This window comes from Humulus lupulus, chromosome 1, assembly GCF_963169125.1.
Source record: "Humulus lupulus chromosome 1, drHumLupu1.1, whole genome shotgun sequence".
In the NCBI taxonomy this organism is placed as follows: Eukaryota; Viridiplantae; Streptophyta; class Magnoliopsida; order Rosales; family Cannabaceae; genus Humulus; species Humulus lupulus.
The window spans coordinates 252,970,952-253,043,040 of NC_084793.1; the positions used below are offsets into that span (position 1 = coordinate 252,970,952).

The 72,089-nt window shown below is 37.6% G+C and overlaps 1 protein-coding gene, 1 long non-coding RNA gene and 1 other non-coding gene across 3 annotated transcripts; 1 reads left to right on the plus strand and 2 right to left on the minus strand.

The window, feature by feature from the left end:
• Nucleotides 1-17,287: 17,287 nt before the first annotated feature.
• LOC133805615 (uncharacterized) lies at nt 17,288-18,818 on the minus strand. The gene is made up of 3 exons (XR_009878988.1): nt 18,630-18,818; nt 17,963-18,067; nt 17,288-17,649 (listed from the first exon to the last, which is right to left on the minus strand). It is a non-coding gene; the product is annotated as an uncharacterized LOC133805615 (long non-coding RNA).
• Nucleotides 18,819-40,601: 21,783 nt separating this feature from the next.
• LOC133832444 (uncharacterized mitochondrial protein AtMg00820-like) lies at nt 40,602-41,666 on the minus strand. Its single transcript, XM_062262788.1, has 2 exons — nt 41,343-41,666; nt 40,602-40,670 (listed from the first exon to the last, which is right to left on the minus strand). Exons 1-2 carry the CDS (start codon nt 41,664-41,666, stop codon nt 40,602-40,604), a joined length of 393 nt encoding a protein of 130 aa, XP_062118772.1.
• A 15,139-nt stretch (nt 41,667-56,805) lies between these two features.
• LOC133813289 (small nucleolar RNA R71) lies at nt 56,806-56,912 on the plus strand. The gene has a single exon (XR_009884318.1). It is a non-coding gene; the product is annotated as a small nucleolar RNA R71 (small nucleolar RNA).
• The last annotated feature ends 15,177 nt before the right edge of the window (nt 56,913-72,089 follow it).

The following is a 72,089-nucleotide window of genomic DNA, read 5'->3' on the forward strand; positions in this document are numbered from 1 at the left end:
CCCAACAGAAATTTAGTCTTAAAACTCAATAAATCACCAATTCAATCCTTGAGCTTAAAGGTTCAAGAATACACAAAACTAGCCCAACAAAATCATAATTTAATGGCCAGAAAATAGCTTACCTCAATTGCAGTTTAAACCCACAAGCTGTAACAGATTTAATCCCCAAGTCTAAAGCTCCAATTCTTGTGATTTCTAGTAAAAAAATCCCCTTGGTTCTTCAATGGTTTAGCTTGGAAAGAGTCTTGAGAGAAAGAGAGTGAGTTAAGAGAGAGAGAGAGAGTCGATTGGTAGCAGCTTCCCAATGTTTTGTCTTTTGTTCCCTAAACTTAAGTGTCTTAAGTCAATCCCGAGGCTCAGGGTACCAAAAACGTCCCCAAGGGAAAAATGGTCAAATTCCCCGATATTCCCTCCTAAACTCTCTAACTTCAAATATATCTCCAATTATTTATTTTTTTAACCCGATAACCTAATTAAATGTCTAATACCCAAAATACCTCTTGACTCGCCTCAAGTCGGGTATTGGGTCCCGTTGTGACTTTCCCACTAGCTTTCTCCCTAGGATCGTCTTGTGCCGAGTAACCCAAATAAACCCACATAATAATGTGGTCTCTCACATATATCACTTATATGCACATAAATATACAATTATGCCTGCAACGGGCCAAATTACCGAATTTTCCCTTTTAATAAGAAATGGGTCCACATTCATATTTAATACCCCTAAATATGCACAACTAGTCATATTATCACATAATTACAATCAATATAACAAATAAGCACATACTTCCATGTATTGCCATCTTGGCCCCTTAATCAAGGCCTTAAGCCTTAATAGGTAATTTTGGGACGTTACAGATGAACTCCATTGAAGCTTGAAACCCTTAAGCTTCCTTAAATCCTAATATAATAGACTCGTGGACTAGGGTTAATTAATAACCTGAACCACGTAAAATCCTTGTCTTCTTCTTGTAGTTTCTTTAAGTTTATTTTAATTAGTTGATTGCAAAAAAGACAGTCAACATTTTGGTGCTTTCATTGAAAGCTTGAAGAAATCTTTGAAGATTCAACAATGGTGACTACTAGAAGAAACACAACTGACGAAGTCTCTCCTCCCACCGCTGATGAGGGAAGAGAACTCAGTCGACCACCTCCACTAGCTAACCTAGAGGTGGCCCAGGAGGATGGTTACGACGAAAATGCTGAGTACGATGGCGAGGATGGAGGCAAATATTATGAGAGTGATTACTCTTAGTCCTTTTACACAGAGGAGCCACTAGAAGTGGTGGCCTTTAAGGGTTAAATTGGCTCCCAAGAACAAAAAATCTAGGAACAGGAGGGGAATATCGTCGCCTTACAAGAGGTGATTAATTCCATGAAGGCCACTTTGGCAGCTCAAGGGCTGCAAGCGAACCCTCATGGCGAAGTACCCTTGGAAGCTAGCTCGCGTGTCGCTCGTGCATGCAGCTGGAGTGCCATTTGTTTTGTTAGTGGGCGTGCCTCTCGAGCACCCCACTGACATGGCGCAAGATGCACCAGCTAGCGTGCCACCTGTGCACCCGGCTGGAGTTGGAACCCCACCAGAGCCTCAAGATCGTGGCAAAGGGAATGTTGAAGGTGAGCCCTCTCAAAAGAGAAAAAGGACTCGTCAGGCTTCCGAGCCCATCCATGTCGAGAGGAGGGCCAACGACCCACAAGGTCACAGTGTTTGAGGACACCGCCAGGCTGCTAGCATTCGCGGAGCCCAGGGCCTTTTGCCTAGGCAAGTCGCTATAGAATACGTTAGGTCTGGAGGTCCTCTCTTGCCAGCACCTAGCCAGCCTCACAAAAACTTCGGACAAGGGGCCAACATGAGAAATGTCCCTGCTAATTGAGGACAAGGAATAAGTGTCTTGATTAATAAGGAATATGTTGACTCTAAGGGGGAAACAAAAGTGGGATACCTAGAAAATGATGGTCACCACCGCGCATGGCCTGACCTGTGAGATTATCTGAATGCCCACAGGCACAGAGCAACTCCCAAGGATTACCCTGGGAGACGATAGCAACCAAACCTCTGAAAAATCTTAATGCTCAGAGGAGAGAAAAACCGGCGCAAAGTGCCAACCAAGATTACGACCTTGTCCGCGCGGAGTTGGAGAGTCTAAAGAGGATAATGCTTAAAATTTCCTGGAGACAAGGCCATGACTCCGACTCAGAGGAAGAAGATGGGGAGCCTTGTGCTACCCACATTATAGAATCCTCGTTGCCTCGAGGCTTCAAGATGCTAGACATCACTCCATATAGCGGAGGAAAAGATCCCACCGACCTTCTCTCAAAGTTCAGCTGAATGATGTCGGTTCACCGCGCCTCCGAGGACACCAAATCCCACGTCTTCCCATTGACCTTAACGAGACCAGTATATGAATAGTTTAAGACACACCTGGTGGGAATAATGCCCTTAAAGCAATAATAGTTGACAAATGTTTTAAATGAAATAAATAATTGAATTAAATTATTATTTATATATACAAACTATGTCCGATAAGTGAATATCAGAAAATTCCAAAGTTTATCTATGTGGTCTTAATCTCATATTGGTATGGGAGGATCGAGATTAAGATAATAAACTTAAATAGTTTGCAGTAAAATAAAGTTATGGAATCTTTAGATTAATTACTGCTAGTACGGTCCATTAGTATTATGAATACATGTGACCTAGATCCGGGTTACTAGTGTAGTAGAACACATTAGTGGAGGTACTTTGCATGCTGAGAGTATGTAGAACTGGACCAGATGTGATTTGTTAATACTTGTTTAAACACTGTTTCATATTATTAATCAAACACATCAAAGGATGATCATATACACAATGATCTTAATCCTGAGGTTACTGTGAACTCCTATATATGTCATCTGATCCTTTGATTCATGCGTTAAGGTTTGTCAGAATGATCAGGCTAAGAACAATTGTTTTAGGGACTCAATGATGTATATGCTTGGGGACGTAGTTTAACAGATATGGAATCTATACCTTCATATAGATTGAATAATGGTTTCCTATTGGGTTGACTTTTGGAACTGAAAAGGTTATGAGTGCTCACGTCGCAAACTTGTTGTGAGACAACCTTCACTAGTGAATAGTACTCTAGGAACAAGATATAGCTAAAAGGGTAAAACGGTAATTTTATTCCCTTTTAATTATGAACCATTAATAAAGGATTAACGTTGTATGTAATGATTATATCAATGGACACTTTATTCTTAATAAAGTACTCAGTAAATATATGTTTATAATTATCAAGAGTTCAATCTCATATTTTTAGTGGAGTGATCATGAGATTAATAAATATGATTATTTAATCAAAGAGCTTTGATTAATAGTGTAATATTTATTGGAGCTTGATATTATAGGTCCATAGGTTCCTAGAGTGGGTCTATCAACACCATGTCAAGGTAACAGTTGATACAAGGGTATAACTGTAATTTGGGAATTTGAGAAGAATTTTATTCTTCGGGTTAAGTATGCAATTATATGATAATTGAGGTTGAATAATTAATTTAGAATTAATTATTAAATTTCAAAAATATATTTATTAATTTAAATATATAAAATTTTGAATTTCATATATATAAATAAATTAATTAATTTTTGAAATTAATTATTTTATTTGAGTGGGAGAAAAATAAAATTGGTTAGTCAAAAATAGTTTTTGATTTATTTAATTTTAAAAGATGATGATAATGATGATCATTAATTTGAATTTTGAATTTTGAATTTAATTTTGAAATATGGTTGTCATCTTTTCCTTAAAAAGATAAATATCTTATTTTGTGGGAGGTTGATTTAGTTCAATAATTAAATAAAAGAAAAATGCAAAATCCCTGAAAAAGGAATAACAGTATACGCCTGACACAGTCCAAGGACTGTGCCATGCGTGTACCACTATACATATATTGTATCTATATAGTTTTAATTTTAATTATTTAATTATTTAATAATTTGAAAATAGTTTTTCAAATATGGTAAGTTAGATATTTACCTAAAATGAAATCCTATCATCATTATTATATTATATTATTATTTGGAATAATAAGGTAATATAAATCTCTATATATATGATATGGAAGATAAAGAGAAAGGAGATGAGAAAATAACATACACACAATACATACAATACAAATCATTCAGAGCTTTTTGTCAGAAAAAAATATTTTCCCTTCTCTTCTTTTATTCTTGTCATTCTCAGACCATAATCCAAGTTCTCATGTGTTGATAAATACTTGTGATTCCTAAAATACAAACCCATGTTCTCTATGTACCCACACACATCTTGTGGTGTAGAGAACACTCCGAAAGATCATGGTTTGAGTGCTAAAAGCTTTGGATAGGAAGATCGTTAAAGATACAAAAAGACTCAAGGACACTTGATAGGCTTCAAGAGGTAAACGTATATGTTCTTGATTTTTTGTGTTTATATACTCTATATAAATATAATGGATATTTATATATATATATACTTGTTGCATGATTAATAGTATTGTATGTTAATGTTTCTGGATTATTTTCTTGGTCATATAAATTGTTTATATGGTAAATGATTTTTTTTTTTATTATTGTTGTGTTGTTGTTCATAAAACAATAACAATGGGCCCACAACGCATGAGTTTTCGCTGCGTGCTCTGAATGGTTTTCCAACAGCACCGACCAGGATCCATCCATTCTTGGCAACAACTCTAGCAGCCCTGAATGTCGTGGCTCTGGGACCTCAATTCTCGCCATACATTCCCGTGCAAACGAGTGTCATGAATGCACCACAATACAGCCTAGTCTTTCCATAGGCTGGTCTTGGAGCCGCTCTTTCTGACTATGGAGCTGCTCCCACTGGATATAGTGCTTTTCAGCCTGCATTTAGTGTTGGAACAGAGGCTGCTTCAACCCAATCAACAACTCCCAGTGAGACTCTGAGTGGGAGAAAACGCGTGGGGAAAGGCAAGGGCAAGAAGCCCAAGAGAACTGGTACTCCTGAAGAGAAGTAGACTCCTCAATACTCCAAGTACACCGACCTGGTGGACACTCGAGAAAATATCTTCCTGGCCATGGAGCAGCATATCCACTACCCAAAGCCTTAACCTATCCAGAGAGATCGGGAGAGAAGAGATTCCTCGAATTTCTGTCAATTTCAAAACGATTTTGGGCACCACACCAATGGGTGTAGACAACTTCGTGATGAGATCGAGAATCTCATAAAATTGGGGGATATCCACCAATATGCCAGGGTTGAAGCATGCCCTGCCCATGCTCTGACCGCGGTCATAACTCATTCGCAGTAGGTGGCACCTCCTTAGGACCTAGGCCAAGTGCTTATGGTACCATAGAAACAAATAGCCCATGGACCTCCCCCAATGAATGGGAGAGTAGTGACTATCTCTGGAGGACCCCACCTGGGGGGCAGATCAAGGGGCTTGCAAAATTGCTATGCGCGGGCCCTGAACCATGACGATGAAGTGTTGGCATTTGCTTAGATCCCCGCACAAATGCCTCGGTTGATGTATCAAGTCATCACCTTCTCCGAGGACGATGCTCGGAGAGTACACTTCTCCCACCACGATCCTTTGGTGATCGAGAGCCAGCTTTCCAACAAGATGCTTGGTCAGATCTTGGTGGACAATGGGAGTTCTATGAACAACCTGTTCAAGTCAACCTTCCGGAAAATTGGGCTGACCATAAGTGACCTGTCCCCATGAACTTCCACTCTTTATGGGTTTTCGGGGGAAGGTCTAATTTTGATGGGGCAGATTAGGCTGCCAATGACACTTGGAGAAGTGCCTCGACAGGCCTTCAAGTACTACAACTTTGTGGTCGTTCATTGTTTCTCCACTTACAACGCCATCCTAGGACGTTCAGCCCCAGTGGAGTTCGGTTTAGCCACTTCCATTCGACACTTTTGCATGAGTTTCCTACCGAGGTAGGAATAGGAATTGTTCGTAAGGGCTAGAAAGAGGCCTGCCAGTGCTACAATGTGTCGCTAAAACATCCAGTGATGGTTATTGAAGAAGTGGCTCCCGAGTAGCCTCCTCTCGAGGAGATGGAGGTCTAGGCTGTTTAAGAAGAGAGGGAGTCCAACGAGTTGGACCCCAGGGTTGGAGAAGAAAGGGCTATCGAGCCCATGGAAGAGGCTGAAGAAGTCATCCTTGATGATTCCGACGTCGAAAGAAAAACTAAGGCCGGGAATAACCTCAAGGCCAAGGTCCGAGAAGCTTTGGTGAACTTTCTCTAAGAAAACTAGGAAGTCTTTTCTTGGTCCCACTCTGACATGGTGGCATTGATCCCAACATGATTCGTCATGCCTTGAATGTAGATCCAAATGTTGCCCCAGTGCAACATAAGAGGAGGACTATAGACTCGACTAGGGTAGAAGCCTTGAAGTTGGAGGTCAACAAGCTTCTCATGAATGCTTTCATCCGAGATGCTCAATACCCTAAGTGGTTGTTAAACCCATTCCTGATGCCTAAGCATAACAACACCTGGAAGACATGTATCTACTTCTCCGACCTCAACAAGGCCTGCCCAAAGGATTACTTTCCTTTGCCAATGATTGATAATATGGTCGACGCTACCTCTGGGTATGAGATTTTGTCCTTCATGGATGCTTACTCAAGGTATAATCAAATCTCCATGCATGTTGCAGGCCAGGAGCGCACTAGCTTCCGAACAGAAAAATGCATCTACTGCTATAAGGTGATGCCTTTCAGTCTCAAGAATGCTGGTGCCACGTATCAAAGATTAGTAAACCAAATATTTAAAAACCAGCTTGGTCGGAGCATGGAGGTTTACGTGGATGACATGTTGGTGAAGTCAAGGATATCGCCTGGCCATGTGAAATATTTGGCGGAAGCATTCTCAATCCTCCACAAGTTCGAGATGAAGTTGGATCCTTAGAAATGTACTTTTGGAGTGGCCTCTGGGAAGTTCCTAGGATTTATAGTTAGCGTCCGAGGAACATAGGCTAATCTCAAGAAGATCAGAGCCTTGATAGAGATGCCATCCCCAAAAAAACCACAAGGATGTGCAAAGCCTGACTGGTCGAATCGTAGCTCTTAACTGCTTTGTCTCCAAGGCAATCGATAAGTGAATTCCCTTCTTCAATACCCTCAAAGGAGGTCAAAGGTTTGAATGGACAGAGGAGTGAGAACATGCATTCTAGCAGTTGACGACCCACATGGTGAATCCTCCCATATTGTCAAAGCATGTAGACAGAGAACCTCTCCTCCTCTACATGGCTATCTCCGAGAATGCCATAAGTGCTACCTTGGCCTGTGAGGAGGGTCGTGTCCAGCACCCTGTCTATTACGTGAGCAAAAGACTCCTTGGGGTGGAGTCCATGTATCTGCTCATGGGAAAGCTGACTTTTTTCCTATTTATGGCTTCTTGAAAGTTAAGATCCTACTTTCATGCACATTCTATTAGGGTCCTCACTGACCAGCCCTTAAGTCTAGTCCTCCAGAAGCTTGAGTCCTCTTCTGAAGTGGGCGGTCAAACTGAGTCAGTTAGACATTACTTAACATCTGAGGACAACCATAAAGGGGCAAGCACAAGCGAATTTTATTTTCGAGCGCACGAGAACACACGAGAGACCTGAGGAGGCCTAATTGGTCAGGCCTGTGTGGAAGCTGTTTGTGGATGGGTCTTCCAATGAGAATGGAGCTGGAGTAGGCCTTATCTTGATGTCCCCGAAGGGGCACAGGGTTCACAATGTATTGAGGTTTCGCTTTGAAGCCTTAACAACGAAACTAAGAACGAAGCACTTATTGCCAGACTTTGAGTAGCTCTAGAGGTCAAGGCTGAGGGCCTCGAAAATTTTAGCGATTCTTAGCTCATCATGAACTAGGTCCTCAGAGAGTATCAGGCCCATGGGACCAAGATGGCCGCTTATTTGCCCAAGACCCAAGAGATGGTACACAACTTCAAAAGGTATACCATCCGACAAGTGCCACAGAAACTGAATTCTAATGTTGACACTCTGGCCAAGCTTGCTACCACCAAGGATGCAAAGTTGATCAATGTAGTCCCAATAGACTACTTGGCCTCTCCGAGCATTTCGGCTCCCGAGGAGGTGGAGTTGGTCCAACCTTAGGATGGTTGGATGGAACCACTTGTGAAGTACCTTGTCTCCGGAAAGTTACACTAGGAAAAAAAAGTGGCTCGGAAGCTACTTTACCAGGCGCCTCAGTACGTGATCATGGAAAATAAGTTGTACAAGTGAGGATATTCATTACTGCTACTTTGGTGTGTGTTTGAGCAGGAAGCCAAACTCATCCTTCGAGAAGTGCATGATGGCTTTTGCGGGGACCACGCTGGGGGGCAAAGCCTCGCCAATAATATTTTGAGACAAGGGTACTTCTGGCCCACGATGAATGAAGATTCTATGGACTATGTCAAGAAATGCGACAAGTGCCATCGTTATGCCAACATACCCTGACTTTCTCCAATTGACCTCACACAGATGACAAGTCTTTGGCCTTTCGTAGTATGGGGTCATTGATTTAATTAGATCCTTGCCCACGAGAAAAGGAGGAGTAAAGTACGCTATTGTGGTAGTCGACTACTTCATGAAGTGGGTCAAGGCCAAACCTCTCACTACGATCACCTCCAAGAAGGCGTTGGACTTCGTCATCAAAAGTATCGTTTGTCGTTACGAGCTCCCGAGGATGATAGTCTCCGACAAAGACCTATAGTTTGATAGTGAATTGTTCACTGAATTTTGTCAAAGGCATGGAGTCATGAAGAGTTTCTCCTCCGTAGCTCACCCCCAGGAAAATAGACAAGTGGAAGTGGTCAACAAGACACTTATGGCCACTTTGAAGAAAATGCTATAATAGGTGAAATACGCTTGGCCCAAGGAGCTACCTAAAGCATTGTGGAGCTACCACAACATTTCTAGGACTTGTACTGGCCATTCGCCATGGCCTATGGTTTTGAAGCCATCTTCCTAGTTGCGGCAACAATCTCCACGCATCGAAGAGACACTTACGATCCAACCACAAATCATGCTTTCCTCCAAGAATCACTGGATCTTATGGAGGAGCTCCGAGAAGCCTTGCAGCTTCGTGTTGCGTCCTACCGGCAAAATGTGGCCAGATATTTCAACTCCAAAGTGAAAGATAGGAAATTTGGGGTCGGAGACTGGGAAGGCCCATACCAAGTCGAGAGCATTGTGTGTCTTGGGACATACAAACTGGCCCGACTGAGCGGGGAGCTTGTGCCCTATGCTTGGAATGCTGAGCATCTTCACCGGTATTACCAGCAATATGAGCAATGTATTTTCTAAATTTTGTTATCATTTGTAGCCTCCGCGCACAGTAATGGAAATTGTTTGTACAAAACACGATAGGTGAAATTTAGAGAATTTGCTTGTATTTTTTTAGTTTTAGTTTATTTACATTTACTACTCGAGGAGTACTCGTTCACTGGCCAGGACAAGTGAATGAAATATAGTCTTCGATCTCTTGGGGGCATAGCTGGATCATCTCGTAAGGCAACCACTCGCGGAGCAGTACCTATGGAACTAAGCTTACCATGAGTAGAGTAAAGCTAGTGTCAACGCTTCCGATAACGAAATAACCTAGGGATCTAGGCCTAGTAAGAGTGAGGTAGACCTAGCATTATAAAAGTATAAGTAGCCTAAGGGCAAAGAACTCGAGTTATCTCCCGAGGACTATGCATCCGAGGATAAATAATGAGTTCTCGACTTCCAACAAGTTAATAAAATCATCCAGTCACCTGTACTCGGGTACACGCCTCGAGTTGCCATTACTTTAGCATCATAAAACTCAAGGCAACATAAGGGCAGAGAACTTGACCTATCTCTCGAGGACCATGTGCCCAAGGACTGGTAATGAATTCTCAATTTCCAAAGGGTAAAGAATAAAAATCCAAGTCACATGTACATTGGGCAACCCTAGAGTTATAATGAATTTAGCGAAAGTGGCACAAGTCTCCTAGACTAGACTCCCAAAAAATCCCAATGTGACTTCCTGAGGACCAGGTGTTCGCAAAGTAGCGCTTCATTCCCAAATCCTAAGTTAATTTGGCCTCACACTACTACAAAATTGACATGGGACGATGGTTTTAAACCGTCGTATGGACTCTCATACGTCGGTTCTAATACCGTCATCCCATGCAATGTCATGCCATGTAAAGCATGAAACGACGGTTGAAAATAAAAGTGTCATCTCCTGTCGTACATGAGACGATAGTTCTTATACAAACGTTATCTCTTGTGGAACATGAGACGACAATTTTTGTGCAAGCGTCATCCACTGCAGTAAATGAGACGACAGTTCCTACTCAAGCGTCTTCCTCTGCAGTACATGAGATGACAATTTATGTGCAAGCATCGTCCCATGCAATACATAAATGATAGTTTTGTGGAGACCGACGTCCCATGTAGAATATGAGAATTTTTTCATTTCTTTATTTTCAACCACTATATTCATTTATAATTTCTGTAACTACAACATAGTTCAGAAAAAATCAATAGGCCGATTAAATCAATAGGACTCGGTATGTTCCAAATTTAAAAATTACAAAATCAAAATATACACTTAGAATAACTATGTAAGTGCTAACTAAATACTGCAATTAGTATATTTTTTAATTCAGATTTAAAAAATTACTCTAGCTATGACTCATCCGCTCAAGAAGCTTGGCTGCCCATTCATTTCGAGTTTCATTAATTTCGCCTAGTGAATATGTATTATTCCCACCACACTACAAAACACAAAATAAAAAACTAAGTCAGAAATTAAATCTAATAGAATTGTAGTTCAATAATAATAAATGCACTTACATTACTAGTTAGTCATCGCATGTGTATCTCATTCAAGCAATAATCTTTCATCATCCTTATGATATAGAAGCCGCACTCTACTGATGATGTTTGACGAGGGCAATTGACTATTTTCCACTTGAAAATTTTTCATTCCTTTCGGTCTTTCTCTTAATGTGTGAAGAGACACTATATATACATCAATATGAAGAGCATATTAATTTTTTATTTCCATATCAAACCATATTATATTCTAAAATGAGTTTCAAATGTATTACCTGTTCATAAGGTTCTTCAAATCATTTGGAGGAGATTCTTTAAGATAAATTAATTTATAGACAGACAATTATTACTAAAAACAAAACTTACTCTGAGAACTTCAAATAAAATCAGATACTAACTAAAGATAACAGTAATTTCTAGGATAATATTATATCCATATTCATCTACATCAAGCACTTAAGCCTAAATAGTATTGAAATAACTTTAACAACATACTTGAGACCGAGAATAGAACTCAGCTCCGAACAGTTTCAAAAAGAATGAAAAGAGCACACATAATTGTTCTACTGAAAACGTTGATTTAAAAATAAAGGTTAAGAGAGCAAAGGGAGACCCCGTCATTTGTATCTTAAGTTTCAGGTACACTGCTTTCACCGGCCTGGTGATAATGTGTTCTGTCCTCTAGCTCCCTTGCCTCAGCACAATCTAATGTCCACTCATCCTGAATTAGAAGATTGTACAAAGTAAGACTGTAGTATCCCAATTCGAATATATTGAACTAACACTAGTACCATTAAACAAAGAATAAATGAAGATGGACATGCTTCCTCAATTTCACCAATGAAATTCAAGTTCTTATCAAGAAAATATATAAAATTGCAATTTCCTGACATTTTGTTTTTTATTTCAACAGTTATGTTGGAAAATGAGTTCCAAATTTCTTCAGAATTCTTCAAGCAAATGTCTAGCTTTGACATTAGTTTTAAGAAGCGATAAATATCATACTAGAATCCCTGGTTTAATAAAACTTTACTTGATCTTGCAAGTGCAAAGAACCTACATTTTCTATGTTTCGTTCATTAATAATAGAGATGCATTCATCATCACCAGTTCCTTCACCAGTATCAGTATTATTCTCCTCTACACCTTCTTCGATGAACTGTATATTGAAGTAATTATATTTAAGAACACTTTAAAGGCACAAATGGTATAACCAAAAATAATAAATTAGAGTAGACCATACATTCTCATTCAAACTATGAATAAACTGAAAGAAGGATGTAAAAGAGCAAATTCATCGTAGAAAAGGCATAAACTGAAAGAATGATGTAAAAGAGCACATTCATCGTAGAAAAGGAACCTTGTCTGAAGTAATATAGTAAATCTTCTACCCAAGCTAGCAAATATGAGGGACAAACTAGCATACAAAACAGGACAAATGAGAAACATAAAAGATTGCTTAATTGAGAGTAAGGTTATTTCCTCCTAATCGATGCCTTTCAAACTTACAGTAATGTTTTTGTCATCTTCATTTTTATTTCTGACTTGTTTCTATTTTAGTAACATTTAATATAATACAATTTGTAAAGCACCAATGAAGACAATAGGGGATTTTAATTTCGAACGCATACAGTGAAAACTGATTACATGATTTGTTAGTTTATATATATATATTTGTTGATACTCTCCCTACTTATTTATTTTTCCCTTTTTCTTTAATTGTCTAATTTTATATTTGTTTGTCACTTTTGCAAAAGTTGCCCTTTATTATATGGTACTCACTTCTAATCTAATTTTAGTCTCTTAAAGATGTCATTACTAAAGGATATTCATGCATATACAAACATGGGGTATATACAAATAAATTCATTTCCATACATATACAATGTAGTTATAATTGATATAGAGGCAAATAAAAGTTCAGAAGACAATGCTCTTGAAAGAAATGACACATTCAGGAGATTGTGTCATGCCTTTAATCATCAGTTTCCCATCCAACTTTTTGTTACCCAGAAGTGATAGAAGGTTAGATAACTCTTTTCCATTAGGGGTATGGGGAAAGAAATGAAAGCAAGAAAACAATAACAATTTAATTGGGGATGAGATTCAAGTAATGTACCAAAATTTGATGAGGTTGTTCCTCTAATTTAGAGATCACTTATACTTTTTGCTATTTTTCTGTGTTTCTGTTTCCTCTGATTTTCCTCGTTATGTCTTCTGATACAGAAAAGAAAAGAGATAAATAAATAAAAACAAGCACATTTTCTATTAAAAATGCCTAACATTGATTTCACACCATAATTGAAAAAAGGGCCTGATCTAGATAATTACATATTTTCACAAAATTAGCTGAAACTGTGAGCTAGAATAAAAGTTTGAAGACAAGAATATTAGAATTTGTGAGGCATCTTTGTAATACGAAGGTGCTTGTATATGCTTGGACCATAAAAAGACAAGATGAAAATCTTATCACGTCTATAACAAATGTATCTATAAATATGGTAGCAATAATGAGTATGAGCAAAAGAGAAAGAAGCCATGGCAAGTTGTAAGCTAAAATTTGGTTAAGAGAATAAGCAAATTTTGTTTTCAAATTATTGGCCCTATTCAAATATTCTAAAGAATTTGCACCTAGAAATAATCACAAGATTCTGAGAATAGCAGCAACATACTATGCGTATAAACTCCACTTCGTAATAAACTTTTATCTAAAAGAATTTAGTGAATGGAGTTTAAATTAGTAATAACAATGTATCAATGCATCATCCACATGTTGGATTCTCAATAAGGAGGTACTAATGAATGTGATAACACATACAGACACACAAGTTCATGACCCTACATAATATGATGTTTTAAACACATATGTTAGTATATTCAGTCTAACTTAATAATGCATAATTGATTACAGAAATTAAGAATTTCATTACCTGCATTTGCTCCAGCAAAGATTCCATACCAAAGATCATCTGTGATAAAAGATGTTTCCCTCTCCACAGCTCCCAAATATACCCCAGGTCCAAGGCTTGGTGGTAAAGGATGAAACATTTTCTGGTTTGGATAATCTAAATCAATAGCCACATGTCGATTAGTGAGGAAACCAACCTGTCGATTTCCAGTTCGACTTCTAACAATAGCACCCAAGGTTCCATAAGTCTCTTGGCTTGCAACCTAGACAGGAATGAAGCAATTTGGCAATAAAAGAATTAAAAGTTTATTTGAACGGTTTATGACATGTATAGGGAGGATAAAATAACTCAATTTCAAGAATTCATGATACGTCAAAATGAATATTCAATTTCTAAAATAACATATGTCCATCAATATCAGTATAATCCAACCATTACATCCATGGTGAGTTTAATCAAACCAACCTGCAGTGTTTGACACAGGCAAATATAATACAGAGAATATGACCCATCAATAATAACTTTATTTATCAATTATAGATCAGTGAAGCTTGTTTGAGGGAGACTAAAAGAAACACCGTCAATAATAAAACTTGTTCTCAAGAACATATTAGCAACTGAACATATCATAAGACATCCGAAACCCAATGACAAGTCATTGACATTTTTTTCTTCTTTATTTTAAGAAGCAGTAAAATATTATCATACATAAGAAAAAGGTATAAAGAGATAAAGAAAGATGTCTTCTTAGGTACAACAAGAAATCCACTCGCTAAAGAAATTAGAAAAATAAAAATCCTTTGAGCTCTTTACACCAAAAAGCCAGATGAGAAGTGATTGACCTAATATATCCAAAAAGACTCCAATTTTTTAATTCAAACCCATAGAAAAGTAGGCCATAACATATATTGAGTTACATAATAACTGAACGTGTGAAAACTTTGGTTTAATTTTTTATAAGAAAAAAGAAAACAAGACATATGTCTTTGTTGTAAATAAGCTTCCTTTTCCCAACACTTTGGTATCGTTGATTCATCCCCAAAAAACAGATGATAAAAAAAAAGTTCTTTTGTTGGTTCTAAATGACCACGACATTGAATTGAAAGGACCAACAAAACAAAACCACTGAGAAATTATCAATTACAGATTGATCTAACTTGCCAATACTATATTTACCATGGATTGACATAAGAACCAATTAGTAACACATCTACATTTGGGAAATCTTATAGAAGGAAAGGACATATGATGACGGAGTGGCTTCTTTTAACACTGTACTTTATTGACCTGTGACCAATGTAAAAGCTTAATCAACACATATTGTAATTTTTAGCTGAGAACATATCTCAAATCTAGAAAGCCAAATGAGAATTGAAAAACGACAAATGACAAAACAATCCCATTGCCTAACATAATTAACTGTGAAGCAGTAGTATAGAGGGCCATGCCCACACATTGTAAAAGCTATCAAAGGCTACGAACATACAAATAAAGCAATCAATCAGCCTGTGGAAGAACCAGAAAGAAGTTGCTAAGTTTCACTAACCAAAACGATCTTCAAGCAATGACATAACCACTAATAAATAGGTCATAGTCTACAACATCAAGAAAAAAATGTTCACAAGGTTTAACGAGGGACAAATGTAAAAGATAACTTAAGGAAATATAGAAGGAAATAATTAAATTCCTTGTAAAACCATAAGGAATAACAGAATTTATGGTCATCGTTGTACTTTGAACTGAATAATAGAATCAATGCTGTTCTGGCCATTTTATGGACATTATGGTCAGAAAGGAACAAGAGATTTTTTGAAGATTGTATTGAGTTCATATAGCATCAAATCAAGTTTTTGGTAGCAGTTTGGGCAAGACAAACTTCAGACTTTAAATGCATTGTTTTCTGACTTGGGAATCAAAGACTGTTCTGTAATTTCCTTTAGATTTTGGTGATTATGGGGATTATTTGACAGAATTGTCACGACTTTTATTGCTTTTTAGATAATGATACAATGTCTTTATTTAATAAAAAATAAAATACCAAAGTAAAAACTGTAAAGAATATGAAAGTGATCAGAAAATCATTACTGATTTTAGTCCTTATTTTCCAAGATACATTTCCACAAAACAAAGGAATGCATAATCTTTAGATTGGAGAGGAATCTCAGCCAGGAAATGAAAATACTGCTCTGGTATCTAGCAAAGTAGAGGAAAAATAAACATACTTAATTCTTTAAATTTAGAGCCTTAAAAGTAATAGGGATCAGCAAGGAATAATCCCACAAAATCCTCAAAATTTGACTTTATCCCAAAGAACTCTTCTTTCTCATACAATCTCCATTAAATAAAAAGGCTCTTCATTGTTTCAATCCATAGACAAACAAGATCCAAAACAAACACCATCCATCACAAAATTCATTAAGTAGAACTCTAAACAAAAACACTGTTTCATTGATCAAATTAAAATTTCTTTCAACTATGACACAATTCTTTACTACCAAGGCAAAGGCACGGAAACTCTTTATAGGCAAGTTTCATTAAGCACTTTTCAAAAAGTTCATATGACCTACAGGCTGCAGAACTCCTACCATTAAGCATTTTAATTAAATCATAATCATAGTATATATGACAAAAAATGATAAGGTTGGGTTGTGTGCAGATTGAAAAACCATAGTACATTCTTATTTGAAATGAAAGAAAATTCCCACCAAAATATTAATACTGTCCCACCAACAATAATCTTCACTAAACATAAATAACTTGACTTTAAGATAGGATAAATCCTACCCAAAAATGCTGATACAACATTAAGATCTTAGCAACCTAAATATGTAAAATGCAAACATGAATTTTTGTCAAGGAGAAGAAGAATACCTGGGAACCAGAACCAATGCATGGATCACTTCCCCTCAATCCATCTACAAGCTCTGTATATAGTTGTTCCTTGGGAGTTGCAGCAGGTGCACCATAATAGGAAAACTCCACAACATCAACATCACACCATACACCTCCTGGCCTCTGGCCCAAATGGAAAATTGCATTTTATTTCAGAAAACAAAAGAAAAACTTACAGCATTACAAAGGACTTAAATAGGCCTACATGTTAAAAAACATTCTAATTTCTGCCAATATTTTTCTCGAGAAATATGAAAACATCAAGCTCAAAATGACATCTCTTGCCAAAAGAACAAAATGGTTATTTATGACTTTTAAACTTTCTGCATAAACTAGCTGTACATCCAAATTTAGAAAATAGTTGGTGATGATTGAGGTATGTACAATTATGTTTCAAGTGAATAGAAAAATTAGACATTGACCTTTGTCTCTTTTCAAAAAAAAAAAAAGAAGAAGAAGGTAACAAATGACACATAAAAGGAAAACTGAGTGAAATATTTTAAGATAGGTACGTAATGACAATAAGATACCTCAAGAGCAGCAGGCAGGCAGTGTAAATGGTTGAGCCATTGCCTGTGAACTTTACGAGCAACAAAGACAAGAATAGCAGGAATATCGGTTAGCACGCCCCTTCGGATTCTAAACCCAATTGTTGTACCAAGACTAAACCAACGCAAAATTTTGCTATGGAATGCTCTAATAGTCATCAACTCTAGCAAGGTGGTAGCTTGCTGCCCTTTTGGCAAACCAAAAGTCTCAGGCAGAACACCTTTCTGCAAGTTTCCAAAATAATTGGCCCTATCTTCCGCTGCATCAATTAATCGACTTGAAGTTGGCCATGAGAAATAGGCGGAATTACTCTCAGAGTGCTGATCAGCTGAAGCAAAAGGCTGGAGAGGAGAAGGACTGGATGAGGGAAAATTAGGATGACCACTGTAATTGCGATCCAAATCCAGAGCAGAATCCTCTAAATGAGTTGATCCAGAAGGATGAAATCTTAAATCTAATCTGATCATGTCCATCATTCAGCTCTCCTGTGTGATTTAGATTCAACATTTATCAGAAAATGAATCTAAAGATATAGTTGATAAGCCCCAGCTCCCATAGGTGTGTGTATATATATATATTTATATACATCACTTTTATCTTTATATTAAATATTTCAAAATGGTGTTTAAACTTAAACCGAAGAACATAAAATATCATAAATTCATTAACAAATGCTATACTAAGTTGACATCTACCCCAGCACCATATCAAATTTAAGGACCGATAAATCATTATTCCATACTGAACACTACAAGTAAAATTGTGATAAAAATGCTTCTACAACAAACTTTACGCTACCTCTTCTCATAAAGTACTAGCATAACCTTCGGACGTCCACTTCTGTAAGCATGTCGATAGGATGCAGTCTTGTGATTTAGTAGTATTTTAGTATATGGCTTTTTGCTTCACAAACCAAAAGAGGAAAGATCCAAAATCTCAAACAGGCAACATGTATGCACATATACAAAATATAAAATCTACATAGACTGTCCGAGCGAGAATAAGCTTCTAACAAAACTTAAACAATGCTTGACTTTCTCTTTCTCTTAGTGTTGTTTTTTTAGCGTTTCTTTCTAGCTCATTTGCATTTGAGGTTGTGCCCAAAAGGATAAAACACAACTTAGAATAATTGATATTCTACTCAAACTCCCCGAAGAATTTCCAACACTCATGTCATCATGTCTAAGTGTACCTCACATAAATGTCATGAACTCAAAACAAGGTCTTAACTTCAATAAAGATCAAATCATTCTCTTTAAAGCAAATTTTTTTTCAAATGAAGTAATGCAAATTGAGATTGTTAAAGAATCAAATGCAAATTTGGAAGAATTAACATTTCTTTAGGAACAATCACACCTCTTTAATTGAGAGACTAACAAAATAATTGAAATAATTTATGAATAGCACTTGAATAAATAAAAAAAAATCAGAGTTCTTTCATCAATTTATTAACACTGTCATATACCTCCTTCAGAACAAGATATTAACTAACCCATATGCAGGAAACCATCTATAAGCATTGTGGTAGAAGAATCTGCATAACAGAAGCAAATATAGCATAAGAACACATAAGAATAAATCTATTAATTAACTAATACAACATGCAACAACCAATGTGATGATCAAAAACACATATTTTTATCGTTTTATTATTGAATTATATGTTAAATCTTCAAATCTCAAAACACAAAACACATCAAACCAAAGTAATTGAACCAAATTGAACAAACCCAAAAAAGAAATAAATATCTACTTCACAATCTCATACCCAAATTACGCACAAAAAATGAACATATCCAAAACAATCTAACACAAACAAAGAAGAAAAAAAATCAATCTTGGTGTTGTCAAGAAAACTCTCAGCTGTAATGACACCTTGAGCACCCAAAAATAATTCCTACACAATATCAAGATCCTATAATGACACCTTAACACCAATAATAAACATTTATGCACTCCAACTCAGGAAAAACAATGAAACAAACAGCTGGTATGCACAGAAAAGAATTAAGAACAACAACTCTTCAAACAAGTTCTTTAAAACTCAACAAGAACCAGCACTTTAATCTTTTATGTACACCCGCTCGATCAACAAGAACCATTCAACAAGAACCAGAGTGTATTCTCTTAATTAAAAATAATTCCAACAAAAAATATATATATACTGACTATATTTAAAGTATTTTCTCCATATTAAATTGAATTTGAAAAAAAAAATTTCCTCATAAACAATTGGAGGTTTGCCTAGTTTACCCCATGGTGGCCTTGTTCTTGCATCAGCGGGGTCACCTGGTTCTTGCCGAGGCTGGGTGGGAAGGAGAGCATCTCGACGTTATGGAGAGAAAGACGAGAGCTGAGTTCTTGTAGAGGCTGAGTTCTTGCAGAGGCTGAGTGAGAGAACGAATCGAGGGGGCTGAGTGTGAGAGAGAATAGATCGAGCGGGTGAGCGTGAGCATGAGAGAAAAATGATTGAGAGGTTGAGTTTGAGTGAGATCCAGAGAAGCCAACTGGTAGAGACTATAGAATTAAAAGATTAGGGATTTTTCTTCTTTTGTTAATTTCATTTGGGGCTAAGTGGCTGTGTATTTCAATTTCAATTTTTTTTTTATAAAGTTTCATTATTTTATTAGACTTATTAAACGTGTAATACACAATTAATTTATGTCACTCATTACTTTCAAAAAAAAAATTATATCACTTATTAAACATGTAAACTTTTTTTTTTTCTCTTTTTAAGGAATAATCTTTTTTTTACAATATTAAATTTTTTTTATATAAATTATTTTTAGTTTCAAAAAAATAAGAAACATGCATGAGTAACATATCTTAATATTAGACATATAATGTTTTTATTTGATTTAAGTTTTAAGTATTATTAATATAATATAATTAATTAAAAGTATAATATTATATATAAAAAATTAACAACTAATTAAAGTATTAATAGATATGTCTAGACAATATTTTTTATAAATATTAAAATATATACGTGATCCAATAATATTAAGTATATTTAATATTAAGACCCTTTAAAAAAGGCTTATTAGGATTTTTTTTTCCCCGGACTATTACCACTACCAAATCGTGCCTCCTGAATTTTTTGGCCTGTTAAAAATTCTCCCTGAACTATTCATGTTATTGAAATGTGGGACTTCCGTCCACTTTTGCTAACCAAATAGTGATATGGCGACACTGGAGTGCTGATGTGGATTGCTATGTGTATAATTTAAAAAATAGATAGGATTTTACCCCCCAAACTATTACCGTTACCAAATTATGCCCCTCGAACTCTAAAATTTAAAATTTAAACAATATTTTGAAAATTAATAAGAAAATATAAATAGCATTAAACTAAAAAAACCATTTAAATTAAATTAAATCATACAAAATAAAAACTTAAGGCAACACCAAAGTTGAATGTCGCAAGGGACCCATATGAGCCCAGTCTGTCGACGATGTCACTACCCTCATTTTGACGCATGCTCAACACCCAAGCCAATTTTTTGTCACCATCAATTTTTTTTTTTTAATTTTAATGGTTTTTTCCTTTTTTTAATATTCAAAAGATTGTTTAATTTTAAAATTTTAAAAATCAGGGGGCATAATTTGGTAATGGTAATAGTTCAGGGGGCAAGAATCATATTTATTATTTATATTATAAACGAAGCATTGACGTGGCAATACCACATCGGCCACCAAACTACCACATCACCATTCCATTAGCGAAATTGGACGGAAGTCCCACATTTTAGTATTGTGAATAATTCAGGGGGAATTTTTATCAAGTTAAAAAATTCGGGGGCACGATTTAGATTGGTAATAGTTCAGGGGAAAAAAATCCTAATAAGCCTTAAAAAAATAATAATAATAAGACAACGCACATGAGACAACAATCTGAGTAGAGCTGTCTAATTATGTTAAAAATAAACATGTGACGACATTCTTCTAAGAACTGTTGTCTAATGTAAGTTTTGTTGTGCATGGCACGACGGTTATAGAGAGTCAGTCTTCATATGTTTATTTTTAACATGAGAAGACATGTCTACTAAAAACGTCGTCTCATGTGTGTCATCTAAGTACAGTTTTGTAGTAGTGTCATGAGCTCCGAGTCGCTTAGGACTCAAGGACAGGTATCAAGTGCTATAACTTGGTAGCGTCCTAAAGTTACTTTTGAGGACTAAGTGCCCTCGAAGCAACACTAAGCGTTAAAAGGCCCAAAGAACTAGTGGCATCAACAGGGCTCGAGTTGCCAAGTGTAGCATCTGAGAATTTTACTTAGTTAGATGGTAGTAGCTTGTGCTGTATTATTTTAGTTTTCGTTGTTATTTGTTCAAGCCAGGCTTTATTTAGAAACTCATAGAGATAGTTATGGATTATATAAGTTTAACCTATAATTTAGAAATATTAATTTTATCATAAGGTTTGATTATTGAAGCTGGTCCTAGAAATATTATTTATTATAACCTACGGTTTAGATAGAATAATTAATGATGTGACATTTGTCACATGTATGTTTATTAAGGATTTAAGGATTTCAGATGAATAAATTAATCAAGGTTAAACCTAGGAAGTCTAGAACCGTCCCTCAGATGTTAGGATCTTGTATTACTCAGTCAAAGCGGTTTAAACAACTTCAAGTGTGTTGAAATATTATTATAACCTACGGTTTAGATAGAATAATTAATGATGTGACATTTGTCACATGTATGTTTATTAAGGATTTAAGGATTTCAGATGAATAAATTAATCAAGGTTAAACCTAGGAAGTCTAGAACCGTCCCTCAGATGTTAGGATCTTGTATTACTCAGTCAAAGCGGTTTAAACAACTTCAAGTGTGTTGAAAGTGTGCAAAAATGTGTTTAATATATCAGCGTAAGCCGATATATCGCAGCTATAGGGGCCAATATATCGCCTATGATGATACAGAAAACACGTTGACTTCTCTCAAACAAAACCACAGAGCCTCAGTTATATGGGGGAGGTGATATATTGCTTATAGGGGGCGATATATCAACTCCACTTGCTTTTTTTGAAAGTCCGTGGAATCCGAGCTAGAAGCAGCCCTCAACAACTTGGACTTGCTCTTGAATGATTTTGACCGAGTTCTAGGCATCTGTTGAGCATAAAATTCAATTTTTATTCAATTATTTATTCATTTTAGTGGGAGTTAGTTTCACTCCTTGAACTCTATAAATATGACCTTTCACTCAGCCATTTGCATCATCATTCAAACATTTTTCAGAGCCTATAAGCTGCTAAATTCGTTCCTGAGAGAAACACTAGGGTTTTGGGGTTAAAAAAGCTTTCAAATCTAAGCTTTTATAAACACTTGGGAAGTAAGCTAGAGTGTGATTTCGGTATTCAGGTGTAGATTGAAGTTCTAAGTTGTCTAAGGTACTCTTAATCCTCAAGTTTAGTTCATTATAGTTCCTCTTATTCTTTTCTTTTTTTTCAAATCCGAACTTGTTATAATGGCTTTTGGTTAGGTGTTTGATTTTCTTGAAACTTAAGGTTTTCAGTAAGTTCTTTTCTTGATGGTTTATATCTTCTTTTCTTTAGGAAACTTATGATTTTACTATTTGGTTTTAGGAGTTTCCAATCCCGCACTTATCTCCAATAGCCCAATTTTTGGTAAGGAAAATAGGTTAGATTTTATGTGCTATGTTTATATGCTATGTGCTTTATGTATATATGTATGTTTTTTTTTTTTTATGTTTGTAGTCGATTGGGAAATATGGTTGCTTAGATAGCAAATAAGCCAATCACGAGATTTTTATCATTATCATAGACTTTAATTGTGTTTAAACCTACCTCTAATTAGTAGCAAGAGGACCTATATGGTTTCTATCACATACTACAGTAATGAGTTAATGGCCATTAATTTGTAGTCTTATATTTAATGTTTTTACGTCTTATGTTTTATGTTATGCTTTAGTAGTTTTTCCTTACTGGGCATTAGGCTCATTCATTTTTATTTAGATGGTGCAGGAAAATGAACATGGAAGGCAGGAAGGATTCTAGGTGGCTTTGGCATGTGTATTGGGAGAGGACTGAAGGAATGGACCGATGGAATCGGTCGAGGATGATGTTCATGTTTCAAGTCTTTTTATTTATGTATTTATGATTTCCGCATTTATTATTTGAACATTTAATTACAGGTTTTGTTTTCTTTATTATATTATGTAATAACAATGGGATCCCGTATTTTGAATTTTCTATAATAAATTTCTATTATTTTATGTATGTATTCGAAAATAATAGTTATGTCTTAGTAGTTTTAATGGTCTGAGGTCTTTAAGTTAGTCGGGTCATTACAGTTGGTACCAGAGCCACGGTTCATATGCATGAAGTTCTCCTTGATACACATGCAAAAGCTCCGGATCTAACCACCAATGTAAGTGTTTATGTTATGAATATTATGTTTATGTTAAAATCTAACATTTTAGTAATTATGTTTTCAGTCAAAATGAAAGGAGCTTTGACTTATCAAGATATCTGCGCCATTAAGGCATTGAAAAGGGTGAGAGAGCCAAGGGATACAATAGGAGTGCTAGAAAGAATCACTAAAAAATTGGTCAAATTTCACAAGGAGATAGTTCACCTTCAAATCACTAGGCAAATTATGATGAGAGCCATGGAGCAATATGTCCTAGTAATTATACTTTTTAAAGATATGCCTTATGTGAATTCAAAATTGGAAGAATTATTGGAAACTATGGATGATGAAGATGACTTACTGGTAGCCATGAGATGTTATTTTCTTATACTTAGGTTTACCTATAGGTTTGAGATTCAATTTACCAATGAACAAAAGAATAATATCCTAATGAATATTCCCCGTGGTAGTTTCGAGGCTTATGATATTGATGATTACGAGGAAATAACTGATGATATGCTAGATGAAGGGTTAGATGTAGAAAATCTTGATTTTTAGAAATTTCACCATAGTTATTATTAGTATTGTTTCTTTATTTATTATTATTGTAATAAGTGAAAATATTTTTTTCTTTTCCAAATGAATAAAGTTGTTATTTTTTTAAATGGCATGCTTGAGTTTGATTTTTGGTTTTTGAAATCATAATTAACTTAGAATAAATTCAATAAATAATGACTGAGTTCAGTGAGGGTGGATACAAATCAATGGACCGGGTTCTGTATTGAGATTTTAGGGGGCCATAGTAGTGGGAACGATTTTACTGATCCCAACCATCTCTCAATATGATTAACTTTGGAACAACGACAAGTTTCGAGCCTGAGAATTAACATATAAGGTGGTTTGAAACAGACTTAGAAAATAATAAAGATGGCTTAATAGTCTAAGTATAGAAACACACCCTAATTTATAAAGATGGCTTACATAATTTTCATAAGACATCATAACTGATAGGTCCAAGTTATGTTTGCCTAGACAAAGTTTTTCCTTTTAAACTATTAGGCTAAGTTCTAACATGTTTTTCTCGACTGTTAGAACTTTGCTGAAGATGTCGCTTTGAAGGTCTACACACATAAACAACAATGCCCCCAACACTGCCAACGAGACTCACGAGGTCCCTCCAGTCCGAAGAAGGGGAAAATGTACTGCCACTGTTGGTAATAGAATTGCAGCACCTCCAGTTAACAACAACGCTGAAATTATTTGCTTACGGCAACAAGTAGAAGAATTACTGCAGCAACAATGACAACAGCCTCAGCCAGCGGCTCAAGCACTCCTGCAAGAGCATAATGTTGGATATTTATATGGGGGATGGCTGATGGAAAATTATGTGCCTTATCCAGCTTAGTACATAGAGCCAGTGTACGGGCGTTTCTGAAAGCAGCACACTCCAAATTTTGAATGGACTACCGATCCCTTTGAGGCTGAAGGGTGGCTCAGGAATGTAGACTCTCAATTCTGGCACACATGAACCTCAGCAATGCAAATCACATATCCTGCGTTTCTTCTCTATTGAAAAAGGATGCCAAAATCTGATGGGATTTGGTACAACAGACTTATGATATCACCGCCATGACTTGGGCCAGATTTGTGGAGCTGTTTCACCAAAAGTACTACAACTCGGCAATCATCGCTATGAGAGTGGAAGAGTTCGCTAGTCTGAAGTAGGGCAATTTGATGGTAGTCGAGTACGCTCTACAATTTGATCGTCTTGCAAAGTTTGCACCAAAGTTGGTCCCGAATGACTACTTGAGGGTTACCAAGTTCACCAAGGGACTCAGACCCAAGATTGAGTTAGGAGTCAAGCTTGCAAATCATGGAACCACTTCTTACACCGATGTTTTGGAAATGGATATAGAGGTGGAAAGGCTCCAAGAAAATGTTAACAAGGAGGAGGAAAACAAGTCTGAACCCAAGCAACAAAATCAGACTCAGAATGGTTGAAACCACAACAACAACGGGCATAACGATAATGGGCAGAAAAGAAAGCATCCCGATAATAAGCAGAATGACGCTGACAAAAGAGCACAAACCAATAACGGTAATAATAGACCGGGTTATGTGGAATACCCTCATTGCTCCAAGTGCCAGAAAAGGCATCCTGCGGAGTGTCGTGCAAACAGCAAGGGTTGTTACAATTGAGGCTAGGAAGGTCATCTGAAAAGAGATTGTCCACAACTCAAAACAGAAGAAAAGAAGGACAACAAGATGGTTCAAGCCAGAGTCTTCGCCTTGACTCAGGGAGAAGCCAAAATTATTGAAAAGGTGGTCACAGGTCAGTTTCCTATCCTTGGTAATATATGTTTAGTATTGTTTGATTCGGGAGCAACACACTCATATATCTCATTAGGAATGATATAGAAATTAGACAAACCTTGTGAAAGATTTAGAACTAGGTTTGTTACGAAATTGCCTTCGGGTGAAACCGTCCTATCATCACAAATAGTACGAGGAGTACCGATCAAAGTCGAGGGCACGAAGCTAGAAGGAGACCTAATGAAGCTAGAGATCAAGGACTTTTACATAATAATGGGCATGGACTGGCTAGCAAGACATGGCGCAACCATCAGCTGTAGACGCAAGCAAGTGACTTTCGAAACTCTTGAGGGTCAAAAACTATGTTTTATGGGAAAGGTTTCAGGACTACGGACACCACTTATTTCATCTCTCAAAGCTCAGAGGATGATATAGAAAGGATGTCACACATTCTTAGAAAGCGTCACAGATGTGGCACGGGAAACACCATTAACGGTTGGAGACATCCGCATTATAAAGGAATTTCCAGAGATATTTCCTAACGATTTACCAGGGTTACCCCCTACTCGAGAAATTGACTTGACAATTGAACTAGTACCAGGAATCGAGCCTATCTCAAAGGCACCATACTAGATGGCACCTACCGAACTCAAGGAGTTGAAAATGCAGTTACAAGAGCTCTTAGACTTGGGATTCATAAGACCGAGCCATTCGCCATGAGGGGCAACGGTTCTATTTGTGAAGAAGAAAGATGGAAGCCTGCAAATGTGTATCGATTTCTGCGAGCTGAACAAGGTGACAATTAAGAACAAGTACCCACTACCCCTGATCGACGACTTATTTGATCAACTTCGAGGCGTGACTATATTTTCAAAGATTAATCTATGGTCCGGTTATCACCAGCTCAAGGTAAGCAAAGAAAATATACCAAAGACAACTTTTTGGACTCGAAACGGACATTACGAGTTCCTAGTTATGTCTTTTGGTCTTTCCAACACTCCAGCCGCATTTGTGGACTTAATGAATCGGGTCTTCAAGGATTACTTGGAAAAATTTGTTGTGGTATTCATTGAAGATATATTGGTGTACTCCAAGGATGAAGTCAAGCACGATGAACATTTAAGACTGACCATGCTGTGACTAAAGGAGCATCAACTTTACGCCAAGTTTAAGAAATGCAAATTTTGGCTATCATAAGTAGCGTTCCTCAGTCACATAGTATCCAAGGATGGAGTCGTAGTAGACCCAACTAAGGTAGAGGCTGTGAAGGATTGACCAAGACCTAAGAATGCGTCAGAGGTTAGAAGTTTTCTCAGGCTAGCAGGCTATTATCAGAGATTTGTAGAAGGCTTTTCTAAGATAGCCACTCCGCTTACCAACCTGACCCGGAAACAACAAAAGTTCAACTGGACAGATAAATGTCAAGAAAGCTTCCAGTTGCTCAAAGATAAATTATGCTCAGCACAAGTACTTTGCATACCGACATCCAACGACAAGTTTGTAGTATATTGTGATGCGTCTAAGCAAGGTTTAGGTTGTGTGCTGATGCAAAATGAGAAAGTGATAGCCTACTCCTCAAGGCAGCTGAAGGAATATGAGAAACGCTATCCAACACATGATATGGAGTTGGTGATAGTGGTCTTCACACTGAAAATCAGGTGCCACTATCTTTATGGAGAACGGTGTGAGATTTATACGGACCACAAGATCTTAAAATATTTCTTCACGCAAAAGGAGCTCAACACGAGTCAACACAGGTGGTTGGAACTAGTAAATGTCTATGACTGCGTAATTCTATACAACCCAGGAAAGGCAAATGTAGTTGCAGATGCATTAAGCCAGAAGAGTTACAGAAATGTGGCAGCATTATCTGGAATTGAAAAGCCACTTCAACAAGAGTTGATTAATGTCGGGATAGATATAGTCATGGGTCAACTGGCTAACTTATCCATCCATTCAAGTTTACTAGATGATATACGGATTGGGCAAGGGCATGATGACACACTATTATCGCATATGGCTATAGTTAAAGAAGGCAAGACTACGAATTTCTCTATATCAGGAAAGGGGTTCTTAAGATATAAGGGTCAGGTATGCATGCTGAATGACCATGGAATTAAGATGAAGATTTTAGAAGTGGCACACACTACCCCATATTCTTTTCACCCGGGATCGACCAAGATGACTCACGACCTTATGGCACTATATTGGTGGCCGGGAATGAAGAAAGACATAGCAAAATATGTGTCCAAATGCCTAATATGCTAGCAAGTAAAGGCAGAACATCAGTGACCCACAGGCTTATTGCAACCACTTAGTATTCTGGAATGGAAGTGGGAAGACATAGCCATGGTCTTCATGACAGGAATACCACGAACAAGTAAGCAACATGACTCGGCTTGGGTTGTGGTAGATAGACTCACCAAGTCATCTCACTTCCTTCCTGTGAAGACTATGTACATTGTAGACCAGTACGCATGCATTTATGTTCGAGAAATTGTACGACTGAATGGAATCCCTAACAACATAGTGTCTGATAGAGGATCGGTGCTCACATCAAGATTTTGGGGAAGCTTGGAGCAAGCCATGGGTACTAAGCTAAGTCTCAGTACGAAATTTCATCCTCAAACCGACTGACAGTTCAAGTGTACCATATGGATTTTAGAAGATATGTTGCACGCTTGTGTACTTGACTTTGGAGAATCACGGAGTAAGTATTTGCCACTTATAGAGTTCTCCTACAATAATAACTACCAGGAAACTATCGTATGGTACCCTATGAGCTACTTTATGGAAGGAAATACTGGTCGCCGTTACATTGGGACGAGGTAGGAGAATGACAACTTCTTGGACCCGAGGCTATTAGAGAGGCTCAAGACGCAGTGGAACTAATAAGAAAGTGTACGCTCACTGCTCAGAGTCGACAAAAGAGTTATGCGGATGCCAAGTGACGAGATGTGGAATTCAAAGTCAAAGATCATGTCTTCTTAAGAATATCTCCTATGAAAGAAGTGAAGTGGTTTGGGAAGAAAGGCAAACTTAGTCCCCGGTATATAGGTCCTTTTGAGATATTGGACAAGGTGGGACCAATAACATATAGATTAGCCCTACGAACAACTCTAGTAGATAGCCACAATGTGTTTCACATATCAATGCTACGTAGATATTTGTCAGACCCATCCCACGTTCTCAAGTATGATATGTTACACTTAAAAAAGATTTAAGTTATGAGGAACGACCAGTTACCATCCAAGAGAAGGGGATAAAAGAATTATGGTCTAAGAGTATTCCGATAGTCAAGGTCTTATGGAGTAATAGTACAGAACGGGAGGCAACGTGGGAATTGGAGGAAGACATCCGAGCACGGTATTTGGAATTGTTTGGCAAGTAAATTTTGGGGACGAAATTATTTTAAGTAGGGGAGAATTGTAGCGTCTCTAAATTTTACTTAGCTAGATAGTAGTAGCTTGTGCTGTAGTATTTTAGTTTTCGTGGTTATTGGTTCAAGCTGGGATTTATTTGGAAACTCATAGAGATAGTTATGGATTATATAAGTTTAACCTATAGTTTGGAAATATTAATTTTATCATAAGGTTTGATTATTGAAGCTGGTTCTAGAAATATTATTTATTATAACCTAAGGTTTTGATAGAATAATTAAGGATGTGACATTTGTCACATGTATGTTTATGAAGGATTTAAGGATTTTAGATGAATAAATTAATCCTTGAATCCTTCCCTCAGATGTTAGGATCTCGTATTACTCACTTAAAGTGGTTTAAACAACTTCAAGTGTGCTGAAAGTGTGCAAAGACGTGTTAATATATTAGCGTAAGCCGATATATCACAGCTATAGAGGTCGATATATCGTATATGATAATACGGAAAACACATCGACTTCGCACGAACGAAACCACGGAGCCTCGGGAATAAGGGGGAGGTGATATATCGCCTATAGGGGGAAATATATTGGCTCTACTAGCATATTTTGAAAGTCCATGGAATCCAAGCTAGAAACAGCCCTAAAAAACTTGGACTTGCTCTTGAACGATTTTGACCGAGTTATGGGCATCTGTTGAGCAGAAAATTCAATTTTTATTCAATTATTTATTCATTTTAATGGGAGTTAGTTTCACTCCTTGAAATCTATAAATAAGACCCTTCACTCATCCATTTGCATCATCATTCAAACACTTTTCAGAGCCTCCAAGCTGCTAAATTCGTTCTAGAGAGAAACACTAGGGTTTTGGGGTTAAAAAGCTTTCAAATCTAAGCTTTTCTAAACACTTGGGAAGTAAGCTAGAGTGTGATTTTGGTATTCAGGTGTAGATCAAATTTCTAAGCTATCTAAGGTACTCTTGATCCTCAAGTTTAGTTCATTATAGTTCCTCTTATTCTTTTCTTTTTCTTCAAATCCTAACTTGTTATAATGGCTTTTGGTTAGGTGTTTGATTTTCTTGAAACTTAAGGTTTTCGGTAAGTTCTTATCTTGATGGTTTAGATCTTCTTTTCATCTTATTTTCTTTAGGAAACTTATGATTTTACTATTTGGTTTTAGGAGTTTCCAATCCCGCACTTGTCTCCAATAGCCCAATTTTTGGTAAGGAAAATAGGTTAGATTTCATGTGCGATGTGCTATGTGCTTTATGTGTAACGCCCTGGATAGCCAAGACCATTACACTGTGTGTTTATAAAAGTGCTAGACTTGCTAATCAAGTCGTTTAATTGAGAACGTGTACTGAAACTATAAAGGAACTAGGGTTAAAATGTTTTGGTCTCAAAAGTCACATTTTTCATAAAGAAACATTTCCTGTTTACACGGGATCCCAAAAATGTTAAGTTTGAAACTGTTTACAAAAGATTCAAGGACTAAATATAGTATTAGCCATATTAAGGCAAAACAGACAATTAGCCAATCCCTGTTCTGATCCACTCCTCGGCCATGGCGACCGAACAGCCGGCTATGTACATTTAGCCCCGCAGCTCCCCATCTCAGGACTGGTTTAACTTGCCCTTGCCTTTACCTGCACCACGTAGCACCCGTGAGCCAAGGCCCAGCAAGAAAACACAACAACAGAGCATAAGCAATCAACAGTCAATTCAATATTTCATATAGCATCACATATACTTAACCATATCAACATTCCGAATAGTCAAGCATTCAGCATAACAAACATATCAGTTTATATCATACACCAAATCACATATGATAACTAGGGTTAACGCCCTCAGGCCGCACCCTCCGTTATCCCACTGACTCCAGCCCGCTTAAACTGAGTTCAGTGAATATTAAGCTGTCCTCGGCTACCAGTGGCCGAGCCGCGCCCTGTGCGCAAATATTGTGTACGGCACCCTTAGGCCGCTATCACATGTCCCATGGCATGATACCATCATTGACATAATACAAATATCGGGAGCACTTAGTCCCATCACAAACATATAACCAGGTGCAGTTTTCTTACCTTTCGATTCGCTAGCTTTGATCACTTGACTCCTTGAGCACGATCCCTCTCGAGCCCTAGCGCTCACCTAATCACAACCATAGGTCAAATTCATCATCAAACCTTAAGTCCAAAACCTAGCCTCGGGACCAATCCCGAGCCCTCGAGAAGTCCTAGTTCCACCAAACAAGGTGGTGGAATCGAACCCCGAACCCTTGGTAAAAAACCCTTGAAAACAATCCTAAAATCCCTTTCTGGAAACAGGGCAGCGCTACAACAGGATGGCGCTATAGCACTACAAGCAGAAGCAAAATCCCCCAGGAAGCATGGCCTAGCGCTACAGTGCCCAAAGGCTAGCGCTGTAGCGCTAGTCACAGACAGGCAATACCTCAATTTTCCTTCCTGCGATTTTCTCGAACCAAACTCAACCAAAACTTCTCCAAACCTTCACCAAACTCAAAAACAAGCTTATTAACACATTCCACTCATCCCAAGCACCCCAAATATTCAAAACCCAAGCACATGCATCCCTAATCTCAAAATTCACCATAGCCACTTCTAGACTTCAAAACTCAGCAGAAACCAGTCAAAACATCAAAGTTAAAAGCTCAGAGTTTATACCTTTGACGTAAATTCGACCTCAAGTTTCCTCTAGACATCTTTGGCTTGCTCTTCCTCAACTTTTGGCTCCAAATTCCCTAGAATTCCCCATCAACACAGCTTAGATACCTTTGCTAAAAACCAAAACCAGAACTGAAGGAACTGTAGAATTTTACCTTAAGTGATGGCCTATCCTTGCTAAACCCTTGCCAAATCTTCAAGCTTAGCTCAGAAACCTTATGGCTTAGTTGACCTAGCTCTCCTCTGAATTTCGCTCCAAGAAGAATGAAGAGAAATGATGAGAGAACCACAAACCGACCCTAGGAAAAGCTGTTCTGTTTTCCCTTCCTTTTCTTTTTCTTTCCACAACCTTCTACCTTTCTCTAAAATTCCCACTAAGTATAAGGCCTTAACTTATCTTATCTCTGGGAATCCAATTGACCAAAATTCCCTCCCTATTAATTCTAAACCCTTTAATCCACTTAGGGGCATTTTAGTCATTTTACCCGATTCTTGCTAATTCCTCGAGTGTCTCTAATATTTTCCGCTTACCTCCCGATACCTAGTTAATCACCAATTATATTCCTCGATGTCAAAATAGACTCCAGTATACTCACTAAATTCCCATTTATACCCCTAGGCTCGCCCCGAGCCGGGTATAAATCCCCGCCTTGACTTTTTCGCTATTCGTCTCACTAAGATCGTCTCGAGTCACAGATCACAGATATATCCACATAATAATGTGGTCTCAACAATTATCAAATATATGTATACAGTTATGCCCATAATGGCCAAAATTACGATTATGCCCTTCTAACCTAGTCAGGGCCTACATGCATACTAATACACATAGTCATGCATCTCAAATATTCAAATAGTCATATAACATGCTTTAAATCATAATCATACATTTTACTCATTAAAGTCACACATAATTCCCATTATGCCCTCCAGGCACACTAATCAAGGTCCTTAAGCCTTATTAGCGAATTTGGGTCGTTACATTATGTATATATGTATGTTGTGTTTTTTTATGTTTATAGTTGCTTGGGAAATATGGTTGCTTAGATAGCCAATAAGAAAATTGTGAGATTTTTATCATTATCGTAGACTATAGTTGTGTTTAAACCTACCTCTAAATAGTAGCAAGAGGACCTAGATTGTTTCTATCACATACTACGGTAATGAGTTAATGGCTATTAATTTGTAGTCTTATGTTTTATGTTTTATGTTTTTACGTCTTATGTTTTATGTTATGCTTTAGTAGTTTTTCCTTACTAGGCATTAGGCTCATTCCTTTTTATTTAGAAGGTGCAGGAAAATGAACATGGAAGGTGGGACGAATTCTCGGTGGCTTTGGAATGTGTATTGGGAGATGGCTAAAGGAATGGACCGATGGAATCGATTGAGGATGACATTCATGTTTTAAGTCTTTTTATTTATGTATTTATGATTTTTGCATTTATTATTTGAACATTTAATTAAAAGTTTTTTTTCTTTATGATTTTATGTAATAACAATGGGATCCCGTATTTTGAATTTTCTATAATAAAGTTATATTATTTTATGTATGTATTTAAAATAATAGTTATGCCTTAGTAGTTTTAATGGTCAAAGGTCTTTAAGTTAGTCGGGTCATTACACCAAGGCTCGAGCACAAGTCCCTAGTCACACTAACTAGGGAAATTAAGATCTAAGTCTCATAACTAAGGCCCACATATGGTGGACAATTCAAGGTTAAATAAAACAATCTTTTTCATGATGACGAATTACATTAAAAGTTGAAAGCAAAACCTTATAAATTTTAAGACCAATTTGCAGAATTACTAAACGCTAATTAATGTGTTAAGTGGTAAGGAAAAGAAGGCAAGTAAATAAGGTAGGAAAGGGCTGCTTTCAAAATTATATACTATTTTTCTCGGTGGCTCGAGCATTAATTTGTTTATACCCCAAGGAAAGAGGCACGTAGACCTATTTACAAAAAAAAAAATAAGAAAAATTACAAAGGCTTGACTCTCGCTGAGATGAACTTCCTCGGTGATGTCGATCACGGGATCGACCTCGGGGACTCGGCCCGCCTCCACTGCCACCTGAACAGTATTAGCTGCTGCCTTGTTCGGATGAAGTCGTTCCTTGAAGAACAACCTCATGTTGGGGTCATCTGTGAAGGCCAAATCCATTTCTCTGCCATGCAACGCTGAGAGTGTCCTCTGCTAGCACGTCAACTTCCTTGTTGAGGGCAGAGACTTTATCTATGAACTCATGGACCTGGAATTTTAAGACCTCTACCTTCGAGACGGCTGTTTGTGCCCTAAAATACGCTTGCGTGGATTCTCTACGGGCCTTGGCAGCGATGTCCAAATGTTTCAAGGCCTCCTCCAAGGCCTTAGCAGCTTCCTCCTTGGCAGCCTTGGCCTCCATCCTGGCCACTCGAGCCTCCTCTTGAGAAGTTTGAGTCTCCTCCTGTTCTGCCTTAGCATCCTCCAAAGCTTTGAGAATGACTTCCTCCGCGGCCTTAGAGCGGTAGGTCATGTAACGACCCAAAGTTGCTAATAGGGCTTAGTGCCTTGATTAGCGTGTCGGGAGGGCATAATTGGTTTGTGTGTGTGTTTAATTTTTTGAATTCGTGACTATGTGGCATGCATGATTAATATGATTATGTGGAGATGGTCCTAGTGATTAATATGATATATTTACAGTATATGGCTCGAGACAGTCCTAGTGAGCGGATTAGCGAAATAGTCACCACAGGGTTTAATACCTGGCTCGGGGGGAGCCTAGGGGTATTTTGGGAATTTAGAGAATATTTTGGGGTTTATTGATTAACGAATAAGTATTTGGTAATTAATTGGACGTGATGGGATTAATTGGTTAATAGTAGGAATACTTGATGAATTAGCGAACCGGAGAAAATGACTGTTTTACCCTTACAAACCATTAGAAGTTTGAATAAACTTAAAGAGAAAAATGGTCTTTTTGGGTCAAGGATATACTCAGATATGTTAGGAAGTGATCAGAAACATCAAGAAATCTCTCACACTCTCCTTTCCCTTCTCATTCACGTTCACTCTCTATCTCTCTCTCCCTCTTGTGTTGGGGCTTTGAGTTTGCTGAAGGAAAAAGACTTGTTTTAATTTGAATTGGAGCTGAGTTTGGGCTGGGTTAAACTCAAGGATTAAGGCTGGAAGTGGGCAGAGCGTAGCTGGAGAAATTCAAGCCATAAATTGAGGTAAATTTTAAGTTCAATTGCTGATTCTGTTGGAGATTATGTTAAAGTTAGAGTTTGCATGATTCTAGCTCTTAAGCTACTTTTAGGTACTTAGGGGAAGTAAGAATTGTTTATAGGCTAGATATAATGTTTAGACCAAAAGGATAGGAATTCTAGGCTTAAATCCATTTTTGGCTGTTGGTTTGGGGTGTGAATTTGAGGTTAGGATCAAGGAGAAATGCTGAGAAATGGTGCCTTTTATGGGTTTAGGGGCTCGGGTCGCAGCCTTGTTCTTCAGGCGTCGCAGCCCGTGTGTCTTTGGAGGCTGGGAGCCTCTGGTTCATCAGGCGCGCCGCGACCTAGAGGGGTGCAAGTCGCAACCCGTGCCTTCCAGGCCTAGGCCTATGTCTTAGGGGCGGGTCGCAACCCTAAATGGGAAATTTAGGGAAAATGGGGTTTTAGGCTCGGGGATTCAATCCTAGGCGTTCGGGACGAATTCTACTACCTGATTTAGTAGAATTCGAGGTCCTGGAGGCTATTATTTATTCCCTAAGCATTTATGTAAATTAGGAATTGATGGTTACCTATTGACATTGTGACTAGGGTTATCGCTAAGGCTAAGGACCGATGATCGTGCTCGGGACCGCTGTTTATTCTCCACTCAGGATTCATGGTAAGAAAACTGCATCCATGTGGTTGTCATTGGGACTAAGATTCCCTGTAATTGAATATATGCATTCTGTGAGATATATGTCTGTTATATAGGATTTGAAAGTACGACCTAAGGGTGCCAGGGTTGATGATAAGCACACTGGACGCAACTCGGCCAACGTGAGTCGGGGCCAGCTAACTAATCCAAGGACTTGGCCTAAGAGAGCCAGGGTTAGCTAATTAATCAGAAGACTCGACTTAAGCGACCCGGGGTCCACTGAGTAAACAGAGTGCTCGGGCTAAGGGTGTTGACCCTGAATATTTGTATTGTTGATTGAAATGTATGCTTGAGAATACATGTTTACCATTATTTAGCTTAATGCTTATGTTCTGTTGAATTGCTAGTGATTTGAATTAAGATTGATTGGATGCCACCACTGTTATATGTGCTTGTTGTTTATGGTTTTCTTGCTGGGCCTTGGATCACGGGTGATACGTGGTGCAGGTAAAGGCAAAGGGAAACTAGATCAACCATGAGTTGGAGAGCTCTGGGGGCAAAGTGTACATAGTCAGCTGCTCGATCGCCATAGCCGATGGATAGTAATAGGGGCAGAGCTCTAAAACATGTATTTTCCCATTAGAATGGCTTTGGGTTGTATCAACTTTTGAGGATTGTAAATTACCACTTATACCCTGTTTTTGGGATCCCATGTATCAAACATCTATTTTAATGAAAATTAATCATTTATGATCAAAATATTTTAACCCTAACCTGATGATTGACCTTATGATCACATTTTTGTTCAAACAACTTGATTAGCAAGTCTTGCACTATTTTAAAATACACATTGTAACGACCTTGGTTATCCAGGGCATTATAGGTCGCCTCCTTCACCTTCTTGGAGGAAGAGTCCTCCACTGCTTGGAGCTTGGACTAATCCTCACCTAGTCGGTTCTCCAGCTCTGAGGCATGGATCCTCTCATCCTCGAGAGCCTTTTGAAGCTGGGAGTGCTCTTCGAGAGAGACTGACACCTCTCGGGCCTCTTTCAACTCAAAGGACCTCATAGTTACAATGTCCCCATGCCATTCACATAATGGTGGACCGTGTGGTGAAGAAGAGTTAGTATATAGTATACTAACATACTATAAAATCAAAACAAGAGCAAGGCCAAGCAGTATGTCTCACTACACCGTCTGACATGGGAAAACGTACAGTTACCCCTGACATTGTTAGGAACATGTTACCTCAAAAAGTTGTTGGCTACAACCTCGTAAATGGGCCCCGTGTGATACACATGGGCCCACCACCTCCTTAATTATGGGAAAGTTTATTTATTATCTTTTATGCCCTGATTAAGTGGGAATGTTTTGTAATAAATCCTCATTAAGGGAGTTAATCGTCCTCAGCCTCTATAAATAGGGCTAGGGCACACATTGTAAAGGATCCACACTTTGGTATTTAGAGCCGTCCCAAGAGCTGCCTGAACTCCATTGAAGCTTGAAACCCTCAAGCTTCCTCAAATCCTAATACAATAGACACGTGGACTAGGGTTAACTAATAACCTAAACCACGTAAAATATGTATCTTCTTCTTGCATTTTCTTTAAGTTTATTTTAATTAGTTGATAGAGAAAAAGACAGTCAACATTTTGGTGCTTCATTGAGTGCTTGAAGAAATCTTTTAAGATTCAGCAATGGTGACTACTGGAAGAAACGCAATCGATGATGTCTCTCCTCCCACCACCGATGAGGGGGGAGAATTAGTTGTGATGCATCTGAAACCTGGCAGTGAAGTAGTATTGTGACAAAAAGATTTCTTAATTCCTTTCAATTGCTTAGATTGGAGCTTCAGTCAAGAAGTCAATCCACTATTTATTATCATCTAATAATCCCAAAGCATAACATGCGGCTTCAAAAGTAGGATATATCACCCCATTTTCTGTTCTAATACTTTCATATAAAGTGCTTCCTTTTACAAAATTAAGCAACATTCTCGTATAGAAGTGTTCTCCAATTGAAGGATGCGTGAAGTAAATTCTTCCAATTGCGATGCCATTTTTTCTCCTAGTCCATGCTTTGTCTTTTGAATTCCGAACCCAACATGCAGGGAAATCAAAATAATTTATCTCTCATGCATCATCATAATTCTTATTTTCCTCCAATCATTCAATGTACTTTGTTTTTTCTATTCCAGGTATGCAAATCACATTTTCAATACATTTATTTTCTTTGATTATTATTGTATGCTCTCTAGGTAAATGGAATGGCAATCTTTCATCTTCTGGATGTCTCTAATATATGTCAAATTGGAAGATTCTCCAACAAGTTTTGGTCCCTTATATATAATTGCAGTCCAAATATGTTTTAATCTCATCTATTTCTACGATAGTGTTAATAAATTCCATTGTTGTAGTTGTTCTATCAGAGTCTTTATGAACATATTTGAAAATATATTTGACTGATCTTGAGTAATTGAAAATCATGACATTAATATGTGCATCACATTCGACAATGAAATTCCTATTATAAGGGACTATACATCGATCATATAAAAGGACACCTTGTTGGAAACAATTTTCTATTATGCACAGTAAAAGCGCAATAGGTGGGCCTATGAGATTACACTTTTTTTTCATTTAAAACACTTTTTAACTACAAATCCATTAATATACATATATTAGTCTTAACACACATAGAAAAAGAAGGAACATTCTAGTTGAAGTCTACCAAGTGTCCTTGCTATTTGTTAGTATTTATAACGAACATCCAATCCAAGTTTTTACGTTAAGAACTCAAACCAAGATCTTGCGATCCATTCTCCACACCTTAAGACATATTTGGGCATGTAGAGAAAAATTGAAATTGTTTGTGACTCACAAGATGTACTCAACATATGAGATCTTGGAATAGACTTTGAGAAACTCATGTTTTTCTTTGAGAGAGAGTATACGATATATATATTTATATATTCTGTGAGGGAGTGAAAGCTTTTGAAAAACTTGTGTGTTTCTGATCTAGAAAATAATACACATTTATATTATTTTTCTAGGCATTATTAATTATCATCTTATTATTTAAAATAATTAAATCACATTTAATTATTTTCTTAATAAAATAATAATTAAATAATTGAAAAAGCTACACACTGAGACACCACTTAGTGTACACGCCAATCATTGTGCAAGCACAGTGAGTGGCGTGTGACACATGTCACCACCAAGTGGCTTGTATCCCAATATCTTTTAATTATTTATTTAAAAAAATAATTACTCAAAATTATCTTTTAAACTAAGTTATCAAATTGATATTTAAAATAAATATATGAATAATCGATAATTCTAATCCAATCAAAATTATATTTTATTTAATTATTGAACTTAATAATTATTTATTTGAATAACCACAAATCCAAATTCAAACCCAAGTTTAACTACTAGATTAATATCTCACATTCAAATAAAGAAAACTTAATTAATTATTTTTTGTTGACTCGCAATTTGGCCAACGACACGGAGTCAAATATACGACAAAGGATAAAACGGCAATAAGAAAGATGATCTAATGGAAGAGAAGAAAACACCACGGATTTATAGTGGTTCGGTCCCAAAAGATGGTAATGACCTACGTCCACTTAGTGCTATTATTAAGATTGAATCTCAAAGCAGTGATCAAAGAACTAGGGTTCTTGAGTAAACTTTGGAAGAAATACAATAAAGCGATGGATAATTGCACTATAGTTCTCTCTTTTTCTCTATCTTAGCAAAAAGATTCAGGGATCAAAAGTCCCTTCCTTGAGCTATTTCATGTATATTTATAGGCTCAAGGAGGGTTACATATGCCAACGTGCCCTATCTTTCCTTAATAATCGCGTATCAAGATAATAATGAAGAAATATTCAATGCAATTATTATAAGATTACAGTTTAAGAAGGAAATAAATCAGGTTATTCGACCAGCCTGGTCGTATCTAAAAATTAACCATGATGAAGCGGTGTGAATCTGGTCGATAGTCGAGTAGTACTTCTGCCACGTGTCAACTACGTGTGAGAAATCCTTGCCACATCATTTGCAGCCGTTTTTAGGGTAAACATGTTTCATTAATTTTGAACATTATAAAATAATTAATTCTTATTAATTTAAAAAATAACTAAATTATCTCCTAATTCAATATCTTCCCAAAGAATATTTTTTTTCTAAATATGTGTCCTACACAATTTTCTCGATTTCAACTCTTACATTAAATAGTGTTGATAGTGTCGGTTAAATGACCTATGGACCTATAACTCAAAACTCCAATAAATTTAGATTATTAATTAAAACTATTTTATCAAATATTCTTATTTATTAATCAAAATATTATTTCACTAAAAATATAGGATTGCACTCTTAGAATTATTGACATAATATTTATTGAGTACTTTGTAATGAAGTATCCATTGATTTAATCATTACATACAATTCAATCCTCTAGTAATGATTCATAATTAAAGCTAGGATGATCCTATATTAATTATTCATAATTAAAGCTAGGATAATTAGCTATCTCCTTTGTGAACTATCTTTATGATCAAGTGATACTTCATTTCAATATGGTTTCCCCTCTTGTGACACTTTGATTCCTTTGAGTTAGCTACTGCCCCACTATTATCATAGTATAGTACTAGTGGCTTATCCATATCTAGAACAACTTCCAGATCTATATAAATTTTTTTTGAGCCACACTGTCTCCATAGTTGCTTCAGAAGCCGCTATGTATTAAGCTTCTGTGGTAGAATCTCCAATACAGGTTTGTTTGATTCTTCTCCAGACTACAGCTCTTCCACCAAATGTGAACATTAGCCCAAAAGTCAATTTTCGACTATCTCTGTCTGATTGAAAATAAGAATCAGTGTATCAAGTGGGGTACAGGTCACTACCTGAACATACAAGCATGCATTCTACAGTTTTCCTAAGATACTTGAGAATATTATTTACTGTTATCCATTGACTCAATCCATGGTTGGATTGATAACGATTGATCACCCCTACTGCATAGAAAATTTCAAGTCTTGTACACAACATGGCATATATAAGACTGCCTACTACTGAGGCATAGGGATATTCTCTCATATCCTCTTCTTTTGAAGGTGTCTTAGCACACTGTTCAAAAGACAATTTTGTGACGAGTTGGCATGCCACCCTTGGAATTTTTCATATTAAAGAGTTCGAGCACCTTATCAATATAAGTTGATTGAGACATTGCCAAAACTTTGTTTTGTCAAAATTTAAGGACATGCATGCCCAAATCATAGATTGCTTCTCCCAAATATTTCATTAGGAATTGTTCGGCTAGCTAATTATTTACTTTTGTTAATGTTTGTACATCATTCCCAATGAGTAGATTATCATCAATGTAAAGAACTAAGAAGACCACGTTTTCATCTTTGAATTGTTTATAGACACAAGGCTCATCGACATTTTGTTCAAAACCATAAGTCTTAATTGTGTCATCAAATCTGACATTAAAAGATCTAGAAGTTTGTTTGAGTCCATAAATGGATCTAAAAGCTTACAAACATTTTGTTCTTGACCTTTTACCTTGAACTAACCTGGTTGAGACATATAAATAGTTTCGTCAAGATAGCCATCAGAAAAGCAATCTTAACATCTGTTTTCCATATCTCATAATCCATGCATGCAACAATGGGCAAGAGTATGCGAATAGACTTTAGAATGGCTATAGGAGAGAAGGTTTCTTCATAATCAACCCCTTCCTGTTGGGCATAGCCTTTGGCTACAAGCCTTGCTTTGAAAGTCTCTACCTTCCCATCCACTTCTCCTTTCTTCTTGAATATCCATTTACAATCAATGTGCCTGACATCTTCAAGTGGTTCTTCTAGAGTCCAGATAGGATTGGAATACATTGATTCCATTTCTAGGTTCATGGAATTTTTCCATTTTTATTTGTTAGAATCATTTAGTGCATCTCAGTAAGTCAATGGATCATTATTGTTTTTATCAACACAAACATTTTAACTTCGTATTCATAGCAGAGCGGTTGTCTGAAAATCCTCCCACTATAATGAGGCTCTTAGTTGTTATGAATAGAACTAACTATGTCTTCTTGTCATTGTTTCTTGTCAATTGTTGGTGATTTACAGATTTGATCAAAGAGTATTTCCTCCAGTACAACTTTACTACAAGACTTATAATCATTTATATATTCATATTCATGAAAAGTTGTATTTCTTTATATAAATGTTTTGTTTTCTTTTAGACTATAAAATATACCTCTTATTTTCTATTTAAAATACCCTACAAACAAGCAAACTTCAGAATGTGATTCTAACTTCCCAATTTTTCCTTTTAGCACATGTGTTAGACACCCTCATACACAGAAATGGTGAAAACTAGGTTTTTTACAATTCCATAACTTTAAAAGGTGCCTTTTGGATAGAATTAGATGAAACTACATTCAATATGTATAAAGCAATTTGAATTGCATATCCCTAGAATGGCAGTGGTAGTGATAAATAACTCATCATTGATCTAACCATGTCCATTAACGTCCTGTTTCTTCTTTCTGAAACACCATTTTTATGTGTCGTTTCAGGTGCTGTTAGTCGGGATTGAATTCCATTCTCTAGCAAGTGGTGCTTGAATTCTAAATACATGTACTCTCCTGTAACGCCCTGGCTACCCCAGAACAGTTACGGAGAACGGTGAACCGGAAATTTGACTCGCTACCCGAGTCCTTTGGCTAAAAACGTGTTCTAAGTGTTAATATCAGGTTAAGGTGGAAAACCAGTAAAAGGAAAGGGTACATTTCATTAAGTAAATAAACTGCTCATGAGCCTTTTAAAATGTTTACAAGTAGTTTATATTACAAAAGAGTCGCTACAGTTTCAATCTACAAACTCCGCCGGCCTAAGCGGCAAAAATAGGGTAAACCCCTAGTTCCTCTGAGAACTCCTTGACCGTGGCGGTCAAGCGGCCCTGTATGTACATTACATCGCCCAAGCTCTCCACTCAAGGCTGGCCAAGCTTTTCCTTTCCTTTACCTGCACCACATAGCACCCATGAGCCAAGGCCCAGGAAGAAAACATAATAGAACATGATGTAATATCAACAACGGCCATAATAACCACTCAGGACTATCGGTCCAACAAATAGGTGACAATAGCCAAAAGTCACAGTAATGAGCATCGCTCCTTCTAGCCATGTGACGATAGGGTCACCAGGGCTTAACTGATAGGTGATTTCTTTCATAAGCATGTTCAGGACAGGTGCATGGTGATTGGTCACCAACATAACCTTCCTCACGACTCTAGAGTCGAAACTATGGACAACGTCCCTTAGCCACGTGACAAACGGTCACCAGGGTCATATACCTTGGCTATAGTCATCTGGTCGTAGACCAGGCAAGCGCTTGTAAGTTCATCGACCTTAGGGCCGGTTTCGCATTAATGCCATAGAGCCATTCAATGCGTGATCATCGACTTTAGAGTCGGTCCCTGACTAGTCAGTGTCTTAAACAGGTGATCATCATTCATTAGCATTTAATATGCAATCCACGTTCACATATAACAAACAACATGCCTCAATATCAAACCATGCATGTCATATACCTGTACAGGGTGCAACTGTGTCCATACACTGTTTTCTTACCTCAAGTTCGAGCGAGAAGTATGATAAAGACGACCCCTGAGAACGATCGGTCTTTTAGCTCCTTAACGGTTACCTAATCACAACCAATTATAACCTCCATTAATGAGAATCCACAATAATAGGGTCTTAACCTAAGCACCATCCTCGGGACCTCGAAACATGCCCACACGGTGAGTAGAATCGATCCCGGGCCTTAAGGATTGAAACCCCAAGTCAAAAACCCTTAAAAACACTCAAAACGGGGTTTGGAAGGAACAGGGTAGCGCTACAGCGCTCAACCCCTAGCGCTACAGCGCTATACTCAGAACCGCCCAAGTGCCAGAAACCTCCCTGAGGAGCGCTATAGCGCCCTAGGGTGGGCGCTGTAGCGCTACCTCCAGCCCAGAACACCCCTGAACCGACCTTCTTCATCTCCTTCGATTCTAACTCGATTCCCAAGCTTCCAAAGCCTATTCTTGATGCCAAATGAACCCAAAAACCATCCCAACACATCCCAAACATCACAAGCATGGGAACCCTAGCCAAAACTCCCAACAAAACCCATGAATTCACCCTAAACATTTCAGCTGCAAAACAAAACTAAAACAGAGCAAACCAGAGAAACTATGGTTAGAAACTTACCCAAAGCTTGGATTATGATGGCCTTCCCTAGTGGAACATACTCCCAATCTCCCAAGGCTTGCTTCCCAAGCTAGAATCCTCAAAGTTGGTTCAGAAATCACAAAGAACAGTGAAGAGAAAAAGGTACGGGAGGACTCTCAAAAACACTCTGTTTTTCCATCACCTTTTCAGCTGAATAAGGGTTATATCTATCCTAGGGGTGAAATGACCATTTTACCCCTAGGTCAATTAATGGTTTCTAAAGACTCCCAAGGGCATTTTTGGTACTTTCCTCCTAACTCGTTAATCATAACTAACGCTCTCCAATTCCCGTTATTCTCGAAAATCATAAACACCAATAATTCACATCCCGCTACCCTTTATCTCCCGGTAACGCTCTAATCATCAAAATCACCCCGAGACTCAAACCAAGTCCCGACACTTAAACCCGCTGTGATTAAACCGCTAATCAATAATCTACGATCGTCTCATGTCGAACAGCTCGAACAAACCCACATCATAATGTGGTCTCAACATATATCACCGACATGCATACAATTAACATTATATTATAATATAATTCTCATAAACATTCATAAACACGTTTAACAGCATAATTAAGCAACTATGGCCCTCCCGGCCTACTAATCCAGCCGTTAAACCACATTAAGGAATCCGGGGCATTACATCTCCTCCTCGATTTGATTAAAGAACTTACAATGATTTACCAACCTACTTTTCAACTTCTACTTGGAATTCCTTAAACTTTCCAAAAGTCTCAAATTTCATTTGCATTAAAATATAGGTAACCATATCTTGAATAATCATCAATAAAAGTGATGAAATATTCAAACCCTCCTCTAGCTTGTACATTAAGAGGTCCACAAACGTCTATGTGTACAAGTTAAAGTGGTTCTTTGGATCTTAAGCCCTTTGCATAGAAATGTATTTTGGTCATTTGGCCTTCCAGACATGATTCACTAACTGGAAGATAACCAACATTTAATTCTCTTAAAGGTCATTCGTATACTAACTTGTTTATTATGTCCAGACCAATATGTCTTAATCTTAAATGCCAAAGATATGTATCATTATCTGTAACGCCCTAATTTCTCATAATATTATTGAGAACACATCGTTGAATCGTAAACGTAGATGTTGCTCTTTTATTTAAGAAGATACCACAAAGCAAAGGCATCCCATGTTTTTACAAAATAAATAAGGTCTTTAACAAAATTAACTAAGAAACATTCGAATTTAAAAAATAAAAATAGTTATAAGAAAATGCTTCATAATCAAAATCGTAGGCCCTTGATCATTCCAGCGGCTACATGGTCCTCGAGAATACATCACTAATCTATTTAGGTCTCATTCGCCACCGACCATTCTAACCTCAATCATCTGCACAATAATATCATAAGGAGTGAACTTCTAAGCCCAGTAAGGAAAATGCATACAAGCAATCATACAATCATATAGTGATAAAAAAATCATATCATAAGTTCATACAAGATTTCATAACAACACTAATTTATACTAATCATACAAGATCATAATACATTCTAAGTCATAAACAAACTTTAAGTCATAAACAAATTATATTGTTCATACATAGGTCATAATAACAAATAAGGCAAAAGAAAAGATAAGTGCATATAAGGGTTGGCAATCAAGCCCTGAACAACACTTAGGTTCGTCATACAAGTTTCGGCAACCGAGCCTACCAGATATCACTTAGGTCTGTCATACAAATTCTGAACACCTTAGGTCTAGCCACACTTATCTATTTTGTACCTGAAATGTTAGGGTCATACAAATCACTTAAAAGTTCATAACTAAAACTACATAATTTTCCTTACCTGGAGTGTGGAATAAAAGAATAAAAAAAGATTGCTTGTGCTAATATATCTCGCCAAAAACCTTATGTATAACATAAAAGATTTAATATTAGAGACTATAATAATAACTAATCTTTCAAAAATTCTAAACCTTATAAAAGTCATACATTAACCCTAGAACAAAATATCAAAACTTCCAAAATCCCAAGCATCCACAAAAGCATCTATCCTTGAGCAACTAAAGTTTTGAACTTAGTATGCTTATGGTATTCAGCCATATGGGGATTAATGAACACAAATGGTAGAGCTTCTTGAGAGAGAAATTTTGAAAATAAGAGAGTGTTTGGTAGCTTTGATTGTGTGAGAGCTCTAATGCTCTATTTATAGGCTTTAGGTCTCAACTTCCTTCCTTAATTTTATCCACTATTCTTCAACAAGTTTTTAAAATTCGAATGTCCCTCCCCCTTGTTAGTTTCGGCCAGCCCCTTTCATTCTCCTAGTCATATGCTACAACTCCTCTCTTAATGCCACATAGCCTTTTGTGTAACAAAAGTGAGTCAAGGTCCAAGCCTTGCTTCCTACATTGTCTCCACGCCTATGACTCACCATTTTCAATTTCAAATACTTCAACAAGCTTCAAGTTATCATCAACTTAGTCACTTAGTTTAAGCTTAGAGTGACACCTAGTTCTTTAAGTTCAAAATGAATAAATTTTTAGCCTATTTTTATGCTCTGCACGCCTATGAATCTCTTGGTCTTCAACCAAGTAAAACTTAACTCCTCACATTAAGCTTTCCATGCCACCTTATTAAACCATTTTTGGAACATTTCAAATATCTTAATCTATACATAGTTTCACCCAAGCATAGTATTTAAAATGGTTGAGTCTTAAACTAATACCACATGTACATAACTTAAATCTCCAAGTAACATCTGTACATATTTTATAAATTCTTATTTCTTCGAAGAAACTATATACTAACTTGATCATATGCTAAAATATAATACTAATCATAAATAATTATAATTATCTAAATTATAATTATTTTCTAACTCATAGAAATCATACCTTAAAATAATTAAACTTAAAGACAATCTTTTAAATTCTACCGCTCAAGTTATATCTATAAACTAATAAAACTAACCTATGGACATAATTAAGGACCTTATAAGAAAATATTAACCTTGGTTATTACAATCTTCCCCTTTAAAGAAATTTCATCCTCAAAATTTTACTTACCAAAAATCTCACAATACTGTTCCCTCATATCTACCTCCAACTCCCACGTTGCCTCTCTTTCAGTGTTATGGCTCCACATCATTTTAACTATAGGGATACTTTTGGACCTTAACTCCTTAGTTCCCCGTTCTAGAATGTGTGCTGGTCGTTCTTCATAACTGAAATCCTTCTTCAACTCTTGAGCCTCGTAATTGAGCACATGGCATGGATTAGATACATACTTCCTCAACATAGATATATGAAAAACATTATGCGTTTTAGCTAATGATGACGGTAAGGCCAACATATATGCTACTTGTCCAATATCTCAAAAGGACCTATAAACCTTGGACTTAACTTTCCTTTCTTTCTGAAATGCATAATCCCCTTCATCGGAGATACTTTGAGAAAGACTTGACCGCCTACTGAAAACTCAACGTCTCACCTCTTAACGTCAGCGTAGCTCTTCTGGCGACTTTGAGGGCAATCATTCTTTGTCTTATATTTTCAATCGCTTCTATTGCTTCTCTTATAGCCTCAAGTCCTAAGTATTGTCTTTCACAAACCTTGTCTCAATGAAGTTGTGATCGACACTTCCTTCCATAGAGCCTTTCATAAGGTGCCATTCCTATCGTAGCTTGATAGTTGTTGTAAGAGAAATCTATTAATGGTAGATACTTGCTCCATGATCCTGAGAAGTCTAATCCACACGCCCTCGACATATCTTCTAATATTTGGATGGTGCATTCTGATTGACCATCAGTTTAAGGGTGAAATGATGTACTTAACTTTAGCTTAGTGCCCATAGCACGCTGTAGACTTTCCCATCACTTTGAGGTAAAAACCGATCCTCTATTAGAGACTATCATCCTTGGAACAACATGTAATCTCCTTGTCCTTTCCACGTAAAGCTCCGCGTATTGCTCTGCATTGAAAACCGTTCTTATTGGAAAGAAGTGAGCGGATTTTGTAAGTTTGTCTATTATTACCCAGACCGAGTCGTGTTGCTTGGTGGTCCTTGGTAACCCCGTCATGAATTCCATGTCTATATCCTCCCTTTTAAATTAAGGAATTTCTAATGATTGAAATGTTTCATCGGATCTCTGATGTTCGACCTTAACTTGTTGACATGTAAGGCATTAAGTTACGAATTCTGCTATCTCTTTCTTCATTCCTGACCACCAAGACATTGCTTTAACATCGTTGTACATCTTATTCGACCCCGGATAAAGTGAATACGGAGTGGTGTGTGCTTCTTGCATAATACTCTCTCTTAATTTGCCCTTGTCTGGCACACACACTCAGTTTCTATATCGTAGCATGCCTTCCTTAGTCATCGTAAAATCAGCATTCTTCGAGCTTTGTAGTAACACCCTTTTCTTAAGAAGAAACTCATCCTCTTGCTGATTCTCCTTACTTTCCTCCATAAGTGTTGACTTGATCGTGAGATCAGCTAGTCATCCAGTTATTAACTCAATTCCAGACTTCTTTATATCATTTTGTAAGGGTTGTGTTATCCCCCTAAGTGTCGATATGCTTCCGTAACTTCGTCTACTAAGTGCGCCTGCCACGATAGTAGCCTTTCCCGGATGATACAAAATCTCACAATCATAGTCCTTTACTAGCTCCACCCACCTCAGTTGTCTCATATTGAGCTTCTTTTGAGTAAGGAAGTACTTTAAACTCTTCTGGTCCGTAAAGATTTCGCACTTCTCTCCGTACAGACAGTGCCTCCAAATATATAGAGCAAAAACCATAGCTGCTAATTCCAAGTCATGGGTCGGGTATTGTGACAGTCAGAATCCCGTGATCCGTAAGGGGAAAGATCGGGTAAGCTGTGCAATCCCACACCACCTGGGGAAGGTCAAGTGTGATTATTCTAAGACTGTGTAGGTATGGGACTACACAGTTGAAGAGGGCTTAAATGGATTGATGGGTACTACCTATATCAGGAAGGTGCATCTTCTTTTCGGTAGCCCATCACTTGAGAACTCCATGGTTAAGCGTGCTTGGCCTGGAGTAATCTAGGGATGGGTGACCTCCTGGGAAGTTTTCCCAGGAAGTATGCGAGTGAGGACAAAGCACGCTGGAAAGACTTGTCTTGGTTTGTAGGGCCAGTCGTCATTCCAGAAAGCAGCCATAGTGACGTGGGGCGACACAGGTATTGTTGCTCGCACTCCTTTAGTTGTCTCGAAGCATATGCGACCACCTTCCCGTCATCAAAACACATCCAATACCTTGCTTTGACGCGTCACTATATACTACAAACTTGCCTTTATCATTTGGGACGCATAGAACTGGAGCTGATATGAGCTTGTCCTTTAATGTTTGAAGGCTTTCTTCACACTTCTCCATCCATGTGAATTTCTGCTACTTCCTTGTCAAATTTGTTAAGGATGTAGCTATTTTAAAGAACCCTTCAACAAATCATCTATACTATCCCACTAAGCCTAGAAAACTCCTCACCTCAGTGGCGCTTCTGGGCTTGGGCTAGTCCTTTAATGCTTTTATCTTTGCTGGATTTACTTCTATGCTATTTTTAGACACGATGTGTCCTAAAAATGCCACATCCTCTAGCCAAAATTCACATTTCTTAAACTTGGCATACAATTGGTGATTCTTGAGCCATTCTAACGTCAGTCGCATGTGTTCTTCATGCTCGACTTTCGTCTTTGAGTAGATTAATATATCGTCTATGAACACCACTATGAACTTATCCAAGCGTCGTTAAATACCCGGTTCATTAGATCAATGAACGCGGCTGGTGCATTTTTTAAGCCAAAAGACATTACCAAAAACTCATAGTGTCCATATCTAGTCTGGAAAGCCATCTTTGGGATAACTTATTCTCGTACCCTCAGTTAGTGATACCCTGACTGCAAATCTATCTATGAGAATACCATAGATCCTTGTAGTTGTTCAAAAATTTCGTCTATGCGGGGCAAAGGGTATTTATTATTGATCGTCACTTTGTTTAACTCTCGATAATCAATGCACATCCTCATGCTCCCATCCTTCTTCTTAACAAAAAGCACTGGTGCACCCTAAGGAGAATAGCTAGGTTGGATAAAACCCTTGTCCAATAGCTCCTGCAGTTACACCTTTAACACTCTTAACTCAGTAGGCACCATTCTATAAGGAACCATCGAAATTGGTGTCGTCTCTGGTGCCAACTCTATTTCAAATTAGAGGTAATCCCAGTAGATCTTCTTGAACACCTCGAAAAATTTGCACACAATATGTATGTCCTTTGGTTCGAGTTGCATCTCTCGTGACCTGTCCATTATGTTGGTTAGAAACACCTAGAAACCGCTACTACTTAATCGTTGAGCTTTGAGAGCTGTGACTAATGGTATGCGAGTTCGAGAAACTTCTCCTTTGAAGGTGAAATACTCTCCGCCTTCTGTTTGAAAGTTGACTGTCTTACCCTTACAGTCTATTGTTGTCCCATGGTTTGCTAACCAGTCCATGCTTAATATTACATCATAATCTTTAAGTTCTAACTCGATCAAATCTTTTGGAAACTCTCCTCATTCGATTCTAACTACAACGTTGCGCACCCCACTACTAGAAAGCATTTTTTTCTCCTGAGGGTAGTTTCGTAAGAAACTTATCTCTAAAAAGTTTTCATGGTTTATCTAAACTATCAATCATATTCATAGAGACAAAGGAGTGCGTAGCTCCTAAATCGAATAAAACATTGAATGGTTTTCCAGAGATAATGATATGACCTAATACCACTATATTACTAGTTTCCGCCTCACCCTTTTGTTACGAATTTTCTACATGCAAGTATACACGTTTGTTTAATAAGTAATATAATGTAAGAAAGGTCAAACCCACAAGGACTGTTACCAAGTACCAAGTACCAATCATTAATTCTAATATTCTATTTAGTTAACGATAATTTGATTATAAAAATTAAGTAAAACTATTGAAATAAGAACGTAATTGCATAAATAAAAGATAGCAAAGGAAATAGAATTCAATAATTAAATGAACTAGGGCAATTAACTTCATTTACCATCCACTTTATATTTTAGCAATACAAATTGTACTATTCAATTCTCTCTTGTGATAGCAGGTCAACGAAAGTAACTTATATTCGTACAAGGATATACAAGTGTCAACCTTATGTAAATTTTCTACATCTCTGTAATAAATGAATTTAAGACATGCATTAAGTAAGACAACCGTAAAGCTACACAAACCAAATAGGTATTCTCGTCCTATAATGAAATCTATGTATATTCAATTAGAGCATAACCAATTCTCACTTCTCAGATTTCGAATCAAAATCATATAAATCATGTAATAGATGGCCAGTCAATCACAAGCATTAAGCATAAATTCGAATAGATCACAAGATAGAATAAAAATCATAAAACTTGCATTAATTCAAAATAAAGTTTTAGGAGAATCCATTAACACCCTAAAAAAAGAGTTTAGTTCATGACAAAATTCATAATGACCATAGAAGAATTAAAAACATCCAAATTACATTAATTAAAAGTAGAAAAGAAGAAAATCTATGACGAGTTCTTTGATTCCACTTGCAATCCTCCACAATGTGCTTATCTCCGTCTCCTACGGTTAATCCCTTCTATAAAAACGTCATTAAGAAAGCTTTTATATTCCCTAATTAATTATGTGCGAAAGGACAAAATTGCCCTTGAAAAATACCCTCAATTTTGCATCCGTACGGACAAGTGTCGCGGCTCCATCTAATAGTGCCCTAACTCTGGGTCGCTTCAAGTTCCAGATTTCGTCTCTGGAGTATTAGCGCCGCAGTTCAATCTAGTAGTCCCGCAGCTCTAATTCTAGCTCATTCTTTTTTTTTCTTCTCTGTAACTCTTAGGGTTGCGGTTTTAATTCCAATTTTTCACCAAATCACCAATTTGACCCCCGGTTTCGCCGAGTTTCCATTCCTTAGCCCGTTTAACACCGTTTCTTGAAGAATTAAGCGCTTCTCCTCCAATTTTAAGATATTTCCTTAATAACCACACTTAATCCTAAAAACACAATAAACACCTGCATAATATCTCATAAAACCAAATAAAAGACTAAAATTACATCTTAAAACACGCCATAAAAACATACCAAAACTAATCCTAACAAATTCCCCCAAACTTATCATTTACTCGCCCTCGAGTAAAGAACACAAATAAGACTCAATAAAACCTAAACAAACCAAGTTGAAAACCATAAAATAGCCTCAAAAATCATGAATGCCATATGTTATCCCCAAAATTTTAGTTTGATGACGTGTCAATCAGAAGTGACAAGTGGCAATGCATGGTTAGTAAATGGCACTTTAATAGTCAATAAATGTGTTGGTTCTTCGAAGTTGTGATAAAGTGATCTGACCGACCTAATAGAATTTCTGTCCAACCGGTAAAGATTTTTGACTAACCAGTTAGGAGTTTGGCCGACCAGTCAGTTGTTTTGACCGGCCAGTCATCTTTTTTGGCCGACCAGTCATTTGTTTTGCCCGACCAGTAAAGTGTTTTGCTAGACCAGAGATGTGTCATGCTAGACCAGAGGTGTGCTAGAGGAGTGCTTTGCCTATACCGACCAGAGGTGTGCTTTGCCGATGAGAGGTGCTTGCCTATGTCCTCAATAACAGCTTCAACCCGAATCATTCTCAACTGCTGCGGGAATCTCTCACATATCCCAGAATAATAGCTATATTATTGTTATTTATATTTTATTAATTAAATTCTATTGGAAGAACTAAGGACCCGGTCAAAGGGAGATATCTGATGTACGATCCATGAGCCTATAAATAAATAGCTCATGGCATCATTTGAGGGGATCTGATCTTTTTAGATTGAGAAAAGCTCTCTAGTTTGGGGACTTTGGGACTGTTACTTGGGGCATTCTTGGGGAATTTTCTGAGAGAGTTTAGAGAGAGAAACTATGTATTTTTTCTACTTACACTTAAGAAACCCTGTTGACTCAAGTTCATCTGATCTTAAGTGTAGGATATATATATCATAACTCCAAGTGGATTAGGCTATTACCAATAAATTGGGCTGAACCACTATAAAATTATCAGTGTCGTATTTTTCTCTTGAAGGTTTATTATAGTTTTGACGTCTACTCGTCGTTGGCCAAAATCGTGGTCAACACCATATGCATATAATTCTAAAGAATAATAATGTGCCACTTCCAATATTAATCCAAAATTTCAATCAAAATACTTCACGCATTCACTGTAATACATCAGTACTTATGCTCATTCACCAATAACCAATAAATGTAAACAATTGAACCAATTTATGCATGCCAAATTCTCACCATCAATCCACTCAACATGGTTATTCCATACTTACACACTTAAAAATCAATAAGACTTTACAAAGCTTGTAATAGATGGCTTAGGTAAAGTTGGATGAGAAGACATTTTAAGCTCAAGTATACAATAAGCATTCAAACCAAGCAACCTATCCCTTTAACTCAACTTCACATCCCACTGTTACCTTTTTTTTTCTTCTTTTTCAAGATTGCGAAAAGTTGACTATTTATTCATCAAATTTTTCTTCTTCTTCTTTTTCACACTACATTCCCTCAAACATAGATTTTTTAGTAAATAACTTAAGGAATGTAGTTTATTTTGAATTTATAATTTCTTTTCTCCTTTTTTTTTCATTCACTGAGTAACCACATGTTTCTACATATGTCCCTTAAACATTCACTCCCCCCTCCAATCAAAAGATATGTTTTTTATGCTCATGGTATAGGACAAAGGGAATAATGAATACACAAATGCAAGTATAGGCTCAAAACATGTGTCAAACAATGGAAAAGAAATCAATTGTCAGGCTCAAATAAGATAACTAGAGACAAAATACATAAGGGCTAGCTTGGACGACTCAATCGTTAAAAATATGGCCTATATCCTCTTCTTAAGTGTGTATTATCTAGGATTTCATCTCAAATAGCAAGCAAGCAAGTTCCAGAAAAATTTCAACTTGTACAATCCACAGTCCAAATTCAACATGCATATACAAAGTTCAACTCCCACATTTACAGCTATGAGCAATAGTTCAAACAAGTATTCAATTAACCACAGTGAAGTGACAAAGTATTTCAATCAAGCACACATATTGTTTTTATATGCACAAATCTTCCTTCAGATTGTACAACATAGCATTCAGTCAATCTCATGGGCAACAAATTATCAACTTGGTTTACACTCTAACAATACCGTGAAAACTAGACTAAAACAACAAAGAACAGCAAAGCTAAAAATAAATCACTTCCCCCCAACTTAAGACTAACATTGTCCCCAATGTCAAACTCAAATAAAAAGAAGAGACTTACCTGAAACCCCATAGGATAACATTAAAATGGAGGAGGCGATGGAGGCAGGTACTGTGGTGGATATGGTGGGTACTGACTTCTAGAGAGCTGCGATGTTTTGTACTGGCGCCTAGGCTCTAATTCCGAATCTTCTCATCACTTGCTCTCTGACTTCCCTAGAGTTGCGATGCTATATCATAGAGTTGCGACTTTAATTATCAACAATTCATTCCAAACTCCTGATTCCAATTATTGCTGAGGCACTATTTATTGTGTTGCAACTCTACAAGTCTCCCAAAATCCTCAACGCCTCCGACTTTGGTAGCATCGCAGCTCTATCTCCTTGAGTTGTGGCTCTAATTCAAAATTTATGGCTCCACCCCTTCTGATCACATTAGAATTGCGGCTCTAATTTCTAGAGCTGCGACTCTAATTCAAATTTTGTGCTATTTTGCTGCCCTTTTTTCACGTTTTTCACGGTTCTAATTACATAAAATATTTACAAAATCTAAACAAAAATAAAATAAAATAAAATTGTTCAACTAAAAATAGAATAAAGATTGAAAATAACAAAAACATAAACTTGAGATGCCTCTCAAGGGCGACGTCGTTAACGTCATTTAGTCGGATGTTGTCCTCCTTCTTAAATTCAACTCGGATCCAAACCACCCCTCATGTCCTTGATATCCATAGTATCATGAGAAGATGCTCGTTTTATGATATTGCACATTTTTGGAACTTTCCACCGCTCATGAAACAATCGAGCTTTCTCACTAAAGATCATTTCACTTTTTGACGAACTGTTCACTTTCCACCTTCAACAATAGATTTCTTCTTAGTAAGTTCAAGCTTATTACCCTCACTTTCCACCACATCAACTCTACAACAAGTTGGAAACTCCATTGCTGCAAAAACATTAAATGTTACCTCTTCTTTTTGCACTCGCAACTTCAACTCGCCTTTTTGCACATCTATTAAGGCTCTACCAGTTGCTAAAATTGCCCATCCAAGAATAATTGGAATATTTTCATCTTCCTCCATATCAAGAGTAATAAAATCTGCAGGAAAGATGGCTTTTTCTACCTTTACTAGAACATCTTCAATAATGCCCCTTGGATGCTTTACTGAGCGATCCGCCAATTGCAAAGACACGGTAGTAGGTCGAGCTTCTCCCAATTTTAACTTTCAAAAAATAGATAGAGGCATTAGATTTATACCAGCCCTTAAATCATATAAAGCCTTTGTCACCATTGAACCCCTATAGAGCATGGAATGTTGAAACTACCCGGATCTTTAAGCTTGGGAGGTAGCTTCTTTTGAAGTATCACACTGCACTCCTCAATAAGTGCCACTGTCTCATAATCCTTTAGTTTCCTTTTCTTCGTCAAAATTTCTTTCATAAACTTCACATAACTCGGCATCTGCCCAAGTGCTTCGACAAAAGGAATGTTGATGTGTAGCTTTCAAAAGATATCCAAAAATTTAGAAAACTGCTTGTCATGCTTATTCTTTTTAAGCCTCTGAGGATATGGGATCTTTATATTGTGATCTATTCTTATTTCTAGCTGCTTTTTCTCAAGGTTCTCATTAACCTCTTCTTCAACTTTATCCTTTTTCTCATCGACCACTTTCAGTAACTGAATAGGCTTGTTACTGGGCTTTTCTAACTATTTACCAATCCTCAAAGATATTGCATTGCATTGTTCTTTTCGATTTACCTCTGTAGTGCTTGGTAAGTTCCCTTGACGAAGGTTTGTCATTAGGTTAGCCAGTTGACCAATTTGAGTCTCCAAGTTTTGAATAGATGCCCTTGTCTCGGTCATGAATTGGTTCAGTACATCAGGTTGTGCTTCAGGTTGCTTCATAGGAATTGGATGTTGTGGTGGTCTATTTTGTGATTGATAAAATCCAGGAGAAGACCGCAGATACTGAGGTTGATTATGCTGAAATTGCTGCTGACTACCTTGACCCCTTGCCCAAGAAAGTTTTTGGTGATTTCGCCACCCTAGATTGTAACTCATGGAATATGGGTTGTTGGAGAGCCTTGGGAAGTTCCCTATTTCTTGCACTTGCTCCATAGGAATGTTTTCAAAATCCCTCATTGTACATTGTTCAAATAAATGAGGTCCCCCACATAACTCACATATGACTTGCATCTGCATAACTAAAGCTTGAATATTGTTCTGCTGTAAGTGTTTTGTCAATGTCTCCACTTGAGTTGACAACATCGAGATGGCATCAAATTCATGCACTCCAGCCACCTTCTTAGTGGTTTCTCTTTCTAATGGTCACTGATAGTTATTCATAGCCATTTCTTCCAACAGATCATAATCCTCATTAGCGCTCTTATTCATGAACGCTCCTCCCGACGCTGCATCAATGATTGTGTTAGTAGTACTGCACAATCCATTATAAAAAAAATATGGACTAACATCCTTCTCAATTCCATGGTGGGGGAATTTTCTTAAAAACTCGTTAAACCTCTCCCACGCATCATATAGCGACTCACCATCTCTTTCGTGAAAATTGTTGATTTCACCTCTATACCTTGCAGATAATGATGGTGGGAAAATTTTGGCCAAAAATTTCTGAGTGAGCTCCTCCCATGTTGTAATAGAGTTGGCTTCCAAAGAAATAACCAACTCTTTGCTTGGTCCCTCAATGAAAATGGAAACAACCTCAACATTACTGCATCATTTGTTACTCTGTTCATTTTAAATGTGGCGCATAGCTCTAAGAAATTCGCCAAATGCAAGTTTGGATCTTCCATTGGTAATCCCCCAAATTGAACCGATGCTTGTACCGTTTGTAGAATGGAGGGCTTAATCTCAAAGTTATTGGCATCAACTGTTGGAGGTTTAATACATGATTGTGCCCCTATGACAGTAGGTCGCACGTAATCACTCAAACTTCTTTGTGTTGTTTGCTGAATTGGTGCCTCCTATTCCGCAACTCCTGCAACACCAATATTACTAGCATGATTCTGAACCATTCTTTCTAACTGTTTCTGTTTCCGAATTCTTCTGCAAGTTTTCTCGATTTCAAGATCAACATGCATCCTTGATTCTAATCCCTGTTGTCGCATAAACTACTTGAACACCTGAAATCACAAATTGTGAAAAACTAGAATGAGAACGGTATAAAATAAAAACAACCAAATTAGAAAAAGAGTTAATTTCCTTGATATTAGTAAAGCAGTCCCCGACAACAGCGCCAAAAACTTGTTACAGATTTTCTACATGCAAGTATATGCGTTTGTTTAACAAGTAATATTATGTAAGAAAGTTCGAACCCATAAGGACTGTTACAAAGTACCAATCATAAATCCTAATATTTTATTTAGTTAACGATAATTTGATTATAAGAATTAAGTAAAACTATAGAAATAAGAACGTAATTGCAGGAATATAAGATAGCAAAGGAAATAGAATTCAATAATGAAATGAACTAGGGCAATTAACTTCATCTACCATCCAATTTATATTTAAGTAACACAAATTATATTATTCAATTCTCTCTCTCGTGATAGCAGGTCAACAAAAGTAACTTGTATTCGTACTAGGTTGTACAAGTCTTAACCTTATGTAAATTTTCTACATCTTTGTGATAAATGAACATAAAACAGACATTAAGTAAGACAACCCTAAACCTACACAGACCAAATAGGTACTCTCGTCCTATAATGAAATCTATGTCTATTCAATTACAACATAATCAATTCTCACTTCTCAGATTTTGAATCAAAATCATATAAATCATGTAATAGATGGCCAATTAATCACAAACATTAAGCATAAATTCGAATAGATCACAAGATAGAATATAAATCATAAAACTTGCATTAATTCAAAATAAAGTTTCAGGAGAATCCATTAATACCCTAGAAAAAGAGTTTAGTTCATGACAAAATTCATAATAACCATAGAAGAATTAAAAATCATCCAAATTACAAAAATTAAAAGTAGAAAAGAAGAAAAACTATGATGAGTTCTTTAATTCCACTTGCAATCCTTCACAATGTGTTTATCTCCATCTCCTAGGGTTAATCCCTTCTTTAAAAATGTCATTAAGAAAGATTTTATTCTCCCTAATTAATTATGTGCGAAAGGACAAAATTGCTCTTGAAAAATACCCTAAATTATGCTTCCATACAAACTAGTGTCGCAACTCCATCTGATAGCGCCGCAACTCTGGGTTGCTTCAAGTTCCAAATTTCATCTCTGGAGTATGTAGTGTCATAGCTCTAATTTGGTAGCATCGCAACTCTAATTCCCATTTTAAAAGAGCCTCAGCTCTGTCTCCCTAGCGCATAGGCGCTAATTCTGGTTAATTCTTTTTTTTCTTCTCTGTAACTCTTAGAGTTGCGACTCTACACCATAGAGCTACGGCTCTAATTCCAATTTTTCACCAAATCACCAATTTGACCCCCAGTTTCAGCCAATTTCCATTCCGTAGCTCGTTTAACATCGTTTATTCAAGAATAAAGCGATTTTCCTCCTATTTCAAGCTATTTCCTTAATAGCCACAATTAATCTTGAAAACATAATAAACACCTGCATAATATCACACAAAACAAAATAAAAGACTAAAATTACATCTTAAAACATGCCATAAAAACATACCAAAACTAATCCTAACACCTTTGTAAGAGCGAAAACCCTTGCTGGTACTAGCTTATCATCTTTCTTCTGGTCTCTCGACTTTGGGCAGTCCTTTTTAAGGTGACCTTCTTGTTCACAGTTGAAGCAACCTTTTTTCTTGTATCCGCATTCCCATGAATGCTTCCTCTTACAAATAGGGCATTAGGGATACTCCATGTAAGGCTTCTTGTTCCCGTTTTCTTCTGACGCAGTCTTTCCCCTCTTGTTCGCCTTTTGATTTTGACTACCATTATGTTTTTTTTTGTGGTCGTTTAGTTCATTATTATTCTTTTTGGCGTTCTTTCTGTCTGCGCCTTCCTTCCAGATCCTTTCCTCCGCCTACTCGGCTTCCAAGGCTATCTCTAATGTCTCTGTATAAGTTGTTATTCCCCGAATTATCTTCACGTCCCGGGCTATCATCGGTTTCAGTCCCTTCACAAACCTTTGATTTCTTAGCGTCCCGGTGGGTACCATGTCCACTGCATACATAGCTAGTCGATTAAATTCCTGGCGTACTCTGTCACAATCTAATTCCATTGAGTTAGCATGATGAATTTATCCACCCTTGTGACTAGAATTGCAGAATTGTAATACTTATTGTTGAACACCTGGACGAACTCATCCCATGTCATGATATTTACATCTTGAGTTTGCTTTGCAATATCCCACCAGATGCGAGCATCTTTCTTGAGTAGACTTGAGGTGCATGAGACATATTCCTTATTCCCTAATCGCATGTGTTCCAATAAAGACTCAACTAATTAAAGCCATTCTTCTGCTTCTATTGGATCTGATCCGCCATCAAAGTTTGGTGGTTGCTGCTTCCTAAAGAGTTCATATACTGCCTCAAAGCGAGGCTTTGCCAATTATATTAATTGTGCTAAGGGAATGACTGGTGGCGCCACTTGTTGTTGCTGTCCTTGGTTCATTTATTTGAATTCCTCCTCCCTTCTTCTTAATTCTGCCCTCAGACGGGCATTCTCCCTTATTAAGTTTATTTGGAAGGCAGTAACTACTGGTTCTTCCGCTACATTCGGGATTTCTGGTGCTTCTGGCTTTCCCGAGGTTGCTGGTATGTTAGGAAACTCTTCATGTATTGGAGCAGGGGCTTCTCCTCTACCCCCTCGTCCTCTTCCTCGGCCTCAACCATTAAGTCTCACTGATCTTCTAGGTTCCTGGTCCATAGTTTTTTTTTTCCCTAAAAGAGAAAATTTGAAAAAACTAATACATAGAAAAACAAGCAGAAATGATAACTTAGCTTATTATACTACTATCTATTAGGTTCATCTATAATCTAGAAACTACCATAATACAATTAAGTCCAAGTTGGGTGAATGGGCCTTAACAACTCAAATTTTCCGTGGAGGAGGGTTGGGTTCAGTATGTCGTACCCACTACTCAAGCCCCATAACTTCCACTTGTATCCAAAAGACATGAATTTAAACCCTTGCTTTATTAATTGTTATTCATTTTAATTAGATCCAATTTATTAATGCAAAACAAATGGACCTTCACAAATGGCCTAACCCTTAAAAGAGAAATTTAAATTTTACACTTTCAATTAAAATAAAAATATATTAATATTAACTAAACAATATCATTAAAATAATAAAATAAAAGAAATGGCAAACTTTATTGAAATATAAAAATTTATTTATTTACAAACTAGTAGATTTCTAAAATAAAATAAACTAATGATCATGCACTTATTTTTCTAATCTTCCACATCGAACCCTTCATCTAACATGTCTTGAGTGAAGTCCTCATAATCATCTTGAGTGTAGAAAAATCTTGAAGTGAAAGAGACATTACTAAGAAATCCTTCCATAAGATCATTTGGTAATTGGTGTACTCTTTCACCTATCTCCAAGTTTGGTAGATTGATATCTTCAGTAATTCTAAAATTTCAAGAAAACCTATCCATTAATATGTCATATTTATCCTCAATCGATACACTTGTAACACCCCGCGTTTAGGGAACCGGGTAAACCCTAGTTCGAGTATTTTAATTCCCTGTATTATGTATTATGTCAGGTGAACATTTTATGTTACAAGAATTTATGATGTTTGAATTTTATCCATGTTGTGGTAAGTGCGTTTTTTTTTTAAAAAAAAAATGAGACCTTTTGTCATGGACTGGGTCAAAAACCCTAATCGGGTAAAAAAAATCTCTGATTAATTGAATAGGAAATACTATGGCATAAAAATATTGATTTTGTCTGGCACTGGGACTTTATAGTCGAGCCAATAAGTTTAAGAAAAGTTGATTGAGGATTTAATTCCAATCTACCAGGTTTAAGAATGGAAATTCTTTCCCGAGCCTCTAAGGGCATTTTGGTCAATTGAGTAAATTACCAAAATTATGTGTTATGTGAAAATTTTATTTTGGTGACATTTATTTTATTTTAGCTTGGAGATATTTAAAAACTATAGGGTAAACATTTGGTTAAATTTGGAGAGTGAAATTACCAAAGGGTCCTTGAGTGCATTAGAAGTGAGTTAAAAGGAGCAAGGGCATTAAGGTCTTTTCCAAGGGAGGAGAGAGAGAGAAGGGGGGCGTTCAAGGTTGTGCCTAGGGCTCTCAAGAGCCTTGGACACCTACCCTCGGAAGTGTAAGAGCCTCATCCACTCATTGGCTTTTAACCCTAATCATTCCATTCTTACACAACTAATCTTTTTTTTTTAAATTCTTTTTCTCTCAAGAAAACAAAAACACCTCTTCCATTTCCTCTCTCCTAAAACCGAACCCTAGACCCATATACTCTCCATTTTATGCCATTTTTCTCTCCAAGGAGCAAGAGTTCTCACCCTCCATTGAAGGAAGGAAGAAAACTCAAGAGCACACTAGGGAAGTGTAAGTTTCGAACCTAGTACATTATTTCCTTCTCTTTTTTTCTTTCAAACCCAAAATCCTAAGGGGTTTTGCTATGCGTGCATGTGATTCTAATGGCCATACATGGCATGGATCTTGTTTTCTAGGGTTCAAGAGTGGTGGTTCTAGGAGGATCTCAAAGATTTAAAGCTTGTTGGTGTTTTAGTGAGAACAAAGCTAAAGATTTTAGAGTTTTGACAATTTTCCACTCATCTCCATCTTCTACCCTAACATTTCTTTCTTTTAGAAATCTTCATGTGGAACCTTGGGGCTCGGTTTGAGTGTATAGAACACAAGGAGGAAGTTTGAAAGGCTAAGAGAACCTTATTTCCAAGCTATAACCATCAAAGGTAGATTTTTGGTTGGTTCTTGAGTATTTTTTGTTATTGATATAGATCTGGTTGTATATGTTGTTTTGTTGGTTTTTGGAGTTTATTTTATGCTTTAAGGTTAGCTTGGTTGATTTATTGATTTGCATGCATGCAGGTGACTAGGGTTTTGCTAGTTGTGCTAGAATGTGTAAGAAAATTCATGCTACGAAGTTTTCGTGGTCTGACTTCCAACGAGTCAGATCATACCCTAATACCTCTGTTTGTAGCAATAATTTGTATTTTTGCATATTTCCAGATGAGTACTTGAGTTTAGGCTTTTGAAAATAAAAAAAAGTGTTTCAAACCGAAGTTATGAACTTTTTGGCATCTTGATGCAATCTAGAAAATTTCTGGGCAGCATGCACTACCCATATTGTTTTGAATATTGAACATGTTTTACTGAGCCAAAAGGCATGAAATTTGGTGAACTGTTAGTTTAGTTATGTATAAGGATCACATAAATTTTTTAGAGGAAAATGAATAATGTTTAAAGTGTAATGGGTTTTCAAAGTTTGCCCTAATAATCTGAAAACGAAATTTCTGGGCAGCAAACACTGCCCAGATTTTCTTACAGTTTTTAATGGGTTTCCCTATCCTAAAAATTATGAAATTTTTAGAAAAACTAAATTAGACTATTATAAATGTTAGGAACACTTGAGGAATTAGCAGGAATTGGGAGCAAATGACTATTATACCTTTAGATTGATTAAAGGATGAGGTGTTATATGGGAGGGCAAATTGGTCTTTTCCAAAGAGGGGATATATTCTTATTTACTTAGGAATAAAACAGAAAGAAGTAGAACTACCCTGCCCCTTCTCTCTCATTATCCCTTTGTTGAAGTTTGAAGCTAAGGAAAGGGGCATACGCTAGACATTGGGCTGGTGATATTTGAAGGAATTGGAGAGGAATAAAGCTGGGAATTGGAGCTGGAAAACAGAGGAAAATTCAAGGAGTTTAAGCTGAATTGGTGCAAGGATCCTGCTGGGAAGTTGGGCTACAATTTGAGGTAAGAACCTTGGTATTAATCTCTGTATTTTGCTGAATTGGTTTAGGTAGAATTCTGCGTTTTTGAGTGTGAATTGAGTGTTGAATTAAACTGAGTTTGTGGGGTGATAGTAGTGAAGGATTGGGACAAAGATTCTGGTGTTGTTGCTAAGATTTTGGGTGATTAAAATGTGTAATTTAGTCTTCAATAGTGGTCGGTTTAGTGTTGAATTGAGGGGAGTTGATAGGTAAAATTATGGGTTAGTGTTGGTGTTCTTGGATTGGGAGAAGGAGTAAAAACCCATAATCTATAGGTTCGAAGGGGGCGCACCGCGACCCACTAGACCAAGTCGCAACCTGCCTCCCCTTTTGGTTAGGGTCCTTGCTCTCTAACTTGAAGGCAAGTCACGACCCACTAAGCCAAGTCGCGACTCGCCTGAGGATTTTAGCCTTAGAATTGCTTCAAGAATTGGTAGGGCTCGGGGGTTCGAACCTAGGCGCTCGGGACAATTTCTACTACCCGGTTTAGTAGAAATGGAGGTCCCAGAGGCTAGTTTCTTTCTCCTAGGTGTTTTTTTATTTCGATTGGAAGTTGATGGATACCATTAGTCCTTGCGACTAGGTTTATCACCAAGGCTTGGGGCTAAGGATTGTGCTTGGAACCATTTCACTTCCTCCGCTCAGAATTAAAGGTAAGAAAATTGCACCTTGTGTGGCTGTGTTGGGACTAAGGTTCCCTATATTTGAATACAACAGTTGTATGATTATGATATGCCATGTGAGAATGAAATAAATGGCCTAAGAGTGCCGAGACTGATAATTGCACACAAGACGCGGCTCGGCCACTGAGAGCTAAGGTTAGCTAGATAATCACTGAGCTCGACCTAAGCAAGTAGGAGTCAGTGGGTTAAATAGAGGGTGCAGCCTAAGGGTGTTGACCCTGAGTATTGTATGATAAGTATTGATATGTTTGCCATTGCTAATCTGATGCGTATACCTTGTTAAATACTGGGATGAATGGCTTGTAAATCATTGATTGCCTTCTCTGATTAGGTGAATGTTATGACATGCTGAATAATTTGTTAACTGGTTTATAGATCATTTGATTGTTATTATTGATTATGTTTTGCTATATGATTTTCTTGTTGGGCCTTGGCTCACAGGTGCTACGTGATGCAGGTAAAGGCAAGGGTAAAATGGATCAACCATGAGTTGGAGAGCTCTGGGGGTGAGGTGTACATTGTTAGCTGCTCGTCCACCACGGCCGAGGGATAGTACAGGGACAGGAAAACCTAAAATGCGTATTTTTCCATTAGAGTGGCTTGTGATTGTATATGACTTTTGAAATTTTGTAAATTTTCCTTTAAACCCTGTTTTGGGATCCCATGTACTAAATGTTTATTTAAATGAAAAATTATCTGTTTATGAACAAAATCTTTTAACCCTAACTCGATTATGACTTTAGGGTCACATTTTCAACTAAACGACTTGATTAGCAAGTCTTGCATAATTATAAACACAAAGTGTAACAGTCTTTGTTATCCAGGGTGTTACAACTTGGTATCAGAGTGGTCTAGGTTTAAGGGTTCCTGAAGACTGGCTGGACATGTACACTCGCCACTAACGACAAGCTCGACTCACGGTTTGGTAATTGTATATTCGTGCTTATATGCTTAAGTGTTTTAATGAGATATGAATGCTTTAATAAGTATGATGAATAGGGAGCATGAGATATTGATAGGGCCTAGCCCTTGACTATTGTGTGATGATATTGAGGCGTGCTTATTAGCATTGCTATTGCATGTAGATGAATTTTTGGATAATTTTTATATCTTGATTACTTGTGGATGGTTGTGTTCCAATGATGGATTATGGAAATATTGTTACCCATTCATCATAGTTTGACTGTCGAGTCGTTGATTGCAGATTAACTTGGCTAGCTATGTGTCCAAGGTGATCCATACGACTAGCTAGCACTGGGTCTGAGGCTAGAGATGATGACTAAGGCCAGAACCCTCCACCAGTTCTTGATAACTAGCAGCAGATACTAGAAGACATGCAAGCCCAGATTTAGAGCCAGGAAGAGTATATCCATCTTTTGAGACACCAGGCTCTGTCAGGGAGTGTTGCATCTATTGTGCCACCTGTTATGGCACCAACTGTTCAGGCACCTGAGATTGGGAACAGGTGGGAGCCACTGTATGAGCGATTCAGGAGGCAGCATCCTCCAACCTTTGACGGAGGACCAGATCCACTAAAGGACGAGCAGTGGATGAGTATGATTACCTCTATCCTAGATTTCATGAGGGTAAAAGGTAATGACAGGGTGGCCTGTGCCACCTATATGTTGAGAGAGGATGCCCATATTTGGTGGGAAGTGGCATCGCAGACCAGGGATGTGTCTACTCTGAGTTGGGATGGGTTCAGAGATTTGTTTAGTCAGAAGTACTATAACGTTGCCGTCAGGGCAGCGAAAGTGAATGAATTTGTGGGGTTAGTTGAGGGCAACATGACAGTTACAGAGTACGCCCTGAAGTTTGACAGGCTTGCGAAGTTCGCACCAGACCTTGTGCCTACTGATGCAGCTAGGCAGTAAAGATTTATCAAAGGGCTTAATGCCATGATAGCCCAAGATGTGAGAATTACAACAATACCTGGGGGGACGATTTATGCCCACGCTGTTGAGAAGGCTCTTATCGCTAAGGAAGCAGAAAACAAGATTTGGAGGGAGAACGCTGCAAGACGGGAGGTTTGCAGGGCGGTGCCTCCATATCCAGGATCTGGTAGGGGCGGAGGCGGGGGCCCCAATGATTTGAAGAGAAAGGCCCCTAACACTTCAACCGATGTTGGTCCTGATATGAGGGGTCGGGGTGCTCAGGATGGTCGCTAGGGAGGCGATGATGCATGGAGAAGCTACCCAGAGTGCACGAGGTGCAGAAGACGCCATCCGGGCAAATGTCGGGCCAAGGCCTATTATGTGTGCAGGGTGGTGGGACACCACAAGGAGGATTGCCTAACAGTGAAGAAAAGGGAAGCAGGGAAGGTGGACAACTTGACTCCAGCTCGAGTGTTTACCTTAACGCATGCAGTTGACAAAGCTAGTCCTTCGGTGGTGACAGGTCAACTTTCTAGCGCTGGCTCTCCTTTTACTGTATTGATTGACTTTGGTGCTACACATTCATTTGTTGCTATTAAGGTGATTGATAGATTGTGTAGACAAAGGGGTTCAGGACTATATTGCCTACAGGGAACTGGTAGTTTCTAGGAGATGGATCAGAGCGCTGCCAATGATGGTTGACGGTAGGGAGCTATCAGTAGACTTGATTGAGCTAGGTATGGAGGACTTTGACATGATTCTAGGGATGGATTGGCTGGTCAGATATGGGGCTACTATTGATTATAGGAAGAATATGGTGACATTTGAGCCTGAGGGAGAGGATCCATTTGTTTTCGTGGGTGTAGTATGTGGACCTCGCATACCCTTGATATCTATGCTGAGAGCCAGGAACCTATTACAGGGAGGATGTATAGGTTTCTTGGCTAGTGTGGTGGATACTACTAGAGTTTTTCCAACAGGGCTGAAAAAGGCCAGATTAGTTCGTGAGTTCTTGGTTGTGTTCCCTGGGGATTTGCCAGGGCTATCGCTACATAGGGAGATTCAGTTTTTCATCGAGTTAGCACCGGGGACAGAGCTAGTGTCGAGGGCACCATATAGGATGGCACCAGCGGAACTAAAAGAATTGAAGATGCAGTTACATGAGCTTCTGGACTTGGGATTTATCAGGCCTAGCCACTCGCCATGGGGTGCTCCAGTTTTGTTTGTGAAGAAGAAGGACGAGACTCTTAGGATGTGTATAGACTATAGAGAGTTGAACAAGTTGAGTATCAAGAACGATGACTTGTTTGATCAGCTGCAGGGAAAGATAGTATTCTCGAAGATTGATCTTCGATCTGGTTATCACCAGCTGAGGATCAAGGACGAGGATATACCGAAGACAGCCTTCCGAACGAGGTACGGGCATTATGAGTTTCTGGTCATGTCCTTTGGTTTGACCAATGCCCCAGCAGCTTTCATGGACCTAATGAACAAGGTGTTCAAGGATTTCTTGGATCTGTTTGTGATTGTCTTCATCGACGATATCTTAGTGTACTCCAGTTCAGAGGCAGAGCACAAGCAACATCTTCAACAGGTCTTGCAAAGTTTAAGAAGTGTGATTTTTGGCTACCAGAAGTGACATTCCTTGGACATATTGTTGGTGAGGATGGAATTAAGGTGGATCCATCTAAGGTGGAGGCAGTTAGAGATTGGTCAAGGCCAAGGAACGCCTTAGAGGTTAGAAGTTTCCTCAGATTAGCAGGCTATTACAGATGGTTTGTGGAAGGGTTCTCGAAGATTGCTGCACCGATGACAGAGTTGACAAGGAAGAATTTGAAGTTCGTATGGTCGGACAAGTGTGAGAACAGCTTTCAGGAATTGAAGCGACGGCTTATTACAACACATGTGTTTAGTCTTCCTTCAGAGGGAGGAAAATTTGTGGTATATTGTGATGCATCAAGACAGGGACTGGGCTATGTGTTGATGAAAAATGAGAAAGTTATAGCTTATGCATCATGGTAGCTGAATGATTATGAGCAGCGGTACCCTACCCATGATCTAGAATTGGTAGTGGTGGTGTTTGCACTAAAGGTGTGGCGACATTATCTGTATGGAGAGAAGTGAGAGATATACACCGATCATAAGACTTTGAAATACTTCTTCACCCAGAAGGACCTGAACATGAGGTAGAGGCGTTGGCTGGAATTTGTAAAGGATTATGACTGTGATATTCTTTACCACCCAGGGAAAGCCAATGTAGTGGCAGATGCATTAAGCCAGAGAGGCCCGAGGCAGTTGTTTAGTTCTACTCAAATATCGAGAGAGTTGGCAAAAGAGATGTCCAGAGCGAGGATAGAGTTGGTTGTGGGCCGGTTGCCCAACATTACCCTGCAGTCGACCCTGCTAGAGCGGATTAAGGAAGGTTAGATGGTTGATATCCAGTTACAGGAAGTTAGAGGGAATGTCTTAGCGGGAACAGCTAAGGACTATTCTATTTCGGAGGTTGGTTTGCTACGGTATCAGGGTTGGTTCTGTGTTCCGACTAATATGGGGATTAGATGTGAGATACTGAATGAATCCTATACTACGCCGTACTCACTTCATCCATGCACCATGAAAATGTATCAAGATCTATGGACGTTGTATTGGTGGCCTGGGTTGAAGAAGGATGTGGTAGAGTACGTGGCCAGGTGTTTGACCTGTCAGTAGGTGAAGGGTGAGCATCACTGACCAGCGGGGTTGCTACAACCTTTGGGTATTCCTGAGTGGAAATGGGAGGACATCACGATGGATTTTGTAGGAGGTTTACCCAGGACAGTGGGGCTGCATGACTCGACGTGGGTAATAGTAGACAGATACACCAAGTCAGCTCACTTTCTACCAGTGAAGATGACTTATATTGTGGATTAGTATGCTAAGTTGTATGTGAGGGAGATTGTATGTCTCCATGGGGTTCCCAAGTCAATAGTGTCAGACCGGGATCCTATCTTTACCTCCAAGTTTTGGGGTGGATTACAAAAGACTATGGGGACTCAGTTGAAGTTCAGCACGACCTTTCATCCTCAGACTGATGGACAGTCTGAGAGGATGATTCAGGTATTGGAGGACATGCTCAGAGCGTGCGTGATAGACTTTGAGGGGTCTTGGAGTAAGTATCTCCCGCTGATTGATTTTTCATACAACAATGATTGGAGTGGCTCCATATGAGATGTTATATGGGAGGAGATGTAGATCGCTCATTCATTGGGATGAGATGGGTGAGAGGAGGTATTTGGGACCGGACATGGTTCAGAAGACTAATGAGGCTATCGAGAAGATTCGGGCTCGAATGCTCGCTTCGTACAACAGACAGAAAAGCTACGATGATCCCATACGTAGGGACGTGGAGTTGTAGGTTGGGGACCACGTGTTTCTGCAAGTTTTACCACTGCGAGGGGTGAGAAGGTTTGGGAAGAAGGTCAAGCTAAGCCCTAGATTCATTGGACCTTTTGAGATCCTAGAGAGGATCGGGCAGGTGGCTTACAGGCAAGCTTTGCCACCATCGTTGTCGAGAGTTCATGACATATTCCATGTTTCTATGCTTCGGAAGTACGTCTTAGACACGACTCATGTGTTGAAGTATGAGGACCTGGAATTACAAACAGATTTATCTTATGAGGAGCGACTGGTTCAAATCTTAGACAGGAAAGACAAGGTTCTACGGAACAAGACGATTCCTATAGTTAGAGTATTATGGAGGAATAACAAGGTCGAGGAAGCGACCTAGGAACTTGAATCAGCGATGCGGGATCAGTATCCCGAGTTATTCAGGTAAATTTCGAGGACAAAATTCTCAATATGAGGGGATAGTTGTAACGACCCAAAATTTACTAATAAGACTTAAGGGCCTTGATTGGTGTGTTGGGAGGGCATAATTGGTTTATATGTGATTTTAATGATTAAATGCATGATTTTTGTGGCATGCATGATTATAAGATTATGTGGATATGTGAAATGCATGTTTATGAGTATTAAATATGCATGTGGGTCATGTTTAGTTTATAAGGGCATGTTTATAATCCAAAAGGACTTTGATAGGCTCATAACATTAGGCTTAGGTAAAGGTAGATAAATAGTCATTTAGGCTCAAAATTACCATAAGCATATAAACCTCAAAACCAGCCAAATTTCTCTTCACCACACCAAAAATCACCCTTTTTATACAATTAGAGAGAGAGATTACAACACTTTCATCATTTTCTTCTTTTCTTTTTGTATAATAGTTTTTTTTTTCTAGTTTTGGATTGTTTCTTTGTTTTTTTCTTTCTTTTGTTTGCTTGAGGACAAGCAACCAGTCAAGTTTGGGGGTGTGATAAGCGTACAAAATATATGCTTATTCATAACTTTTTCAGTTTGATTTGGTTGTTTTTTCTCAAGAGAAAGTTTGTATTTGATCTGTTTGGTGAACTTGTGCAGTGTGTCGCTATAATTCTGATTAGTACGAGAATTCGGATAAATATTTGTTTTAGTAGTCAAAATTGGTTAATATTTGGAGATTTGGTACAGGCGATATATCGTCTGTCTTGGGCGATATATCGCCACTTGAGGAATTTCAATTTTTGGCTTAGCAGAAACGACATCAGAAATTGCGGTTTTATCGAGTACATTCGGCAGGCGATATATCGCAGCATTGTAGGCGATATATCGGCACAAGGGTATTTTTGGAAATTTTTATGGAAATTCGTAGGTTTTGGTTTTTGAAAAAGAATAAAAAGAAGATTGGAAGAAACAGAGAAGGAGAGTTCTGACGGCAGGAGAAAAGAAACAGAGAAGAATTCACTTTTATTTATTTTCTTTATGCTTTTGAATTTTAGATTATGTGATGATGTTTAATATTATGAACTAAATTCTTATTTAGATTATTTTAATGTAGTCACTGGATATTCTATTCGTCTTTAATGCAATATCTATGATTCTTTAAATTTATGTTTATCTATTGTTCTTATGTTTAATGCTCGTAATTGATTGGCCATCTTTTGCATGATTATTGGTTTTAATTCAATATCTGAAAAGTGAGAATTGGAATAGCTTTAGGCAATAGACATAGATTTCAATTTAGAACGAAAGTATCAAATTGGTTGGTTTGTGTAGCAATAAGGTTTTTGTTCTTAACGCAGTTTATGTGTAGAATTTATCACAGACATGTAGAGAATTCGCAGATAAACTGAATATTTTATATCTTGAGAAAGAATAGAATTGTCAATAGTAAACTTGCTATAATCATAGATCAAAGAAACATATTAGTAGTATTATTGTTTGAATAGAATTGAAGGTTGATGAAATTAGAATGCTCTAATATTTCGCTTATATTAAATTTTGTTAATTAAATTATGCTTTTCTAGTTTATTGTTCGTTGTTAATTGTCATTAAATTTTCATTAGTCAAATAGAAATAAAAGTTTGCTATTGGTAATTATTGGATCAATTCCCTGACGGAACGATACTGTATTTCCACTATTATTACTTGTTTATTCGATTGCGTATACTTGCACAGTAAAAAAAAATCGCAACACTCGTTGAGGGCATAAATGTGATCATATGTGATTAATTGTTGACACCACATTATTATGTGGATATTTTTGCAGTATATGGCTCGAGATGGTCCTAGTGAGCGGATTGGCGAAATAGTCACGGCGGGGATTTTATACCTGGGTCGGGGGAGCCTGGGGGTATTTTTGGGAATTTAGAAAATATAACGGGGATTATTAGACATTGGATGAATAATTGGAAGATTAATTGGAGGGCGAGATTAATTGATAAATGTTAGGAACACTTGAGGAATTAGCAGGAATTGGGAGCAAATGACTATTATACCCATAGATTGATTAAAGGATTAGGTGTTATGTGGGAGGGCAAATTGGTCTTTTCCAAAGAGGGGATATATTATGATTTACTTAGGAATAAAACAGAAAGAAGTAGAACTTCCATGCCCCTTCTCTCTCACGTACTTCTCTCTCTCACTCTCCCCTTGTTGAAGTTTGAAGCTAAGGAACAAAGGGTCATAAGCTAGACTTTGGGTTGGTGATCTTTGAAGGAATCATAGAGTAATCAAGCTGGGAATTGGAGCTGGAAAACAGAGGAAAATTCAAAGAATTTAAGCTGAATTTGTGCAAGGATCCTGCTGGGAAGTTGGGCTACAATTTGAGGTAAGAACCTTGGTATTAATCTCTGTGTTTTGATGAATTGGTTTAGGTAGAATTCTGAGTTTTTGAGTGCGAATTGAG

Coding starts and splice junctions, on each gene's coding strand:
- LOC133832444 (XM_062262788.1), bottom strand. CDS start 41,666: ATGGAATCAATGTATTCCAATCCTATCTGGACTCTAGAAGAACCACTT. Junction 40,671..41,342: donor TATTTATATGTCTCAACCAG/GTTAGTTCAAGG, acceptor TTGTATGTTCAG/GTAGTGACCTGTACCCCACT.